At 42.7% G+C, this 60,948-nt stretch overlaps 2 protein-coding genes across 3 annotated transcripts; both read right to left on the bottom strand.

Annotated features, from left to right (window-relative positions):
* Window positions 1-1,165: 1,165 nt before the first annotated feature.
* Window positions 1,166-7,898, bottom strand: STARD5 (StAR related lipid transfer domain containing 5). Of its 2 annotated transcripts, none has more exons than XM_089782059.1 (6): window positions 7,610-7,898; window positions 6,509-6,562; window positions 6,232-6,364; window positions 4,733-4,850; window positions 3,274-3,367; window positions 1,166-2,426 (listed from the first exon to the last, which is right to left on the bottom strand). In XM_089782059.1, exons 1-6 carry the CDS (start codon window positions 7,627-7,629, stop codon window positions 2,279-2,281), a joined length of 567 nt encoding a protein of 188 aa, XP_089638185.1. In that variant the 5' UTR covers window positions 7,630-7,898; the 3' UTR covers window positions 1,166-2,278. The 2 variants fall into 2 exon arrangements, with proteins under 2 accessions (XP_089638185.1, XP_006139321.2); XM_006139259.5 differs by lacking the exon at window positions 7,610-7,898 and adding an exon at window positions 7,080-7,490 and having other exon boundaries at window positions 6,513-6,562.
* An 89-nt stretch (window positions 7,899-7,987) lies between these two features.
* Window positions 7,988-42,184, bottom strand: TMC3 (transmembrane channel like 3). The gene is made up of 22 exons (XM_025179572.3): window positions 41,835-42,184; window positions 40,696-40,839; window positions 38,822-38,897; window positions 35,870-35,951; window positions 33,880-33,986; window positions 33,017-33,115; window positions 32,781-32,923; window positions 29,154-29,301; window positions 27,197-27,240; window positions 26,915-27,062; window positions 25,401-25,510; window positions 25,164-25,242; window positions 24,375-24,629; window positions 22,413-22,541; window positions 21,564-21,631; window positions 21,207-21,335; window positions 19,775-19,885; window positions 19,214-19,339; window positions 15,962-16,040; window positions 15,690-15,732; window positions 12,537-12,822; window positions 7,988-8,856 (listed from the first exon to the last, which is right to left on the bottom strand). Exons 1-22 carry the CDS (start codon window positions 41,942-41,944, stop codon window positions 7,998-8,000), a joined length of 3,375 nt encoding a protein of 1,124 aa, XP_025035357.2. The 5' UTR covers window positions 41,945-42,184; the 3' UTR covers window positions 7,988-7,997.
* Between the last annotated feature and the right edge of the window lie 18,764 nt (window positions 42,185-60,948).

The following is a 60,948-nucleotide window of genomic DNA, read 5'->3' as shown; positions in this document are numbered from 1 at the left end:
ATGCAGATAGAAAAATGAGTGGTAAAATGCTTCCATACATCTCCTTATTTATTGCCATTATGTGCAGTTAGACTTATGACAATTCTTGTAATTCAGAGTATTTTTGGTAGAGGGGGGATGACGGGAGAGGACAAGGCCTAGGAATCTGTGAATAGGTAGAAGATATTTGCTCTGATTCAGCAAAACACTTAAGTATACGCTTAATATTAGCACTGAAGTCACATGCTGGTTCAGGCCCTTATAGTCCAGAAGGAATGGGGCCATAGGTTCTCACCTACCCAACTCATTGTGGTATACCCCATGTTTTGGAGTAATATCTATGATTTTACTGATGTCAGCAGCAAGGGAAATAGCTCTCCCCTTCAAGAAAGGAACCTTGCTTCTTATGGATCACTGGGGAGAATATGGGATATAATAGGGCTCCTGTTGATCTGCCTTACACTGATGAAACTACACTGACTTCAGCAGAGATGCTGTTGGTTTACATTGAAGTATCATCATAAATAGGCATGAAAGTGTGCTGCTTCCTCCTCAACCAGGGAGACAGCTGATATTTCCTCTAGAATACTGCTAGGTGCTGGAATAATGTCACTTATTTTAACAGATAGGAAAATACATTATCACAAGGTAGTACAGTTAAATAAAGACAAGTAAAAAAAATAAAATAAATCCCGCATTAAAAATAGTCTTTGAGGCAAGAAATTCTTCCTAGTTCAGCGTTCCTACATATCCATATTGTGAAAAAGGCACTGTAAGTTGGTTTCTGATCATTTATTCCATTTTTATCTTAATCCAGTGGTTCTCAAAGGGTATGTCTAGACTAGCTCGTTAGTTCGAACTAGGTAGGCAAATGAGGGCAACTGGGGTTGCAAATGAAGCCCGGGATTTAAATATCCTGGGCTTCATTTGTAGGTTCCTGGGCGCCGCCATTTTTAAATCCCCCTTAGTCCGAACTCCGTGCCCGTGGCTACACGCGGCACGGAGTAGGTAGTTCGAATTAGGATCTCTAATTCGAACTACCGTTACTCCTCATGGAACGAGATCCTAATTCAAACTACCTACTCCGTGCCGCGTGTAGCTGCGGGCACGGAGTTCGGACTAAGGGGGATTTAAAAATGGCGGCACCCGGGAACATGCAAATGAAGCCTGGGATATTTAAATCCCGGGCTTCATTTGCAACCCCGGTTGCCCTCATTTGCCTACCTAGCTCGAACTAACGAGCTAGTGTAGATATACCCAAAGTGTGGTCCCAACTCCTTTGTAGGTGGGCCGTGGGGTCGGGGCTCAGCCTCCCCCGCCCCCCCGCAGTGGGTAGCCTTTACTGGAGCTCCAGCCCTGCATCTCCCTTACCCTGTGAAGTTGGAGTGCCAGCCCTGGCTTTCCACTGCAGGGGAGGGCAGGGAGCCTCACAGGCCGGATCCAGCTTGCTCCGCACATCACTCCTCCTCCTCCCCCAGCTGGGAGAATGGCAGCACATGAAACCGGTCACCTGGAGGCTTTCCCCTTTGCTCCCTCTGGCCAATGGGAGCAGTGGAGGGGTGGTGCCTTAGGAATGGCAGGAGGCACAGCGCCAGGTAAGTGCCCCCCATTCCCCTCATGCCCAGACTCCACACTCCTATACCCCTCATGTATCCCCCTACCAACAAGACCCCGCAACCCCTCCCCCCTGGCTCCTGCACCCTCCCTCCCAGACTAGGGATGTGAAAAGTTAACTGGTTAAGCAATAACCGGGGGGGGGGGGGGGGGGGTCGGGGTCGGGCTGGAGCAGCTCCCCATCAGTTATGGGCAGGGAACTGTTCCAGCCCCTCAGGGAGCCCACCATGGATGAGGCTGCCCTTGTCTGGAGCAGCCTCTGTCGGTGGCAGGCCCAGGTGCCCCAGAGGCAAGAGCTACTCCAGCATCCACAGTAGCCTCTGTCTATGGCAGGCTGGGACACCCTGTAGGTTGGGGGCCCCCCTACTAGGATCCTACTTAGTTAGTTAACCAGTTAAACATTTAACCAGTTAATTAACTAGGTTTTTACATCCCTATCTCGACCTCCCCCCGACCTTTAGCCTGCTTCTGCACCCAACCTCCATCCTCTCCTACACCCATTTTGTCATCACGGATGGTTGGCTGGTGGTCCACTTAAAGGTCTGCATTGAACAGAGTGGACACGGGCCAAAAAGTGAAAGAACCACAGTCTTAATCTAATCTGTTATGCCACCAGTAACAGTGTTTCTTACCCTCCTTTTTACGTCTTAATAATGAGACTCAATTTCCTTTGAGAAAATGCCTGTCAAGTTTTCACTGTCTGCACAGCTTTGGTCAGATTGCTGTAAAATCCAGCCATGCTGCTTGGAAAGAATGAGTCCACTACTGTCTGAGGAAGATAGCCACCAAGATCAGTCTGAAAGAAAGTGAGGAGCTGGGTCTTGCCTGGTTCCCTGAGAAAACAACACATCATCGCAAGTTATCTTACAACCAGAAGTGTAACATATTAAGGATTTTATAAGGATTTTTTATATTTGGTTATGTGCTACCTTTGGATAAACATTTATATGCATTTTCCATAGGGCAGGCACAAAGTGAATTTCCCAATTCACCCCTTTACCAATTCCTTTTAGGAAAGAATAGTCAATTTCCCAACTGATTTAGGCCCTGACTCAGCAGAGCACTTAAATATGAGCTAAACTTTAAGCATGAGGATTGCCTCACAGAAGTCAGTGGGACTACTCATATACTGTACTTAAAGTTAAGCATGCATTTATGTGCTTTACTGAAATAGATTCTCAGCTAAATATTCAAACCAGGATTCCCATGACAAAAATATTTTTTTTCTATTTTCTAGCAGACCTCCATTAACCTCCATTAATATTACAGAAACTAATTATCTGATCTAGGGCACTGAACATCACTTAAGTTTTAATGTTTACCAGCCACAACCAGAAATACCCCAGCCCGAGGGTTCTCTGTTGAATGGTGCGCGCGCGCACACACACACACACACACACACACACACACACACACACACACACACACACACACACACACACACACACACACACACACACACACACACACACACACACACACACACACACACACACACACACACCAGCTATGGATAGGACTGTGAATTGGAAGAAGACATTTGCTCTGATTCTGCACAACAGATAAGTATATACTTAACATTAGACACTGAAGTTAAGGACTGTTTTCTGTGGGTAAGTATTTCTATGCATTTTCCATAGGGAAAGTACTGCATATAGAATATTCAAAGAGACTTCTTACCCTGGAACAGGTATACAGAAACAACCACAGGAATAATTAAACCCTCTCACATAGCTGGGATGGGGAGGACAGAGTTCATGTTCCACGTTGGTTGCTGTAAGAAAAAAAAATCACTTTAAAAGTTTTCTACCACAGTAAACACCACCAGCTGAGAAGCATTTATGATGAAAGCTAGTCAAAGATTCTTGAGGCTGACATTCTTTGGCCCGTGGGATACATGGCGATCATAAATTCCCTCCTGGTCATCAAAACTACAAACCAAAGTTCTGCATATGCTATAGGAATGATTACTACTGGCATGGGCATCCAGTAGTTTAGGTGGGGGAAGGCTTTGCCTTCTCAAAATGCCAGGCATGGCCCCATCCACACACTGCCCCCAGAACGCCTCCCTGTACTCTGGGGAGGCTGGGGCTACACGCACTCCTCCCTCCCCAGTGGGCTGGGGAGACTGGGATACATGCCCCCCTCAGCCCTTCCCTCCCCTGGTGGGGGGGGGGGGAGCATGCACGCTTGGTGTACTGCCCTACCTCCTCCCCTCCCTGGGCTGGGGGGTAGGGCCTCAGCAAAGGGGGAGGAACTGTAGGTGGGGCTGTGGGCCTGCCTCCCCCAGCCCTAGCTGCACTGACCGCCCAGGAATACTGGTATGGACTGTACATCAAGGCCCTTCAAAAGACATGTATTGGGCTTGTACAATATTATGGCATCTCAGTGTTTGGACAGTATCTTGAGTTGCCTACATTCTGATCCAAATGTAAGATTCACAAACATGTTCCTCTCTTGGTCTTTTGAGGAGGCATCGACTTATTGCACGTATCTATGAAGAAAGATTCCTGCCTGGTAATCCAAAGAGGACAGTATAATCACGGGTGGAAGAGTGTAAATATTACTGATATTTTATATGGCAAAAAAGATGTAATTAAACACTAATACTTGCTCATCACTACTGAGGCCATGTCTATACTAAAGGGGAAGGTCAAATCAAGATATGCAACTCCGGCTACATTAATTATATAGCTGGTGTTGACATACCTTGTTTTGAGCTTCCCAGCTGTCTCCCACAGTGATAGGCTGATGGGAGAAAACACTCCCAGTGGTTTCTCTTACTCCTTGCAAAAACAGGAGTACCAGCCACTGATGGGGTTGCCCTCTGAATTCAATTTAGCAGGTCTTAACAAGACCCACTAAATCAAACTCCGGAAGATCAATCACGACAGCATTGAACTTTTGTTTAATGAAGACATAGCCTATGTAAATATCTTCTGACTGAGATTTTTATATATAATATATATATATATATATATATATATACACACACACACACACACACACACAAGCAAACAACAAATAAAAACATTAGGGTATGTCTTGAAAGATTTTCAGTGATATTCAGTGACTTACTGCCAATATAATATAATAAATATAATATAATATAAATGTATTAGGAATTTAACTATTTTACCAGCAGATGCTATAGTCCCATCTTCATAGTGCTTAATTAGCACCACATCTACAAAATCTCTTGGAGAAATAATCTTCATGAAGGCTGATGGAGTAATAGTTCTGCATATAGAGATAGTCTACAAAACACAAACAGTGTTAAATCACTAATGATAAATATATATACGGAAAGTGATGTGTGTCAACATAAGTGCCCGACTGCGATATCTTTTATCATGCATATTTGGCATTTATTTTGATTACACAAATTTGTGGAATAACTTGCTACTCATCATGAATAAATTTACCAATTAAGAGTCTTGACTCAAGGGCATTTTTTCTGGGAAAAATACAGTGAGAGGTGGGTACAACAAAAGAACAAGCAACACAGTGCTCTTTAAGAAGAAAGTCACTCACAGATATACCCAGAAATGTACTTATTTATAAACTCCAATTTCGGGGAGTTAATAACTCTATTGCGGTGAATCGCTTCTTATCCCACAGGAAATTTAACACAGTTCCCTTGTTATCTAGATAGTCTGGAACATGTGCTCCACCACAGTGGTGAATGTTATGTCAGTTGGACCAGTTTGTAAACACAGAATGAAAGACTATCATAAGTGGTTTACAAACATCTCTTTTTGTATTTATTTTTATCAGCTTGTAAGAATCTTCAAGTTAGTTAGAATTAAAGAGCTATTAAATTCAATTGAATATCCCCTGCACTCATGCTGGGCATGTTTAGGTAATGAAGAAAGGCAAGATGAATTCAGTGCTTTGATGGAAAAAGACTAGCAGGTACCTTAACAAAAGTCTGAGAGTTAAATATGTAAGTGACTTTGCATTTGTTGGGTGGTGATCCCTCTTTGTCACTTAAACACAAATTTTAGTATTTTATTTTTTAAGATTATCTTTTACCAACAATTATTGTTAAAAATATTATGAATGCTTACCAGAGTTAGTATGATAAAACAATATGATTCTGGAGTCCATTATGAAAATAGAATGGTTATAAAATGTATACTGTTGAGCCGATAGGCTAAAGATAGTCACTTAAAGTGGTTACAGGGTAAAAATACTTGCAAACATTTTAAAACATATTTGATTTACATTGTCAGAATAAAATGATTTTCCACAGCTTGTTCAGAACAAAAGAATTCCTGATAACCAATTGCTAAAAATGATTTGAGACTGTAGATGAGGGACACACATCAGGTTGCAACATCTTCTTTAGGATCTTGCAAATATCTGATTATGTATACGCTGTAAGATATACTATAAGGCACTAAAATGTGATTGAAAATATAAGGGTCCATTTTTGCTCTTACTGAAACCTCACCTGACATACTTTTGCATGGGTTTAATTATTTCCGGTACACCCCCCCAAGTACATATTTTATTTTTACCATGTATTTTTCTATATAGTAATAAGCAATAATGCAGAACTAATTTTCAGAGTTTTGTAATAGATCTGTGATGGGAATTTAACTACAATGCTCCTATCAATTTCATGAAACTTACATCACTAATCATTTCAATTAGCTCAAAGTCTTTCACATTGTGGTCCCACTTTGTTCTAAGTCCACCAGCTACTGGTTTTAAGCACTCCCAGACAACTTCAGGACTTGCAGAGACTATTCCATCTCCTTTGTATCTGTAGGAAAGGAAAGGGTGACATTAATATTACTTTTGCATTGCTTTGCTGCTCCTTGAATCCTCACAACAGGCAATTGTTATTCACTCCCACGGGGACACAGGCAAACCCCTGCCCCCACAGCTTTGGAATACATATACTTACTTACATGTTGCCTGAAAACTCGGTTGATGGTCTCCAATAAATCGAAACTTCGTTCTATCAAAAGTGAAACAAAAGTGTGACTCAGACTCCAGTAACAATTAACAAGGCTACTCTCTTTGGCCATAGCTAGCCAGTTTTGTCAGCGGTTACTGGCTCATCTCAGGGACTAGCACATAAAATATAGTAACATCCAACGATTTCAGCCACATTTCCTACCTCGGAGTCTCTGGCCCAGAGAGCTCATAGCGGCAGAGAGTCTGGAAAAGGGAACGGTGACACCAAAGCAGCGATCATCGTTAGCAGCTTTGCCAATGAAAGCTGGAAAAGCAACGTGGGGCTTTTCCCTGCAGGGGGCTGAGCGCCGACACCATGCTGCCTGTCGACCCTGGTTCAGCGCTGGCGCCTAGACACCACGGAGGTGGGCGCTGCAGGAGAAGCGCGCTGAGTGCAGCAGCGGGAGCCGGCCAGTCACCCAACACCCCTCTGTTCCCAGAGCACACAATGAGCGGCTTTGCCCTGCCCTGGGGGAGGGACAGAAGGGGGAGCCGAGCCTGGGGTCCCCCCAGCTCACCGTGCGCTTGCAGCTCCGCCAGCCGCTCGGGTCCTTGCGGTAGCGCTGCACGGTGTCGGCCAGCGAACCGGACAGCTCCTGGTAGGCCATGGCCAGCGCAGGGCTCCGGGCCAGCTGGAGGAGGAGCCACCGCCGCTGCAGCCCACCCACAGCGGGCTGGGCTCTCGCCCATAGGCGCTTTCAGCCTAGGCAGAGCGCGGCGCCTCCCACTCACCTGATGGCCGCCCTGCATCTCTCCCCCCTCCCCTCCGTGTCTCCTGCTCTGGCAGCCTCCAGCAGAGAGGGTGCCGGTGTGTGCACCAGTGTCAACACAGCAGGGACCTCACCCAGCAATCCCTGACTCAAACCCAGAACTCCAGTGACAAAAGCACCCCGGGTATGTCGGCAACAAGCCTTTATGTTCAGGGCGACGGGCTGGATCCTTGTCCTGGGTTGACCTAGACCCGCCCAGCTCTGGCCTCCTCAGCTGTGACTGGGAAGGTTCTGCACAGGCCTATTTGAGAACTAGCAGAAGGTAAAAGAAACCTCACCTGACATGCTTGTTTTGCATGGGTGGTTTAATTATCCCTAGGGCCCCACCAACACATTTTACAATATATGTTGACAGGAATGAGCAAGGCTGCAGAAATAAGTGTCAGATTTTTGTAATGCATCTGTGATGTGATACTAAACTCCGGCACAATTCAAATTTAACAGAGCTAAATAATGCTGTATCCACTTCACGCTGTTGTATACACAGTCATTCAGAAGATTGTATTTCAGTGTCACAAAGTCTCAGAGAGGTAGCGAGATAGTTTGTAATTTGAAAAACAAGTAGTCAGTCCTCTGTGGCATCTTAGAGACTAACAAAAATATATATAGTATCACTATATTTCATTGATCCTCTGTGGTTCAAAGGGCAGCCAAAGGGTCATTTTCTTATACATTTGAACATACAAGTTCATTAGATTCAGCCATGGTTAGGTCAGTATGGGTCTTTGATTTGTTTCTGGTAAGCTTTGCCTCAGATTTCAGATATTTCTCCTTACTATGAATGACCTGGATGTATTGATCATTGCCGCTGGTTTGCTGATCACTGCTGGAAATGGAAATGGAATCAGACTCTGTTAGAGATTGTTCAAGCTTGTGCTTGGATTTAGGTTTCACATGATGCTCTGGATAGTGCTGATCAAGATCAACGCGTTTCACATGTGACTTTTTGTGGGCTTGTGAGGGCCTATCTAGTTCTAGCTCAAAGCCATTGTCCCAGGATTTGTAGTGCATTTTGGCTAGATCCTTGCCAGTAAGGATTTGACTGTCAACTCGTTCACCAATGTAAAATCGGGGAGCTGGGCGAAGATCCGAGAGTGAGCGTGGACGGTAGGATCTGTTTATCAAGTCTCTCCTTAATTCCTCCTCCTCTTCTTCCTCTTCACTGAAGTGAGGGGAGTATGTCCTGTGTGGCGTTCGAACCACATACCTTCTGACATTCCTTGGATATAATTCAACTATGTCTCCTGATTCCTCCATTCTGAAATGTTTTGGAAGCCGGGAGGTAGAACGGAGAAGCTTTTTGCGGGATTCATGTTCGTTAACAATAAAATATCTGGTGGTGGGCACTTTGCGTCCCACAAAAGCTGGAGCCCCTGCCCCAAGAACATCTGGATTTACTTGTCGGATACCTTTCCTAAAGAGAGGTTCAGAATGAACATCTTCAACATGCTTCTTGAAAGTCACTGGAGGGTAAGGCTTTGTTTTACAGAGTTCGCTTGCACTTCCGTGTACAATATTTGAATACCTTAAAAAAAGAATTAACATATTTATCCCCCCTGTAGTCCTGCAACAAAGGTAAATAGTCAACCAATTTTTTAATGGGGAAACTGAGGCACAAGTTTAGTAGTAAATACCTTACTTACACAAACAAATTCTTACTGGAATAAAAAAGGCAACATATGTGAGCAAATTATCTCCAAAGTGTGTTTGATTCATAGTCTGGCTCTAAGTGACTTGACCAAGGTCACAGAAATTATTTGTGGCAGAGCAAGAAATCCAGCTCAGACATCCTAAGCAACAAATCCAATGACTTAACTACAAAGCCATTCAGAATACGTAATTTAATGAATGTTCTTTAAGGCTTAGGGCAGTGGTGGGCAACCTGTCGCCTGAGGGCCGTATGCAGCCCATCAAGGTTCTATATGTGGCCCACGAGATATTTGTTTACCACTGCCCATATAGAGGGTTACGAGATTCTGCTGGTTTCTGTCCACATAGTTCCCCCCACACACTAGTATTATGAAAGTGACATACATGTAAAGCAAGGGCAGGTGAAGTGAGTGCATGCTGCTTGCACACATTGACTATACGAGCCATGCACTCCCTTTGCATGCAAAGCACTGCTATGGTTCAGTGGGCACACCTTGAAAATTCTAGGTATGCAAGCGCTGTTAGCAAAACTACCTATCCCAGGAGACTCTCCATACCACTGGCTACAACAGCAACTGCCTCAACCCACCGGATAATATTGTTAACCTCTCCAGCTACAAACTCAATCCAGCAGAAGAGTCTGTCTTGTCCCGGGGTCTCTCTTTCTGCCCCACGTCCCCCACAAACTGGATACAATTTTGTGGTGACCTTGAGGCTTTTTTTCGCCGCCTCCGTCTCCGAGAATATTTCCAAACCACCACTGAACATCAATCTGACCTACCAGATCCCCCCTACCAACACCAAAGGAAAAATAATTCTATATGGACTCCCCCTGACGGTCGGAATTACAATCTGGATTTCTATATACACAGCTTCCGCAACAACGCACAGACTGACATTATTCGCAAACGACAACAAGCGACACACAATCTTAGCCGCGCTGAACACCATGCCATCCAGAGTCTCAAAAACAACCTGGACATTGTAATCAAACCAGCTGACAAAGGGGGTGCTGTGGTCATTATGAATAAGGCCGACTATAACCAGGAGGCAACCAGACAACTCTCGAACACCAACCACATTTTACAAACCTCTCCCCTCTGATCCCACCTTGGACTACCAAAAGAAACTACACTGTCTCCTTAAAAGCCTCCCCACAGCTACTCGGGAACAAATCCTCACAGAATCACCTTCTGACCCCCGACCAGGATTGTTCTATCTACTTCCCAAGATCCATAAACCTGGGCACCCCGGACGTCCCATCATCTCTGGTATTGGCACGCTCACTACTGGTCTATCCAGCTATGTAGACACTCTTCTCAAACCCTTCGTAACCAATACCCCCAGCTATCTCCGAGACACTACTGACTTCCTAAGGAAACTACAAAACATCGATAACCTCCCCAATAATACCATCCTTGCCACCATGGATGTAGAAGCTCTATATACCAACATCCCACATGAAGACGGATTACAAGCAATTAGAAACACTATCCCAGAGGACACTACTGCCAACCTGATAGCAGACCTATGTAACTTTGTTCTCACCCACAATTATTTCCGGTTTGAGAACAACTTATACCTCCAGATCAGCGGCACAGCCATGGGTACACGCATGGCCCCACAGTATGCTAACATCTTTATGGCTGACCTAGAACAACGTTTCCTCAACTCCCGTCCCCTTTCACCCCTCCTCTACCTACGGTACATCGATGACATCTTTATGATCTGGACACATGACCAAGAAACACTGGAGATATTCCACAGAGATTTCAACAACCTACACCCCACCATCAACCTCAGCCTGGACCATTCTACACGAGAGATCCACTTCCTGGACACCACCGTACAAATCAACAATGGAAAATTAGACACCACTCTCTACAGAAAACCCACTGACTCATACAGTTACCTACATGCATCCAGCTCCCATCCAGAACACACCACACGATCCATCGTCTATAGCCAAGCCCTTCGATACAACCGCATCTGCTCTAACCCCACTGACAGAGACCAGAAGCTTCAGGATCTCTACCAAGCATTTATAAATCTCAACTACCCACCCAGAGAAACAAAAAAGCAAATTGAAAGAGCCAGACGAATACCTAGAAACCATCTACTTCAAGACAGACCCAAGAAAACCAACAATAGAACACCACTTGTCATCACCTACAACCCCCAACTTAAACCTGTCCAACACATTATCAATAAACTACAGCCTATATTGGAACAGGATACCATACTCAAAGAGGCTCTGGGAGACAGACCCATAGTCTCCTATAGACAACCACCTAACCTCAAGATGATTCTTACCAACCACCACAGGACATACCACACTAATACCAACCCTGGTACCTTCCCTTGCAACAAACCCCGTTGCCAGCTTTGTCCACATATTCATTCTGCTGATACCATTATTGGACCTAACCAAGTGAGTTATAAGATCGAGAACACATATTCCTGCGCATCCAGAAATATAATCTACGCTATCATGTGCCGAAAGTGTCCGTCTGCTATATACATTGGACAAACATCTCAGACACTTCGCCAAAGGATTAATGCCCACAAAACAGATATCAGACAAGATCACAAAGAGAAAACAGTTTCCTGCCACTTTAACCAGAAAGGACACTCTCTAAATGACTTAGCCACCTGCATTCTGCTATAAAGACCTTTTACATCTGCACTTGAAAGGGAATCCTCTGAACTGTCATTCATGTTAAAATTCGACACTTACCAACAAGGACTTAACAAGTCTTTGAACTTTCTCACCCATTACCAAGACAGTTTCCCCAATTATCACCTGTAATACCATTAACTCACAAACATCCCACTCTCCCTACCTTTAATATCAGCAATTCACAGACACTTACCTTCCTTCCTCCCCCTTCCCACCCCCCCGCATCCGCCTTCTGTTCTGCAATGTGATTTGTCCTTTTCATATTTGTTCATTTTTTTTAAATTGTATCCTTTGGTATATATGGTTGTGACTACTTTCTTCCACTATTTGATCTGAGGAAGTGGGTCTGGCCCACGAAAGCTCATCATCTAATAAACCATCTTGTTAGTCTTTAAAGTGCTACATTGTCCTGCATTTTGCTTCAACTACCCCAGACTAACACGGCTACATTTCTATCACTATTGGTCATGACAATCTTGCAGCCCACTAAGATGAAGAAGGACCACTCATGCGGCCCACTCACTAGCCTAGGTTGCCCGTCACTGGCTTAGAGAATCCTCTGTTGCTTTTGCCTTTTTGCATGAATTTGACAAATGTAGTAAACAAAGAATATCCTATTTGAGTTGCTTTTTAAGGTGGTGTAATTTGGAGGGTTTTGTCTTTACTTTAAACAGATGTAGGGACTTACTAAATTATATCTGCTCAAAAACATTAGAATCCACTCTAACAATCAAAGGTAATTCCACAGAAGCCTAAAAAGTGCCTGTGGGCAAAGCTGCTTTTAAAAACTACTCAGCCTATGTATTGTTCATGGTTGAGTTAATTTGGATATTTAATGGGATATGTTCCATTTGAGCAATAAGAGACCACCTCACCTGTTTGCAGCCTGGTCAATTCTACGCTTCTGCATGCTAGGAACAGAGGGAGTTGGCGTTAAGTGGGTTGGAGTTGCTGGACTTATATTTGCTGGCCTAGCAACATCCGGTTGGGGTATGGATTGTGAGATTGTTTGTATTCTGCTGCCTTTGGGTACTGGAGATTCAAAATTCAAGACACTGCCATTCTTTCGGGGTGTCGATGACCGAGCTGAGGACTCCTGACTGGTGAGGTCACTGTCTTGCTCTGGTCTCTTGTCATTTCCCTCAAAAGTCTGGATTCTGGCTGGAAAAAGCAGAGAAGGATTGTTAATGGAGTTGTCAGAGCTTTAAGAAGGAAAACACATTGGCTCAGCTTCCACCCGCAGTAAGTGCATGGCATTCCCATGGAATCCTCTGGCCAAATTCAGTGGAGACACACAGTGGAGGAAGAGTCCCAACATGATGTGGTGATGGGAATCAGTAAAGAACTAGAAGAATAGATGGTGCCCAATGCCTGCCAGGGGTTTGTGGATCAAAAAATAGTTGAAAGTGGGAAAAGTTTTGTAACTTTTCCATAACTGATTTGGCATTCAGGAGGTGGGCAAAAGTAGTGTAACTGACATATCAAATCCATGAAATGAGATATTACAGGAAAAGAATCCAATTGGAGGATGGAAGATACAGCAGTCTCTTCTCAAAAGAACCAGATGAATTTATATTGCACCATTACCAATAGCAACTGTGCCAAATTATGTTCTGATATTAGTGGGAAAAGCTTCCATCAACTTCAATAACAGTTGCACACACACCAATACCAAGAGCTGAATTTGTTCTCTCCCATTCCCCAACTGCCAAAAACCCATTGGTGTAATTTAGCGTATACTACAAATTCTAAAATATCACAGTGCACTACATTCTATATTACAAGTTGTGCCCTATTACACAGTTGACATTCCTATTTCTTGATCCAATAAGTAGCATATACCACCATTTATGTCTCTGTTGGCCCAGGCAGAAATGATTAATTTTAAATGAGAGATTTCATAAAGGCAGAATCTTGAATATATTAGTATTCTTACAAAGTTATTAGCAAATAAAGGTGAAACTAAAAGCTTTATCTGGATTTAAATTATTGTGCTTGTCTATTCCTAGTAATTTATACTAGTTGAGATGCATTTATCCTTACATTTATGTGTTAGCAGGGTGTGAACCAATGCTTCCATTACAGCAAGCTGGAATGGGAAAGAAATCCTGGGTGTGGTTATGTAAATACAGTTCACTCAGTTTGCGTAGGCCTGCTAGATATTCTACTGTTTGCATGGTGTTTTGCCCATTGTAACCAATTTGACTGTTGTGGGGGTCACAAACTGTGTTAACTCTAAATGAGGGAATTGTAAGATATGATCACCAATGCTTGCAGTAATTGGGAATGCAAAGAAGTCAGACTGTTTAACTCAGTTCAAAGGAAAGAAACTGTCAGTGTAAAGAATCTTGAACAGAGGCTCCACTTCCAGAGCCCTATACATTAAGGTGGGGGAAAGAGGCAGTCAGTAGGCTGCATGCTTCCCAGGTGTGAACTGTACAACTGGTTCAACCTGTTTCTCTCCACTCTTTCAAGGATAAAGTTAAAGGCCCTATAAGGAGTCTCTTTTGTATGTAAATTATTCCAGTGGCTGCTGGTATCTCTTGTGGCTGGACTGTGCTTTGGGCCAAGAGCTGAAATCACTAAACTGAGATCACTAGGTCTGGCCCAGAGTCAAATCCACCACAAGCCAGTGGAAGATGTGACAAGCAGCATGAGCAGCCAGCAGGGCAGCGATGGAGAGGCGTGAGGAGCAGCCAGCAGAGCGGTGGCAGTGAGGGGTGACAAATGGCCAGCAGGGTGGCTCCAGAGAGCAGTGACCAGGTGGATAGCCAGTGACCAGCGAAGTGGGTGAGATGCCGCCTACCTCCCCCTACCCCAGTATATGAGCTGAACTCTGCAGATGCGTCTCTGAACTCTGGTCTTCTGTGGTCAAGGGCAGCAATTGTGAGTGGAGTGCAGAGAAGGGTTGGGCATATGAAGGGGACATTTACATTGCTGGACTTGAGAGCCTGGGAGGAAAAGGACACTGCCCCGTATACTGGAGCTCGGACATTTACTTGTAGTTTTGGTTATGAACTTTGTGGTGTTTTCCCAAATTGATGCCACATTACTTCTCTCCCTTTTTATTAAAAGTTTCTTTTCTACACTCAGACTCTGTGCTTGCGAGTGGGGAAACACTGCCTCTAAGAGGCACTCAGGGGGTGGTGTGAATTTCCCAGGTTACTGGGTGGGGGCTTGAGCCAGTTCTGTGTTGGATGGATGGAGCAGAACCCCTAGATATTGAACCTGTCTCTGACAGCTGCTAGAGCTACCTGGCAGAAGGGTTACACGTGTACACGCCATATGCCAGGTTTGGCTTTCATTACATAAGTGTCAATCAACTAAAATTCCACTGACTCAGGGATTTAAAATTCCTATTAGGGATGTAAAAGTATAACTGTTAAATGCTTAACCGATAAGCCTTATAGTGCTTATAGGTTACTGTTCACCATTACACAAAGGTTCCCACCCCACTCCTGGGGATCAGACTGCCACCCTGCGCTGCTGCTTGGCTGTCAAAGACAGCAGTGTGGGGGCAGCATCCAGCTCTCCAGAGCAGGGCAGCAGGCAGGAGCCGGTGCATACTAGGAGCCAGTTAAAAGCTACCTCCTGGCATGCACTGGCTCCTGGAGAGCTGGCTGCCATCTGTGTTGCAGATGCATGTAATCACTGAGATTTTTAGCAGTTACACAGTTACCTAATTACCTACTTTTTAACATCCCTAGTTACTACTGATTGACACTAGAGCAGAAATTAGATCCATGATTTTAATTTGATTAGACAAACTACAGCCTAAAAGTCTTAGAGAGATCCCCATCATATTTCAGCTGTAAAATGTATAATAATTTCTTATAGCATAATTAACTCATAGAAAAAACAATACAGTCAATGCTTGGCTAATGCTAAAATTGGCACTCAAAGTGGTAGTCTTATATAGCACACAATATAATTTTTATGTGCACCTACTGTGCATATGAGAGATCAGAATGACAGTAAGTGGCCAAATGCTTTATTTATAGATGAATTTATAAAAGTTCACAGCTTACCTACTGCCATCTGAACCACCTTTTTCTTGTCTTCAGTTCTTTCCTAAAATAAATATATGTATATGTAAGGATCATTAACTGGTAGTTTGTTATGAATAACTAGTAGTTTGTATGTTAGAAAGCAAATGAGTTAGCAAATAAAAGGCATGCATACAGGATTAGTTGTATTTTGCAAAACACTGAAAACAGCTTTAGAATTTTAATTAAAGTTAGTGTTCTGTGAAAAGCCACCAAGAAGTGTGGTGAAATAAATGCTTTCAATCAGTACTTACAGTTTGGATCTGCATTCTCAGTTGACTGTTGGTGAATTTTAATGACCTTGCAATACTTTGCAGGTAATAAATTAGCATGCTAGAAGAGAGGAACACAAGGCTGACCATGAATCACATCTGAAATATTCCTAACAGTTTTATTTCAGAAAGTCTCATGTGTCCCAAAAATGAAATATGATTTCAATTGAACTCCAGCATTTTCCTTCACATTGGGACAGAAATATATAAGTCAAATGAGCTTTTTGAAGGTCAAACAAACAATTCTTCAGAGTTCCATAGCTTAACACAGAGGTAGGCAATAAACGGCCCATAGGTCAGACACAGCTCACCAAAGCTAGCTCCTGGCAGGCTAGCATCCTGGGCCCAGGCTCAGGAGGGAGAGGAGGGTGCGCTGCTGGGGAGAGCTGCCTATGGTCCGCAGGGGGGAGGAGGGAGGCCTGTAGACAGGAGGGGTTTGAGGCAGGGAGGCCATTTACCTAGGCCAGTGGCCGGCAAGATGGTCAACCCCATCCCGAGCTTGCCACTCCCTTCCTGGTCCGGTTGCCCACTGTGGTCACTCTGCAGTATAACTGCCCCTAGTGGTGACTGTGCTGTATTGCATCCCTCCAATCAGCTGCCTCCCTTTCCACATTGTGGAAAACAATTTAATTCCAGGCATTTCCCATATTCCTGCCACAACCAAACCCTGCCATTGCTTTAAGTTAGGGTAAGAGGAAGCTACATACCAAATTTGTTGGTCCTAGCTCTTACCGTTTAGGAGGAGTTCTTGAACAAACGGACTTGCAGACAAATAATCAGGTGGACTCATAGACAGACACCTCTAAAACATATATTGAAATAATACTTCTGCACATTGTGAAGTGTTTGCTATGTGATAGCCAGGGGAGCCGGCAGCCATGCCAGGGACCTGAGTAAGTTGGGGGGAAGTACCAGCTCTGTGCTCCTGGAAAGGGCAGCACCTCAGTTGGAAGGAATGGAGCTGGGGGCATCCACCCTTCAGCATTGCCCAGAGCATGGTATGCTGGCTGTCCCGCAATACTTAGAGCCGCCTGGAGCCAGCCGCATAGCACTCTAGTGTTGATTTAAAGGACTCTGGACAGTGGCTGGGAGTCACAGGTCCTTTAGAATTGCCAGGCTCTGGGCAGTTACCCCTTTGCCCCCTGCCGTCAGTGGGCCTGGTAATAGCTACTTCTCTTCTCAATCTCTCTCTCACTCTTTGGGGAGAACATGTGTGTGTGTGTGGGGGCGGGGGGGGGGGGGGGCCTGGGAACTATGACACCTCTGCTTACCTACTTCTTATCCTATCTGACTGCACAGAATTAAATCAAAAGAGGATATTAGGTTCCACCTAACAGGAAACAAAAGAATGCCAGAGCTAAGGTACAGAGGATCTTTAAGGGAACAATGGAGGTGTTATTAATTGGGAAATGCCCATCTGCCTGGCTCAGATAGGGTTGCCAGGTGGCCGGTTTTGAACTGGACAGTCAGGTATTTGAGCTTTCTGTCCAGGAAATAAATTGAGAAAATACCGGACATAGAAATGTCCGTTTTTTTCTAATTAAGTTAATTTTATTATTATGAGTATCATACTTCCTGGCTGATAGACACGCTCATGCTGCATGAGTCACACTGCATGAGCATGTCTACCAGCCAGGCAGTATGCAGTAGAGAGGAGGGAGGGTGGGGACAGGGCTGGGGCGAGATGGAATCCCCGGGGCTGGACTAGCTCGCCCTCCGCCAGGACTGTGTGTGGGACGGGCAGCACCCCGGGATCTGCGTGTGCCCGTGCCAGCCCCGCTCCGCGCTGGCCAATTTTCTCCCCCCACTCTTCCCCCCCCCCCCCCCCCCGGCCAGCCCTGCTCCCCCCAACCCATCCCGGCCAGCCCTGCTCCCTGCCAGCTGGCTGGTTCTACCCCCCGATCTCTGCCCCAGCCAGCCCCTCTGCCTGCCAGACCCCCTCCCCCCCCCGATCTCCCCTGGCCAACCCCACTCCCCCCGACCTCCTCCTGGCCAGCCCTGCTTCGCGCCCGGTCCCCCCCCCCCTCCCCCATCCAGCCCCGCTCCCTCCCGACTTCCTCCCGGCCAGCCCCCCCCTCCCCAGTCCCTCCCCCCCCCCCCGATCTGAGATCAAGTGTGTCCATTATTTTTTTGAAGCCATCTGGTAACCCTAAGCTCAAATGAAGTGAACAGATTAATTTTTCCCGGGCCTGATCATAGGAAAGACCATCTTCAATGAATATAAATGAGAAAATATGGGCTAAAAGACATTTTGTGAAAGCGATGTACATTTCAAACAGCTCAAAATAAATATCAGCTCCCAGATGTGATTATTCAAGGAGTGGGGTGAAAAGGACTGGAGAGACTGCAGAAAATTATATTAAATTAACACTTGAGAACAGGCCTTGATAACTGATTTATCCTCACAGTAATCAGGATGATGGAACAGCTTCCATAGATGACAGATTAAGCCCTGTGTGCAGTTATATACTGAACTACTGAGCAATAATAAACAGAAGACTGGTTTCTAAGACACTCCTGAGAGAGAAACAGGGGTCTAGAAATCACTAGTAAGCCAAATTTTAACAGCATGTAATGATCTTACACTTGGAGAGCACACCCAGTATTCCAGGTGGTTGGCAAAGGTCGTTATCAGTGTCTCCACACTTAACCCTCCCTAATGGCCTTTGTTGGACCATGAAGTGCTGCAGAGCCCGGTCTTATTGTTTACATGAAAGACTAACATAGATTGGTTCATTTGAATCTGAAAATCAAATGGCCATATCTCATCATCAAATACTTAAGACGACTCACTCCAGTGAAACCAATGGCAGGATGAAGCATGCCCCACCCTCGACTAATCCCTAATCCATACATCCAACAAGACTTCTCCAGTTGGTTTTATAAAATTACTGTCACCAGGCCTGCTGACAGGAGGAGGGGGCGGGGCAGGGCGTGGGAGGAATCCCGAGACCTTTAAATTGCCACCCAAACACCGTGTTGCGTGCTCCATGTGGTGCTGAGGCTGCGAGCAGGCCACGCTCTGGGCAGCAGGAAGAGCTGGTTGCCCCAGCCCCACCACTTCTTCGGAAGGCTTTTCCTTTTCTAGCTAGGGGAGCCAGCTCCCCCACCACTTGCCCAGCAGCCTGCACAGGTTAACAGCTCCCCTGTCACACAATATTTTACTACTACTACTAAGATTCAACTGATAGCACTGGTACAAAATAATATCACTATGAAATGTGAAATACTTACAACAGAAGCAATAATGCAGGGAGGACAACTACAGGGCTACTGATGTAATTAATCACTGTGTTGAACCATACAGGGAAATCAGCTTTAATTGTTTCAGACACAATATCATATATTTTCTCTTGTCCACTATGGAGGAAAAAGTTAAATTGAACTATAAGAAAATTCTCCACATTTATCATTTCAAAGTAGTAGTGCACTGAATAACACATATTTTTATGCAAGACCATGATGATTAATTGAGCTCCCACTGAAATCAATGGGAAAATTGATAAGGATCAAGCTATTTTTAGAATATGACCAGAATTTTCAAGTATGCATAATGACAACCTGTCTGCAGTTGATAAAGGAGACCAAAAGAGTTACGTGAGATACCGCCCAAGTAGTTTAATGCCATTTTATATCTGAACTTAGAATTTTTTGGCACAAGTAGGACACCCTATAGTCCCAAATTAACAACTTTTATTTATCAGTAAGTGAGAAATAGTTCAATTAAAAACTGTTTAATTTCTTGAGACAAGGTAACTAACAGTTCTCTATGGTTATTATGTCAATACCACTTACCTAAATGGACCACAGCTTAAAGATGGTTTGTATCGGGCAATAGCAAAAATGGTTGGTAACATGCATAAGAACAACATAAACAGCAACATAGCCAAGTAGAAGTTGTTAGATCTGTAATAAAACATAAAATGTTTCATGTTGTATTAATAATACAGAGAACCAGAGGCAATATGGAGGGTATAAATCCGCATCAACCTGACAAGTACAAGAGCTACATGTCTGAAACACCAATACTGTTTTCTGTTATGGTCAGGAAATAAATCTGGGCAGTATGTAAACACTAGCCTTGTGCAGATTCTTAATGATCAAAAATCCTCTTATTCTGCCCTCCAGATATCATTTACTCAGCCAGATAACTATTTATAGTATCCACAGTGCAAAAACTAAGGTTGCTTCAAAGTTCTGTGTAAAAAAATATCAAGGTTTGTGTCTTCATTTCTCTTCAGACTTTAAGATTATGTCATTTTTGACATGTTTAAAAGACTTTCAGTCTTTTGGTTATTCCCTATTTATCTTTGGGGAAGAAATTGAGGTATTCTTAAGGAAAAAATATAACAAGGGTAATGCTGTTATGTAAGCTAAGGTACATTTGTTGATATTTCATTGTATACAGAGAAACACTAAGGCACCGATCTTGCAAACACTTACTTTCATGATTGAATTCAATGACAGTTCAGGGTATGATTTTTGTGTGTGATGTTTCTATACCCACAAAAAGCTCAAGTATGTAGCCACAATTGTATTGGTGTAAAAAGTGCTTTTGCTTGTATAGTTTATTTCCCTCTGGAAACCAGTATAAGATACACATACAACAAAAACATTTTTTTCATAGCAACTACTCTACTTTACACTGGATACTCCAGTGATTTATTCTTAAACAGCCTCATTTAAACTCCAATTGGCATCCAATAATAACTTTTGGTCACTACTGACTTTGATCCCGTAACCTAGAAGTGAAAGGTTCTGGATATAAACAATCACAAATCCCAAGTGATATAGCTCCCTTTATATCCTTGTGATGCATGTTCATGTGCACATTCTCTATGATACAATGTCTATGATACACTACTGCTTTCTACCTCCCTCTTGTCATGGGGGCTACGTCTAGACTACGGAACACGTCTGCTCTTCCGCTTTTTTTTTTTGCACTCTTTCAGAAGCTCTGTTTTCCTCCTTCCACAAGTGTAGATGGGCCAAATTTTGGAAAAAGGTACACCAATTACGGAGCACATTTTGCGTACCTTTTTCCAACAGATCATTGTAGTTTAGACATAGCCTAACTATATTTTCCTTTGCAGATTTGTGCTGAAGGCTTCAAAGATTATACATTTAATTTAATTTTCTATTTCCAGCATTCAAGGCTACTCAATTCATTTACAGTCAGATAATACCTTTCTTCCCAACATTGAATACTGTTTTTAGTTTAACTAACCTTGAAGCTCTGAAAACCTGCTGATGTGGTACATTACATGTTAACACAGCCCAGCTCCTCAGGTACATAAGCCCAATCAGCTTCAGAACATTGAATGCTGGGAGGCAGGGTGAAAAGAAGGCTCCCATCCTAGAAAGAAATACGTAATTTCAAAGTAATCAACATCCCTTCAGTACATTTTGTTACAATAAATTATATGAATAGTTCTAAATAACCTGTCATCTTGTATCCATGTGATACTGTTGATCATGCAGTGCTCCTTTACTAACTTCCTATCAATAGTGAGTTTGAGGTTTAGATAATAAATTATCTTGGTAATCAACCAAGGACAAGAAACAATTCTTATTTATTACATACCAAATCATTCCTTGATTGTAGACCAAATGTAGCACATTCTCTGCAATTTTGAATTCCCCATATTCCGGCTACAAGAAATACAATGAATGGTGAACAACTTGTTTTGATTTTTTTATGTCTACTATCTAAAACTTTAGCATATATAAATCCATGGAAGAGATTACACTCTGAGATCTTCAGTGTAAGTATTGCACTTTGACGTGTGAGAACACAGTCAAACCTACATGTGGGGTTAAGACACTCCATTCCACTCCACTCTTTAAATCAGCTGCTAAAGACATATCTGGATTTCATGCCAACAGATGCTCCCTAACTAAGCATTACTTATCTTTATTTTTAGGAACTGTATACTTATTAGTGTGTCTTGCATCACTTCATATCTCATGGGGCATTGACATAGCTGGAGAGGAAGTTAGAACCCACCCACTCTCTCCATTTTCAAATGGACTATCTATTAGTCACTTTTAACTATGGGACTGATCCACTATCTCATTATGAGAAAGATGTGGGAGTCTGTGTTGGCCACAGCTGGTAGGAAACTTGCAGTAACCTCACTGCAGAGGGGTAGTCGAGTTAGTCTGTAACAGGAAAAACTTAAAAAACAACAAATAGTCTAGTAGCACCTTAAAGACTAACCAAACATGTAGATGGTATCATGAGCTTAATCTCACTGTTTGCTCTGTGCCTTCCAATTTAAATTCAGACGTCCTTTGTCATTTGGGTAAGTCTACACTTTGAGCTCAGGATGTGATTCCCAGCTCAAGGAAACATACTCAAGGTAGCTCAGTCTGTTCAGTTTTCCTTACCTTATTTCAGAATGAGTTTATTAAAATAAAAGCCAATACTTACAAACTTGCTTTCCAGATCCCAGCACCAGCAATCACTTAAATATCGGACAAAAAGCCCACGGAAAAAGTCTATTAGCAGAATGCTTGCCACTGTGAAAATCATGTCGATAATTGACAGCTTCAACATTTCCTGAAACAGAGTGCGTGCCAAGCTATTGAGCCATGTTCAAAGCAAAGGAATTGCATAAAACTCTGGACATGTTTGCACTTGACTCGTGCTTACAACCCTAATGTAACAGCCCCTGAATGTATAATGGCTTCAATAATGGCCTGCTTTTATGTTTCTTTGTATGTTTCAGTTCCAGGAAGGGCAAACGTCTGGTGCCAGAGTTCATTATGCTGCTTATTGCTTCCATCAGATAAAGTACCAGTCATAGTGGATTAGAATGTTCTCTTTAATGACTCAATCTGTTTATTTTGAAAAGTTATCTTTATTAAATAACAGAGTATTTCACTTCTGCTCCGCTTCTGGATGTATTGTACGTGATTATTTTTAATGCATTTTTGTTAGTACTGAGAAATACTGCCTCTTAATACCAACAGCATAACCAGTTAAGATTAAGATCACAGTGCTCTGAAGAAAAAGACTGGATCTATTTATTATTATAATTTACATTTATGAATGGCTATCCAAGATTTATGGATTTTAATAGCGTCTTAAAAATGCACAATTCAAACACATAATTAAACAAGAAAACTCCAACCCCAAACAATTCTGTCCCATACATATACACATTTTTTAAAATGTCACCCGCTTCTAAATAACTACCTCTTTCCTCTAACTAAGCCAAGGGCGGGGAATCTTTTTCGGGTCCACTCATACAGGATATGTCTACACAGCACGGCTATTTTGGGATACTGGCAGTATCCCAAAATAGCTATCCCACCTCTTAACAAGCCACCCGTTATTTCAAAATATTTTTCAAAATAATGGGCACACTATTTCGGCATCCCTGAAACTCTCATTCCACAAGGGTTATGGAATGTTTTGAAACAGTGTGTTATTTTGAAATTTGGCGCTGTGTAAACACACCAAATTTCAAAATAAGCTGTTTCAAAATAGAATTGAAATTAGATATGTAATTTGCATAGTGCAAATTGTGTAACTTATTTTGAGTTTAGGGTGCTGTGTGGACGCATACTCACAGAAAAATCAGTCAGGGGCCACACATAAGTGAGAAACAACCTCTCCCTCCTCCTCCCCCTCCCCCATCCCAAAAACCAAACCCCTAAACCAAACCAAAACATAACAAAGAAAACCTCAGTGACCTGCCCCAGTGCAGAGGGGAAAAAAAGCAACCTCCACTGAGGTGATCCCCAACTGAGAAGCAGAACAAAAAGTGAGACACTCACCTCACTCATGCAACTAGGGGTGCCAAGGTTTCCCTTGCACTCCAGTCCCGTGTAGGGCACCGAGGTTCATGGCTTCCTTCCAGGGCCAGAATAAATCTTCTGTGGGCCTGGGGCTAGTAGATTTGTGGGACTCCCTGAGACTCTGGGGTGGGGCCAAAATGAGGGTTCAGTGTGTGGGAGGGAGCTGTCAAGGAGTAGGCTGAGGGTGGAGGTGCAGGGTCTTGGCTGGGGAAAGTGAAGTTCTTGGTGTGAAGTTGGGTGCAGGAGGAGGGGGGTAGGATCTAGGCAGAAGGTAGGGTGCAGGGTCCAGGCAGAAGGTAGTGCACAGGAGCAGAGTGGGCATTTGGGGCCTGGGGGAAGGTAGGGTGCATGAGGGGGCAGGGGATGGGGTGCTTACCTGGTGCATCTTCTGGGGGGCATAGGTGTCTCCACAATACTGTGTGCTTGCAGGTACTGCCCCCCACCATTCCCATTGACCAGTGGGAGGTGATGGAAGTGGAGCATGCAGGTGAGCTCTTTCCTGTGCTGCTGTTCTGTCAGAGGGGGGAAAGGGGGGGAGGGATGAGCAACATATTTGGTTTACTTTTCTTAATGGGAAAAATGCACTTACCTGACCAACGTATGTTTCCCAGCACTGAGCCGTCTGACTTTGCATGTTATGGAGATAGGGCGTTGTCTTGTTAACCAGCATGACAGGTATTGTATAGTTCTGAGTATGACTCTTTTCCAAAGTCATTGTGCTATTTCTTCTAATTCTTATAGCAGGGACAGTTGTAGATAAATTGTCTTCTTTAGGAACGGTTCTGGGGACTAAGAAGGTGGTGGAGTCAATCCAGTTACTTGCACTGCTGTTAGCTTCAGCTTCCTGAAAGAATGAAAGATGAGTTGAATCTCAGCGTCTTAACTGCTGAATTTTCAGCTGTGGAATCCATCTGCTTGCAAAACTTGCAGATATCCATGAGTCCAGGATTGCCAAGGCACCCATTTATTGTGCTCAACCATGTAATTTCATGGATCAGTGAGATGGTGAGGCACCCAATTTCCCGATTTGTATGTGCAAATGATCAACTAACTTTGTAGACACCAAACTGGAAATTTATTTTAGATCAGGTTGAAATATTTAGCCTAGAATGGTGACCTACTTTACCATACTTAAATGCTCAGAACTGTTGTCTTTTTTACTATTCATCAACATCCTTATGGATCTGAATTTCTAGCTGACTGCAAGGATTTGTAAATGAGTATCACAGCTGATGCTGCAATCAGAGTTCCACTATATTTAAATAGGTATATTTTGATTTCAAATAAATTTACTTTGGACTTTAAATATGTTACAATAAGAGTTCTATGTGTATACTTAGCTAGTTTTAAGACTCAGGATAATACTACCAATACTTACCGTGATATTCATGCTGTCCACTTTATCCAACAGAGCAATGATTAAACTGTAGAGGTTTCCCAGATATAAAACGAGAACCCTGGAAACAACAAGCATATTATATGGGACATCTAGTATGGTTATTTTAAAGACTTCTAATTCATGTTGTATATTGGCTGAAGTAAAATGCATCATCAGTACATTACTTTCCTCCCTCCAATCAAACCAACCCAAAATTGTTTTTGTATTGTTTCATACCTGGCAAGCTGAAAGCGAAGAGTAGTTCTAGGGTGATACATCTCTAGCGCTGCCACAAGTTCAAACGCGGAGGGTGCAATCATAGTAATTAGGGAAACAACAACACTCACCTACAAAATAGAAAGATAGTCTTTTGGGTGCTGCTTTTTTTTAAAGTAGCCCCGCATTGATAGTTGAAAAACTCTTTGCTTGCTGTTTGAAATCTTGATGATGCACTAGAACTACTTTATTGTGGTAACTCAGAAAATTCTACTTTAAAATTTGCTATTGACAAGAGTAATGACCAGAATTCTTGTGGCCCAGAATTCTTGATCTGGAACATTGCTAAGCAGACTTTCCCCCTCCCTTAGTCACTACATTTTAGTTTCTTTTTATTATAGAAGTATTCATTTTCTATGAACAAGAAGAAATCCGAAGATAATGTCCTTTTCTGATCTCCTCATTGCTTGGAAAGGGAAATAGTCACAGATCATTGTTTATCTTTCTGCTGAAGTCAGCTGCTATCCTCAGGGTGATGGTTTTCAAGTGATTATTGCCCACAGGACAGAGTCTGCTTGCTCTCACATGGGTGCACAAAATGCTTCTTCCTTCTGTGGCCCATGTAAAGGCCAAGTAGATTTGCAGGCCCCGTACCTTGAGGAACTGCTGCATCCCCACTCCCACTGTGGCCACTCAGAACCCCTCACTGTGCACTGGGTGTGGTGATTGTGTGGGGATTCATGTAGCTGAAGCGCCACTCCCATTTGTGCCCTGAACTTATTCCCACAGCCCTAAAACTCCAGTGCAATGGACCCTTGCAGAATGGTGTTTCATAACACATGGGAAGTACACATTTCCTTCATGTCTAGGGTTGCCAGGTGTCTGGTATTCACCAGACAGTCAGGTATTTTCGCTTCCTGTCCAGTAAAAAAATTCAGAAAATACCAGACACCTGAGATGTCCAGTATTTTCTGATTTTTTCCCCGGCCAGGAGGCAAAAATGCCGGGCACCTAGCAACCCTACAATCACTCAGCACCCAGCCTCCCCTCCTCCCCTCCGAGTCCCCGCCAGGTCCCCAGCCCCCCATCCCCTACCCCCATGCTTACTTGGGTTGGGGTTTTTTGGGGGGAGGGTTTTTTTTTTGGCTCAACAACTTTGGTCTCCCCCCCATTTTTTTCCCCTTCAACAGATTTTTTTTCCCCAGTGGGTTTTTTTTGCGGGGGGGGGGGGGGGGAGGGGGGGAGGGCAGGTTCAGTATTTTTGTTTCAACCATCTGGCAACCCTAGTCTCATCTAAGGCCTTGTTTCTGAAAACAATTGGGCACATGTTTCACTTTACTACTAGGAGTAATCCCATGGCTCCTCCACACCCATTGAGGGGCTGCTAAGAAGGATTTGGCCATATTCTATGGACAGCTACCAGCAAAATCAAGAGTAATTTGCAACTACCCAAGTTACTTGTGTGAAGCCTTTGTGAAACCAGAATGCACAGTTACAGACTAACAAAGGCGGTAAATACACCTGCCATACTGTACCTCGTTTTTCTCCCAAAGTGTCAGTTCCTTTTTGGTACGCTCTAATTTTTGGGATCGATCCACAACAAAGTAAATGATGTAAATACTTCCAGCAAGTGAGAGAAGCACAAGGATGTTTGCAATAATCCTTAAGCATATTGTCACTGCCCTGGAAAAGAGTCACACAGCAAATGGTACAGAGGAGCCAGTTTGCATAAGTAGGTGTTTTCTGCCTACAGGTCAACACTGTACTCTCGCAATTAAACAGTGGTTGTGAAAATGGCCTCAGCCATGTATACATACAGGTTTTTGCTTTTCTTCTTTTCCTGTTCTTCCAATATAGCTTCCTTAAAAGAAACACAGAATTACCGTTTTAACAGCATTCAGTAACATCAATAAACATTGCCTCAAGCTGTTACAAACCAGATAAATGAAAATGGCCAGATTCTGCACTGCATTAGGGAAGAGCTGACATTCACCTCTATGCTTCTTTACTTAATAATAGTACTGTGTGTTATGGGTTTAAGCAGTGAGAGAGATTTTGGCGGAGCAAAGACATTAAGAATTTATCACCCGTTTTTTGTGGCATATTCTATATTCACTCCTTTCTGTCCTGTTCTAAGACTCTCTAATATTAGGGATTTTAAATTTAGATTAATTGGCTAATTGAATATTTGATAAGGGCATCACCGCCTTTGAAGTGTAGCAACAGCCGTAGGGCTGTTGCTACACTTCAAAGGCGAAAACACTGCAGGGAGCACAGGGCCAATGGGGGACTCAAGCAGTCCCCCGCTGGCCCTGTGCTGCCTGCGGCATTTCAAAACTGCAGCACCACATGGCACCGGTTCCATGCGGTGCTGCCACTTTGAAATGCTGCAGGGAGCCCGGTGTCAGGTATCACGCAGTGTTTAAAAGCAGAAGAGCTGCATGGAGGAGGGGGAGGCCCCAGCTTACCCTGGGCTCCACGCGGCACTGCCGTTTTGAAACACCACAGTTGGCCCCGTGCTCCACATGGTGCTGCCGCTTTGAAGCACCTGACCCTTTCCATCCCGCTTCCTGACTCCTTCTGATAGACGAAGTGGCTAGTCGACTAGTGTGTCGACTATCCGATAAACATTTGCTTATCAGATAGTTGACTAGTTGGTCAAATCCCTATGTAATGTGGACCTGTTGGTTGTACTGTCCCATTTGCTTCAATAGGACTGCACCCGGAGGTCCTCACTACTAGATATTAATGCAGGATAGGAGCCTTAGATAATGTGTTGTTCAGAAAAAGGACACATTACCTCTGAGAGGCAAGATGGATGAGGTAGTATCTTTTATTGGACCAACTTCTGCTGGCTAGAGTGACAAGCTTTTGGGCTTACATTTCAGAATAGCTTTGTCATTCACATCAACAGAAATTGGTCCATTAAAAGCTATTACCTTAGCCCCGCCCAGGTGTCTCTAATATCTGGGACCAACTCAGCAACAGCAAGACTGCAAGCATCACTTGTGGTGTAATGTACCCCATGGCGGGGTACACACATGTGGACATTACAAAACAAAAACACCATCCCAGTGTTTGACATAAAAATCAAATTATTGGTTTGTCCTAGACAATTTGGAGTCACTTGGACAAAGAGCTTTTAGTGAAGATGTGCCAAGGTTATGGAATCAATTACTTTTGGGTATTAGGAAAGCTGCGTACATTTTTTAAAATCTAAATGGAAAAGGTTCATGTTTAATGTAGTTTTTATTGTTGATCTAGTTATAAAATGCCTCTGGACTATTTTGCTGAAGACATAATATAAGTGAATATTATCAGGATATTAAACAGATCCTGATTCAAAGATTCATTAGAATTGCACGAAGGATGAATTTGTTTCAAGGTTTTTAACTCCAAACAGTACATGTAATCATCGGGATTAAGTGTCTCAGAAAGAAAATAAGATGTCACTCTTGGAACATCACACAATAAATGAAATAGAAGGACACTGTTGATAAAATGTACCATGACAAAGTGATGTGATCCTATTATTTACGTATCATGGCTGTTAACCATAACTCAGGTCATAACGAAAATTGGGCACATCTATCTTGTGACTAACACGGCCGTAAGAGATTTGGTACTAGAACTCTGCTAGGTAATCAGAGTCAGAAAGAAACACAATGCACCAAAGGAAAGAAACAGTATGTAGTAGAATGGATGAAGAAAAACACTGTTATTTCCAATGCAATACATCTAAACTGTGCTTTTGTTCAGAGACGAGTTGCTTACCCTGATACTATTAACTATTGCAGCAGCTTTGCTCTCTGCAGCCTCTGGATTGCCTATTAAATAGTCCCAAGCACAGAACACCCTCCAGCAGAAAGTATAATTTTCATCAGAGGCACTTGCTAGACTCATTCTTGAGTTCTTTGCCATTCTGGAAAAAAAACGACAATAAAAATACACTGTAAATGCACAGTGGTTTATGTGATACAAATTGGCTCATAGGTGTTTATACCACAAAAAATGACCAAAATAGGATTTTTTTTGGCAGTTTCAATAGAGAGCTTAGGAAGAGAGAAAGGGTATGTCTACACTACCACTCTAGTTCGAACTAGGGTGGTTAATGTAGTCAATCAAAGTTGCAAATGAAGCCCGGATTTAAATATCCCAGGCTTCATTTGCATCTTGCCGGGTGCCACCATTTTTAAATCCCTGATAGTTCGGACTCCATGCCCGCGGCTACACGCGGCATGGAGTAGGTAGTTCGAATTAGGCTAATTCGAATTACCGTTACACCTCATTCGAACTACCTACTCCATGCCGCGTGTAGCCGCAGGCACGGAGTCCAAACTACCGGGGATTTAAAAATGGTGGCACCCGGCAAGATGCAAATGAAGCCCGGGATATTTAAATCCCAGGCTTCATTTGCAACTTCGATTGACTACATTAACCACCCTAGTTTGAACTAGGGTGTTAGTGTAGACATAACTAAAGAGACTTAACTACTCCAGTTCAGAATTGAAGTTCAGAATTGAAGCATTTTGATTCGTTAATAAGGGAAAATGTGTACTGCTGCCATTTTATACCTTTCATCGGATTAAATTCACTTTTCAAATCTCTATGTAGGATCCATTTGGAGGAAAGGTGTCATTGCAATGTAAGATCATTATAGCCTGGCAAAAATGTGATGCTTTTCTACAGAATTGACAGCTATCTCTTGTTAGAAATGTAGATAACAATAGTGATGGTCTAGTAAAAACACAACTGATAGTTAAAAAACCTAGTGCTATTTTACTCAGCTAGTTTTTCTAATAGTGCACTCATCTCAGGTGAGTAAATAACCTTCATCAGTAGGTAATAAATCAATGTAAGGTATTGAAAGCAGTTAAGTGATCATTAAAAAAAACTCTCAACAACATTTATTGTTTTAATAAAGGTATTTGTGTTCTGTTTTTTTCAGAATAATAAATGCAAGTTGGTGCTGTACAATAAATTAAATGAGACCATGTTCTGAGCTAATCATCACAGAAAATAATTAAATGGAATTTTACTGTACAGCAAATAGCTAGTTCTAATGTCTGCAGCAAATCAGTGTAGCAGTCTGAAATTCAATCACCTCCTCCAATATGTTCCTTTTCTCTAGATATTTGCCCCATACCTACACATAATAGTTATATGGTTCTACCAGTCTATTCCATTGCGATATAGCTATGTATTATTCCAAAAATATTTCACATAACATAATCCAATGTGCACCTAATGTGGCTTGCCAGAGGCTAAAAGGAATTGTTTCTCCTTAGTTAGGAAATGGTAGAAGAGCACAATAGATGGGCACACAGAGTTAAGAACCAAAGGCAGTACCTTTTCTAGTCAGAGAAAAACAGACCTCATCCAGAAAGTAATTGCGAAATCACTGTTTGAACCAGGGTCCAAAACGTAGACTGCCCTGACCTAAAATAACCACTATAATGAAAAAGGAGTGATCATTTTGGAGGCTGTCAAAGCTATTATAGCTCATATTGAAAATCCTCCTGGACCAGATAATTAGTTATCCGGAGAGAGGGAAACCGAATGGAGAGAGGATAAAGTGACCTTGTACTGCACATTCCAAGATTTATGATCAGCACAGGCAGGCTCTCTTCCCTCCAGTGTTCCCTCTAACATTTTCTTTCCTTGCATGGGTTGAATTTTCTTTTGGGTGGGCTGAAATTTCTTATGTGCAACACCAATACTGAGGTAGTGTGTGGATGTGCACCATCAATACACACACACACACACACACACACTCTTGAAACAGTTCATATTTGTGGAAGAAAATATATTAAAACAAAGACACCTATGTTTCATTGCTGTGAGGTACCCTAGAAAACTAGCATCCTACCTCGTACTTGCTACTTCTGACTCATAAGAGCCAGAACTCTACCACATAACAAAGATATCGCCTTAATGCAATACAATTTACCATGTATTAATTAGTAACACAGGATTTTAAAAAAATCATTAAGTTCAGAGTTTTAGATCTCTGCAACATTCCAAAAAAATTCTATTAAAAGAATCATTTTCTTTCTTATCTTAAGCCATTAACACCTATGTAAACTTTTTTGAAATGCAACCATACAAATGTTCTCCTAGCACACTCCTTCCCATGCAGCCTGCTTTTTCCCCACTCCCTCCAACCCAGCCTAACCAAGAGGACTGCAGTGAGTCAGGACACCCCAGATAAACTGTCTCTACCTCACTGCACAGATGCCAGCACCCACCCACCCTCTTTATCCCCCACCTACTCCATGCAGTCAGCCCCTTACCTCCCCCTTCCCAGACTAGGAGGGTTGAAGAGACTGCTGGGTTTCTGTGTCTCTGTCTCTTTCTCTCCCCTCCCCGGCAGGCAGGACTCTCTAAAATCCACTCCCCTCTGACTTCCCCCAACCCAATGAATTAATTACTCCCCCCCCCCCGCCACTTATTGCCTCATCTCATCTGCTTTTCTGCTCTGGGAGTTCTTCAGTTCAACACATGGCAGCATTTGGCTGCTGTTTACAGACACCCTTCCCCCCGCCAGTCAGCTGAGCTCCCCACCTGTGAGGGGAACTCTGAAGCTCTGAGTGGGGCTCAGAAAATAGCTGCATGGTCATGCAGCCACACAGCTTAGAGGAAACTTTGCTTCCCACTCTTCCACCTAAACAGTGAAGGATATAAATAGGCTCACATTTGAGTACTGTGTAGCTCACCAGTTTAAGCAATGCCCAGAATTTCATGAGCACATTCTTATATTTGTATTTAGCTGGATAGGAAGGGTAGTACGGGTTGCAATTTTAAGATTCTTGTCATAATAATACTTATGCTGGAAGGATGGAAGCCCCAGAAAGACCTCAGTGAAAACCAGACTCCAATCTTCACTGTACAGATGTTAACCCCAGGGGTGGATGAGAGTGCTGCGGGGCCCAAGGCAGCGCCGCGGGGCCCGGGGCACCAAAATTTCACGGGGCCCCCCCTTTGACACAGCGCATGCGCCGTGGTGCCAAGGCGCATGCGCGGGGCCTCGGGAAGCGCGGGGCCCGGGGCAGCCACCCCGCTCGCCCTGCCCTAAATCTGCCGCTGGTTAACCCCATAATGTTCATAACACTCACAGGCTGCTGAGCCTAACCCTCATTTTACACACAGGGAAGCTGAAGGACAGCAGTTAAGCGACAACAAAAGAGCAAGTGACAATTAGTGCTCAGGAGATCCTAGTTCCCAGTTCTATCCTTAATCTAACAAGGATGACTCTCTTATATTCATTGGTTTGAATACAGTACAGGACTTATAGAATTAAATACAGGATAGAAACTCTTTAGGGGAAGGGGAAAGAATACATCATTCAGATGGCCTGAATATATATCTCTAGGCAAACGCCAGTTAAAAGGGACACATTACTTTTTTAAGAGAATGATGAAGCTGTAAGCAAACACTGCCATTCCAACAAGGAAGTATGCCAGAGGCAGCCGATACCCAGCTTTGCCGATCTTCCGATCTCGGCCATAGTAGCCATAAAATAAAACAGAGTACTGAAGATAACCCTGCAAAGACAACATACAGTCAGCATCAGCATCCATCCCTGACCGCGTTAATACAAGAAGAATTCATGCAATGAAGTATGGTTGTAGCCTTGCCCCCAGGGACCAGATGGTATCCAAGTCTTGTGCTGATGCAAACTGCTCCTTCGGGATGGTCTTGCTGATGGTGCTTCCAAACGGTGCTCCTGCCAGGAGCTGATAAGAGAGGAAAGGTCTTAAACATCAGGAACGCTATTACTGTCATTCTCTCACCTAAACAAGAAGTGTAGTGACAAATTCTGCACTCAACTCCCACGGAGGTCAATGAGTGTCCTGTCTGATGGTAGGAATTAGCCTCTGAGATCTAATGTTAAGGTAAGTTATTATTGTAGAGACAAAAGAGCTAGCTATTCAAGCATAGTATGATGTATGGGGAAGATAAATGTTTGACTCAGTCATCATTCTGATGCACATTAAAACCTGCTTCCTATAGATGTCTACTATATTGGTGTACTAGAATTTTTCTCTTTGTCTATAAGACTATATAGACATTAAAGGCCTGGTATGTACAGCAAGTTACAAATAGCTCTGGCTGACATGTCACAGAGTTATGGATACTCAGAACCTCTGAAAATCAGGTTCTCAAGACTAAAAACAGATGCTGTACACTGACTTCTCCAAATGAAATGAAGAGAAGCTTTAGGTGCTCCACACATGTTCTGCACTTTCTAGAATTGGGTCCCTTACATCAGCTATCAACAACATCTACATTACATTGGTCTGTTGGTAAAATGTCGTCTGAGACATTAATGGCAAATTTCCTCCTTCTCTGGCAGAAATAAAATTCATCAGAGGAATGTTTTTTAAATAATTGAAATTCTACATTAAAGAAAATAATGTATGCCTTTGAGCAGAACATTCACTTTCAGGAAGGGAAATTGCACAGTGTTTTTCTATAGATATTGGAGATCTGTCCTTACCTCTGGTAAGACCACAAATGCGCCTGTCATTACGGTAAGCACAATATTGATTCCAAATAGCCATCTCAAAAAGATGAAATAAGAGGCAACTCCAGATCCAAAATGACCTGAAACCACAGGAAACAGTTATATGAACTGTGAAGCCTCCCAGAGGCTGTATCACTTTTTAACCAAGTATCATTAAACACAACTTTTCGTTCTCTGCAATGCACAGATCAGGACAGAAAAAATGCTATAACATCAATAACACAGAACTGTAGTATAAACTGCTATACATAGATTTAAAATTCACAACAATATTTACAAGTGAAATAGTTATAATCACAGGAATCTTCTTGGTTCAGTTTATACATATGTTCTTATTTGTGCAGAAACTTACACAGAAATGCACATATGGCTATTATAGTAGTTAATCTCACTTATGTAGTTCAGCATATAAGAATTCTAATCTTAAATTTATGCAAACCATTTTGGGCTGCAAACCATGCTGAACATTTAATAAGATCAGTCCTTTTCAAAAAGTAATATTTCCAGTATTTTCTGATTTTGTCTGGACTGAAAATATTGGATCCAACTCTGATTTTTTTCCATGGTGAAATTTCATTGGCTACTGCAGAACTACTCATATTTCATAACACCATTAAGGAGAAGAGAAACAGGCCCTCTTTGTTTCTGATTTTATTACACAAAAATTCTGATGTCCACCATCATCCACAATCACAGTCAGTCCAAAGTAATGCAGGCTTTGTGAAAAGTATGTCACATGGGGCATAGGACAGACATCCATAATCTCCATTATATAAGTGGGAGTAGGGACCCTGGTATGCAGTTGGCTGGGTCAGCAATATTTGCCATTAAAGAAATGCAGAATTGGATAAATGGGCAGTCTGGGTGCTTGTCATTTCAAGGTCAGAAGGATTTTAACTTCTAGAAGATGTGTGTGGTGGGACAGGTTGTCTGAGGTGACTGAGGTCCTGACTGCATATCGGAAGGAAGTATTGTACCACGGAAACAGGCAGAATGTTTGACTGTCATCTAGGAGCCAGAAGAACCCAGTGGTACATACATTGCTGCCTCCTCTAGTTCTGATGAACCAGGAACAGTGTAAAAAAGTCAGAGTGGTCTGATCTCAACATTCATTTTATTGCCATATAAATACAATCAGTTGCCAATAGATTGTCCCTAAAGGGCGCCCAGCCAGCTCCCTTCACCTGCCTGGTGGTTGCCTCTTTTCTGTATGGTTTTATAAGAAGCAGTTCCATTCCAGGCACAACCAAACCCTTATGTTGCTTTAAGTTAGGATAGGAAGAAGCTGTATACCAAATTTGCTGGTCCTAGCTTTTACCATTTAGAAGGAATTCTTGAACAAACACACAGACAGACAAAATCTCTCAAATATATAGTAGATATGTGAGGTCTTGGTTCCCAGATCCATTCCCTTTGCTTCTAACAGGCCAAGTGGAGATTCTCTGATTTAGGAGAATTTCCCTTACATAACTGGCTCTGTGACATGTCCTCCTGATTGCTGATGTAAGAGACAAGTCAGGAATGGACAAAAGTAAAAAAGAAGTATCTTAAAGGCTGCGCTAAATTATTATCAGAGGCCAAATGGCTTTGGTCCAGCTTTCTCACTTCATATCCTATGCTGAGCATGTTTTGGTCCAAACCCAATACAGACATCTGATGCCATGTCTGTATTGAAAAAATACTTCAGCAGTTTATAGCACTACAGGCCCTTTTAAACCGCAACTGCCACATGACACTAACATTATACTAGAACCACTGAAGTCTATCACTGAAAAACAACTGTACACATCAAAAGTAATAAAAGTGTTGATTTTGTCATGACAATCACACTGCTTTAATGAAAGCTAGCCTGCTTATTTATTAATTATTATTATTATTATTATTATTCACTATTCAGTGCTTCAGACATATAGTATTTCAGCATGGTTTGCATTGCATAATCCCACCAGATCTCCATACTTACTTTCTATTTTCTTTATTCTCATTTCCCAAGGAATGAAGATTACCATAAAGTTATATGCAAGCCGAACAAACTTCTTCCAGAGCTAAGAAAAGGGTAGAGAAATAAGAGCTGTGTACCTTTTGCACATAATGCAATAATTGTCAAAAAGGTATCATAGTATTTTGTCCATGTGCAGTATCTTCCATCTAGCACGGGGTGGACAAATACTAGCCTGTGGGCCAGATCTGGTCCACCAGAGTTAGCCCATGATGGGCCCCCAACACTACCTTTTTCTGTGTCTCTACAGGTACCGATGATCACAGCTTTTGTGGATTATTGTTCACAGCTAATGGGAGGTGCTGGAAGTGATGTCCCGGTTCATGCAATTTCCTGCCACTCCCATTGACTGGGAACAGCAATCTGCTGCCAACAGGAGCTGTGGTCACTGGTACCTGCAGAGGTGCAGGTAAATATAGTGATGGTGGCCTGTTAGGGGCTAATCCTGGTCAACCACTGCCGGATTATTGCCCACGCTGATCTAGCATCAGAAAGCATGTTATAAAAAAAACCTTAAAAAATTCCACAGCACACTCGTGTGGTACGTAAGATGCTCAGTTTGAGCCATGGGGGAAAGAGGGAACAGACTGTTCAGAAACTTTCCAAAAATCAGAGATCCAGGAACAGAGACCAGGAGGCCTCTGCTGCCAAGTGTTGGGGCTCTCACCAGTAAAACTAAGAGGAGTTTTAAGGATCTTAAGAGAATACATGCAAAGAGCATTTTCTCCACTCTTTTTATATCTGGAGCAACCAGTGAGGAAACCCACACAAGAAATACAATACATTTTAAATTTAGACCCATTTGAAATACACTTGAGAAATATTTTAATATATCAGCATGTTATTTTTCTGAAGCTGTGTATATTAGCAGCACAGAGCCTTTAATGCTTTTCTGAAAGGGTTTCCCCGTGTAACATACTTGTAAATTCTGTATTGTGTTCAGCCAGAGGAGAACAGCCTACTGCTGCTATCACCTAACAAAGTTACTCCATTAGCTCAAATGGTAGAAGTTTGTGCTTTAGTGCTCAAGGTTCCAAGTTCACTACTGGAAAGAACTGTTTCACTGACATCATAAGAGTTTTGCTTGGGAACATGTATGTCAACAGAACAAGAAAGATTTATTTTGCTTTGATGTTCAGAGTACCATGCTTTATTTGCCCCTTTAGTCTGCTCTGGGAGACTCTCCATCTGGAGAGACGCAAACATTGTCCAGACTCAGGGTTTTTTTCCGAAAAAGTAGCCTTTTTCCGAAAAAACTTCACCTGCATCTAGACTGCAGCCGCATTCTTTCAAAATTAAATCGAAAGAACGCGGCTTTTCTTTCGATGGTGGTAAACCTCATTTTACGAGGAAGAACGACTTTTTTCGAAAGTGCTCTTTCAAAAAAAGGCGTTCTTGAATGCAAACAGGGGTTTTTCAAAAGAGAGCATCCAGACTGCCTTTCGAAAAAGCGGCTTGCTTTTTCGAAAGTTCCACTTGCAGTCTAGATGCTCTTTTTCGAAAGAGGCTTTTTCAAAAGTATCTTTCGAAAAAGCCTCTTTCGAAAGAGGCTTGCAGTCTAGACATAGCCTCGGGTTCCATTGACAGAACAACCTCAGGGATAAACTCAAGGGGAGTAAGAAGTCCTCCAGCTCAACATTATTTCAAAATAAAGTTTTCTAGTGCAGATGCGGACTATGTTATTTCGGAATAACATCTGTTGGGGCTCTCACCCTCAGTTTATTTCATGCCGGTAATCCTGTCTCACAAAACATAGTATCTTCTCTCATTTAATTTAGAAATGAATAGTAACTCTGCTTTTTTTTTGTAAATTTACTGTCTGCAAGTCCAGTATTTTATTAAGTAATTCAAGATAATTTCATAGACATTTTCTTATGATATCTGCTTCTATTTAATCAAAAGTAAAGAAATACTGGATATTCAGTACTTTACTGAATATCAAGATGGCAACATTTATGTACATTAGTAATTTTTAAACATAACTTTACATTAATCTAGCATATATATATATATATATATATATATATATATATATATATATATATATATATTAGCAACTGGCAACGTCAACATTTATTATAATTTTCTAAAGCTAAAGTAGAAGTAAACTCACATTTTAATTAACAAATACATCAATATAAATTAATTAATTTTTGTGGTGTTGTTAAGGTGTTATTGCAAGAATTAACAGATGCTACAGACTGCACAAAAGTTGCTACTTTAATTGAAAAACTGTGGCCATAAGGCTGAGAAAGGGATAAAGCACTGTATAGGTTGCACCACAGGCTTATAAATTATATATATATGGATGTCACTGTGAAAAAGCCTGGAGCAGCACTGATAAAAAAGAATGTAATTTCTTACTCTTCATACTGATCACCAGAATTAAAAGGGAATAATAATTTTCATCTTCATAGTCAAGTATGTATAATTTTTGTATGAACAAACATTGATATTTTAGTTTTAATCATAATCCACACAAAGTGGTTTAATCTAATTATGAGAAAATAATACACATACCATTTGCCATGCTCATGCATGCAGAGCAGTGGTGAATACAATATGACTATATTCAGTCTCCTACTTCAACAGAACTACTTTTTATAGAACACAAATTGTTTGGCTCCTGTTTCCATCACCATCCTGCTGGCAGACACTCATTATTTACTAGAGGACTTGAAAAGAAAAAAAATACTCATGTAACTGGAATGAGACCCATCCCTCATACATCAAATTAGTTTGCAAAAATGTAATTACTAAATTCTTAATAGAAAAAAGAAGCTTATAACTGGATTTTTCCTCCACAAATCTTGAACTGGAGAGCAGTGTTGCACAGAAAATATGTACTTCTGTGAATGAGAAATCCAGATAATTGTTATAGGAAAGAGCTGGAGTTTTAATGAAAAGCAGACATACCTCTGCACCAGCTGCTTGGTAACCTCTTGTTCTAGTGAGCCTGCCTTCATATTTCAACACAATTTCCTTGGCCTGTCTGAAGAGGAAGACAGAATCTTCATTTCATGTAACCAAAAATCTTATTACGCTATGTACGTGGGTCATAGCACACAAACATGGAAGCTGGCCAGGTACTGTGAAATATCACAACGACTACCTGCCCAGTGCTGAAGTCCTTACTCAGGGAAAATGTCATTTATTTAAAATAAGGGGATTGCTAGCAATTTAAATCAACAGAAGTTTTGTCTGAGAAAGAACCGCACGATCAGCTCCCATAATGAATGCAAGATTTTCACTGTAGGGAGAGCTTCAGAAACATTTTTCCTGTGTGCTGCTTACTGGTTTCTAGAATTTTTCTGTAATAATGTAACAAATTGTCACAAAGTAAAAACATACCTCATTGAGATCAGTTTATGTGGAGACTGACCCTTCTTCTGAAAATCTAAACCATGTGTTTGATCAATATATCAATTGATTAATATTAAACTACTGTTTACATTTTAATCATAGGTATTGGATAGGACATGCATATAGGCCTACTCCTACTTTCACTAAACTTAATGGAAGTTCTTTGCTGGAGTGGCTGTAGGATGGGGCCATAGGCAGAGAAACAGGCAAAGAACAGAGCATTTGCACATCCACGAAGGCAGTTTGGATTTAGCTGCAAATTATGAACTCTTGCTTCAGGGATATGAGAAAAGTCTCCCTTTGTTTCCCAAGCGAAGGCAAAAGGGGGTTGAGTGATGAACTTTCTTTGTTAGTCAAGTGCCATTCCAGTACGCAGGAGATTTCTTAGAAAGTAGAAGAAAAAAGTCAAATGGAATGCACAGGGAAAGAACGAACGGAAGCAGCCAGGTAAGATATTAGAGAACGTTATGCACTTCTATACTGTGTTTCAAATTCGGAACTGTTCACTTTTACGGCCTTAAACTCTGGTGTCATGCTGATACCACGTTGCAGTCCACATGTACCTCATTAATCTGCAAACATGGGTAAAAGTCTCTGCTATTTGAAACATAATTTAAAAGTGAAAGTGTCAAATTCTGGCCACTCATCTAACAAAGCTTCATTACTTTCAAAAGCAGCCCTCCTGACTAGTGGGAAATTGTGCTGTTTTTGGCAATTTCACAGAGCACAAGGAGAGAATTTAGCTGATAATGTAGAGCTGTGTGATACCTACAGCACTCTACATGCTGGGTAAAGAGAAAGACAAAGCTATTATGGTTCAAGCCTGCTGACAGGAGAGGGAAAAGGGGGCAGTTGCTGCTTGACCTGACAATTCAAACAAGAATACTAGGACTGGAAGGGACCTCGAGAGGTCATCGAGTCCAGTCCCCTGCCCTCATGGCAGGACCAGTCTAGTACTGTCTAGACCATGAGGCAGTAGCCAGATCCCTGGGACCTTTACATTGCCTCTTTAAATTACTCCAGGAGGCCCTGAGGGCTAGGAGGAGTTGGTGTGGTCTACTCCAGGCAGCGCAGAGGGCTGTCTGCCCTGGCTCCGCCCCTTCCACCTGAGATCCCGCCCATTCTGGGAGCACAGAGCTGGCCCCTTCACCTTGTCCAGGGGCCTGTGGAGGCTGTCAGTGCCCATTATGACCTGATCAAAAGTTTAATGAACACATACAAAATGAGATGTAATCAACTTTCAGTAGCTTTTTAATTTTCAAAACTCTCCCAACCCTGTGGTACTCTATGATAGAGTAGCAGGAAGATAGATGCTGTATAAATTTCTGGCAGTTGTAAACCATTTCTATGCTCCCACCTAATTTAGGTGCAAGAGCTGGAACGCAGCAATAAACAATGTGACTGAAAATGTTAAGGGGAATTGTTACCTGAGTGTCCTTAGCTTCTGTCTCATGGGCCAGGGCCTGCACCGGATGTTTGCCACAATCTCTTTTTGAAACTGTATATTCTGGAAGATCTGCTCTGGGTCATTGCTGTCAGCTTTTAAATCACGATGATCATCATCCGAATTACTGAAGAGACCCAAACCCAGAGAGGACAAACACAAAACACGTGATTCCCATTCAGAACAATAGCAAAGAATAGACACACATACAGTGAATTGCAACAGTGTGATAACAGGAGACCACCAAGCTGGAGAGAGGATCGGGCTGATTTCTCTGCCGTAGATGGTGTCACTGCTTTCCTTGGCTACTCCTAGATTATCTCTTCCAGAGATAACATTTATCCCTGTAACTCAGAAAAATACTTCGGAAGAGCAACTTTTTTTCCTTTGGAACACACCAGCTTACATTCAGTGTCAGGCATGTTGGGTACTCCAGTATCATTCTAGCTCTCCACATTTCAAATCATACAACTTACACACCATGCTGTCCTGTCCATACACTTGGTATATTTTTCAGGAACGAAGTGCCCATTGAATATTTCCAGCAAGTGCACTTAACACAAGCATCCATTATGAAAGTAAACAAATTGCTTGAGCCCCAACACCAATTTCATTTCAAATTAAACAGTGGCACTAAGGATCTCAGTCCCTGGCTGTAATGTACACTGTGTATTGCAAGGAAACAACAAGCAATGTTCATGCCTACAAGAGAGAATATTGAAAAACTCTGGCAATTAAGATTTTCCTTTACCGACAACTGAATTTCAATGCCATATGAAACAAAACCAACAATTTAATATCAGCTTGCTACATGTTAGGAATGACACCCACTAAAACGTCTCTACAGCTTTGCTGAAAAATGTGTCACCTTTGGAATCATTCAGAAATAAACCCTAACCTGAAATCATCTCATTGGAGATGATTTTTGGTCCTGTAAGGAACAATTTAAAAAAAACACGCAAAAGAATGGAAGGGAAAATACAATGAAAGTTCTCTCTCCGTGTGACTAATCATCATTTAGATAGATGGTCACAGAAACCTTACAGAGGTGATGCCTCTTTTCACCCAGACTAATAGTTGTGTCCTTTTGCAGTACAAGTGAAACAGAAGAAAATCTCTCACCTGTGGGGTGGTTCCTTGTATGTGTACATGCTGGCATGCTGCCTCACACTTTTGTGCCTTTTGCAGGACTTTGTAGTTTTCACTGCAGCAGATCCACTGAGTGTTGTCATTCTGGCAATAATCGAAGCTCGGTGAGCCCCCGAGTTGCAGCAGGTGTGATTCTGGAATGCAGGCTCACAAGACGAGTACCTTAAACAGCAAACATTATCATCTGGAACTAGAGAGCATAGACTAACTCCCTACTCCTGCTGAAGCAGAACACTATTTGCCTGCGTCTGGTGCTCCTAAGAGTGGGAAAGACCTGAAACCTGGCAACGCACACATAGTCTTAAAGTGGCAGTACACAAGATACACAGTATGGTATCCTTGGTACATTCAACCTAGCTTCCCAGAGTGTGTCTGCGCACCCTGCAGTCCAAAATCTAGAGCAGAGATGCCACTGCCAAGCATGATAGTGACTAATCTCTAGGGTATGTCTGCACTGCAATATAAGCCCCCACTTCACATTCAAACTCGAGTCTGCCCCCCATCTGGTTACACACAAATTGTGCTACCTCTCAGCTCAGACTCCAGGGTTTCAGGAGTCCTCAAGCTTGGGTCAAGCCAGAGCCCAGGGTTCATGCTCTGTTGCTTTGTAGTGTAGACTCAGCCCCACTGGATTCATGCTCTGGGAGTCTGCCAAATGCATCCTACAGTCCCACAGTCTGACTTTCTATGTCAAGTTTTCCCACATTGCATAACAGAGCGCTAAAGCAGCCATATGTCGGAAGGGCTATAGGAAGTCTGGAACATGAATAGTTGGACTTGGGCCTGTATAAGGCAGTGTAGATGCCGAAGCTCTAGGATAGCACACAGAGTTCAACAATACCTAATCTGAGGATACCAATGAGCGTAGATGTGCATGCTTGAGGTCAGGGGTTCTCAAAGTTCATCGCACCATGACTCCCTTCTGACAACAAAGATTACTATGTGACCCCGGGGGGGGGGGGGAAGGGGAAGGGGGACAAAAGCCTGAGCCCACCTGAGGCCCACTGCTTCGTGCATAGGTGCCAAAACCAAAAGGATTCAGCCCTAGATGTGGGTCATGTAACCTGATCCCCACCACCCAAGGCTGAAGCCCTTTGGGCCTGGGCAGTAGGGCTTGAGCTGCAGTCCTATGCCACAGCTAGCCTTGGTCATCTCATTATAATGGGTTTGAAACCTTTTTGGGGGGCCTTACTGTTTGAGAACTGCTGCCATAGGTTAACACACCCAAGGCCTGATGAGAGGTGGCACAATTAGCTACCCCCAACACTAACAGAGTAGAGCTGAAGCTGCGACTCACTTGGTGCCCTAGTATACATAAACCAAATGACTTCTACTAAGCCTGGGCTCACATTGCAGTGTAGACACACCCTTAAAGGACCAGCACCAAATCACTGAGATGAAAGCACAAGTTCATTTTAACAGCTGAGTAATATATCAGCCAGGCTGTCCGAGTCTCTGCCTCACTATCTTGTAGGAGGGCCAGGGGCAAAATAGAGCTGGCAACATGTTTTCTTTGTCTTTATGTAGGGCATCTCTAGACTTGCTTTCACTTTTGAAAGAAGGTATGCAAATTCAGTGTGAATTTGCATATCTTCTTCCAATAGCTTTTTTGAAAGAGGTTCTTTTGAAAAAGCAAGTAATCTAGACGCGGTTCTTTCGAGAAAAAACCCTTTTTCAAAAGAACCGTGTAAACCTCATTTTTTTAGGAAGAACAGATGAAAACATAGTGATAGAAATGTAGCCGTGTTAGTCTGGGGTAGTTGAAGCAAAATGCAGGACAATGTAGCACTTTAAAGACTAACAAGATGGTTTATTAGATGATGAGCTTTCGTGGGCCAGACCCACTTCCTCAGATCAAATAGTGGAAGAAAGTAGTCACAACCATATATACCAAAGGATACAATTAAAAAAATGAACAAATATGAAAAGGACAAATCACATTGCAGAACAGAAGGGGGATGCGGGGGGGGGGGGGGAGTGGGAAGGGGGAGGAAGGAAGGTAAGTGTCTGTGAATTGCTGATATTAAAGGTAGGGAGAGTGGGATGTTTGTGAGTTAATGGTATTACCGGTGATAATTGGGGAAACTGTCTTGGTAATGGGTGAGAAAGTTCAAATTCTTGTTAAGTCCTTGTTGGCAAGTGTCGAATTTTAACATGAATGACAGTTCAGAGGATTCCCTTTCAAGTGCAGATGTAAAAGGTCTTTGTAGCAGAATGCAGGTGGCTAAGTCATTTAGAGAGTGTCCTTTCTGGTTAAAGTGGCAAGAAACTGTTTTCTCTTTGTGATCTTGTCTGATATCTGTTTTGTGGGCATTAATCCTTTGGCGAAGTGTCTGAGATGTTTGTCCAATGTACATAGCAGACGGACACTTTCGGCACATGATAGCATAGATTATATTTCTGGATGCGCAGGAATATGTGTTCTTGATCTTATAACTCACTTGGTTAGGTCCAATAATGGTATCAGCAGAATGAATATGTGGACAAAGCTGGCAACGGGGTTTGTTGCAAGGGAAGGTACCAGGGTTGGTATTAGTGTGGTATGTCCTGTGGTGGTTGGTAAGAATCATCTTGAGGTTAGGTGGTTGTCTATAGGAGACTATGGGTCTGTCTCCCAGAGCCTCTTTGAGTATGGTATCCTGTTCCAATATAGGCTGTAGTTTATTGATAATGTGTTGGACAGGTTTAAGTTGGGGGTTGTAGGTGATGACAAGTGGTGTTCTATTGTTGGTTTTCTTGGGTCTGTCTTGAAGTAGATGGTTTCTAGGTATTCGTCTGGCTCTTTCAATTTGCTTTTTTATTTCTCTGGGTGGGTAGTTGAGATTTATAAATGCTTGGTAGAGATCCTGAAGCTTCTGGTCTCTGTCAGTGGGGTTAGAGCAGATGCGGTTGTATCGAAGGGCTTGGCTATAGACGATGGATCGTGTGGTGTGTTCTGGATGGGAGCTGGATGCATGTAGGTAACTGTATGAGTCGGTGGGTTTTCTGTAGAGAGTGGTGTCTAATTTTCCATTGTTGATTTGTACGGTGGTGTAGAATGGTCCAGGCTGAGGTTGATGGTGGGGTGTAGGTTGTTGAAATCTCTGTGGAATATCTCCAGTGTTTCTTGGCCATGTGTCCAGATCATAAAGATGTCATCGATGTACCGTAGGTAGAGGAGGGGTGAAAGGGGACGGGAGTTGAGGAAACGTTGTTCTAGGTCAGCCATAAAGATGTTAGCATACTGTGGGGCCATGCGTGTACCCATGGCTGTGCCGCTGATCTGGAGGTATAAGTTGTTCTCAAACTGGAAATAATTGTGGGTGAGAACAAAGTTACATAGGTCTGCTATCAGGTTGGCAGTAGTGTCCTCTGGGATAGTGTTTCTAATTGCTTGTAATCCGTCTTCATGTGGGATGTTGGTATATAGAGCTTCTACATCCATGGTGGCAAGGATGGTATTATTGGGGAGGTTATCGATGTTTTGTAGTTTCCTTAGGAAGTCAGTAGTGTCTCGGAGATAGCTGGGGGTATTGGTTACGAAGGGTTTGAGAAGAGTGTCTACATAGCTGGATAGACCAGTAGTGAGTGTGCCAATACCAGAGATGATGGGACGTCCGGGGTGCCCAGGTTTATGGATCTTGGGAAGTAGATAGAACAATCCTGGTTGGGGGTCAGAAGGTGATTCTGTGAGGATTTGTTCCCGAGTAGCTGTGGGGAGGCTTTTAAGGAGACAGTGTAGTTTCTTTTGGTAGTCCAAGGTGGGGTCAGAGGGGAGAGGTTTGTAAAATGTGGTGTTCGAGAGATGAAAACATGACCTTATTTTCCCATGTAACTTATGGAATGGGAAGCGACTGTCTAGGAAGGAGTATGGCAGAAAGGGATCTAGGAGTTATAGTGGACCACAAGCTAAATATGAGTCAACAGTGTGATGCTGTTGCAAATAAAGCAAACATGATTCTGGGATGTATTAACAGGTGTGTTGTGAGCAAGACACGAGAAGTCATTCTTCTGCTCTACACTGAGCTAGTTAGGCCTCAGTTGGAGTATTGTGTCCAGTTCTGGGCACCGCATATCAAGAAAGATGTGGAGAAATTGGAGAGGGTCTAGAGAAGAGCAACTAGAATGATTAAAAGTCTAGAGAACATGATGTATGAAGGAAGGCTGAAAGAATTGGGTTTGTTTAGTTTAGAAAAGAGAAGATTGAGGGGGGACATGATAGCAGTTTTCAGGTATCTAAAAGGGTGTCATAAGGAGGAGGGAGAAAACGTGTTCATCTTGGCCTCTGGGGATACAACAAGAAGCAATGGGCTTAAACTACAGCAAGGGAGGTTTAGGTTGGACATTAGGAAAAAGTTCCTAACTGTCAGGGTGGTTAAACACTGGAATAAACTGCCCAGGGAGGTTGTGGAATCTCTAACTGCGAAGATATTTAAGAGTAGGTTAGATAAATGTCTATCAGGGATGGTCTAGACAGTGCTTGGTCCTGCCATGAGGGCAGGGGACTGGACTCAATGACCTCTCAAGGTCCCTTCCAGTCGTAGTATTCTATGATTCTATGACCCTGAACTTTCCCCACTGGGCACACTTGGGCAAAATGGAAATAGACTCTGGTCGACTGAAGAATCCTTCCTCTCTTCTGGGCTCCAGGCTGCAAAAAAAACCCCACAATAACACAGCCATGGGAAGTAGGAGTTATGGACCAGAGCTGCCAAAGCATGAAAGTCTGTCATGCATTTGATAGAAACAGCTGAGAAAGAACTACTTAGTTCATGCATAGGACAAGCCTCTGGCAATGAATACAGACTCTTAAAGCAGATGATCCCTCCAGATCAAAGCACCTGCAAGCAGCAGGCATTCTTCTCCCCTTATGATTTCAGAAAAGGTTTGGGAGAAGACCACCACACATGACCCATGGCTTATGTCATCACAGTAGTTGTGGTTGTGGAATGGACATAGACGAGTTTGTGGACCCACTGGCCAAACTCTGTGCACACAGGGAAGTGGATGTGCAGTGGGCATGACTGTTACAACAGCTCGTGTGCTGTCGTTTTGGCTGTGGAAGGATTCCTTGAAGTTCCCTACCAGGAAATGAGGGATGTTTCTGTCTCACTTGATTCTTACATAGAGGTTCATAACTAGGGCTTTACTCAGGAATCTAGGATCACACCTTTTATTTGCTAAAAAAGCAAGCTCTGATATTTAACCTCTGGAATCACATATAAATCATGGACCCAAGGGATTCAATTTCATATCAGCCAGGACCAGATCTCGGATACAGTAGCAAGCCTAACAAAACACATACATTAATGCACTTCTTGTAAGTACCTTGTACAATGCATATACATATATGTAAATAACGAGCAGTCCAGTGACGGCTTAGAGATTAACCAAAATATATAGACTCTCAAATTTTTGTGGGAAAACCCCCACTTCATCAGATCAATTGGCTCCAGAGAACACAGCTCCACTTAACACATAGCATTTACATTTGTTTATAGAGTAAGCAAGTGTAAGTTCATTAAACAAAGGACAGAAATAAGAATGATAGAGGATAGAGTCCAGTACCACTCGTGAAAGCCATCAATACGCATCTGGAGAGAATTCAATGCTTGCAGATTTGAAGATAAATCACAGCCTCTCCTCAGCTTTATTCCTTTGGGTCAAGGCACCATGAAGAACTTAAGAGAGAGAGACTGTCTACAGTGTCCTTGCTTTGAGACTTAGAAATCATTTTTCTCTCAGCACAAATCAAAAACGTGAAGAGGAGCAATAGAACGCATCGCAAGTGATGCATTGCAACAAACGTAGCACATTCAGATGGATTCCTTATAACTGATAAACTGAGAATATAACGCTAGATTTTCAGCCTCAAATTCAGCAGCTTTGCAGTGCCACAGCATTGCACTCCTCCAGATCATCAGTTTACCCAGCTGTCCCTATGACCCCTAAGTCTTTTATGGAGTCACTGCTGAACAGGATACAGTCCCCCATCCTTTAAAAGTGACCTACTTACTTTGTTCCTAGGTGAATGTCTTTGCATCTGGATGTATTAATGCACGTTATTAGAATGAGAACAGTTTAACAAGTACTTCAATTTGTTCTATGTAACTAAGGTGTCATTATTATTTAAACCTCCACCAATCTTTGTGTCATCTTCAGACTTTACAAACAACATCTTCCAAATCTTTGCTTAATATATAGATTATAACAAGTCTGATAAAGTCCTAGAAAACACTGCCATGGGATGTGGATCCTCCATTCCCAATTACTTGTTGAGATCTATCAGGGCATGTCTACACTAGGGAATTATGTCGAAATAACTTATTTTGAAATAATAACGCCTGAAATAACTATTTTGAAATTGCGGGTCCACCCTACAGAGAAGCCTCAAAATTAGTCTAAGGCAGGCTCCTGTAATGTGGACACGCTATCTTGATTTAAAGCCTTGGGAAGCACCGGGGAGTAATTACTTTGAATGACTCTGGGGAATAGTTATTTCAAAATAGCAGCAGTGGAGCATCCACACTACTGCTATTTCAAAATAACTACCGTATTTTGAAATGAGCATTATTCCTCATGGAAAGCAGGAGTTACTATTTCAAAATAACCAGCCCCTTATATGGACTTGGTAGGGTACGTCTAGACTACAAGCCTCTTTTGAAAGAGAGTGTCTAGACTGCAACCACTTCTTTCGAAAAAGCGAGCTGCTTTTTTGAAAGAGAACACCCAGGCTGTATGAATGCTCTCTTTTGAAAAAGCCCTGTTTGCATTCAAGAATGCATTTTTTTGAAAGAGCACTTTTGAAAAAAGGCGTTCTTCCTTGTAAAATGAGGTTTATCATGGTCGAAAAAACTGTTACGGTCTTTTGATTTAATTTTGAAAGAACACGGTGGCAGTCTAGATACAGGGAAAGTTTTTTTGGAAAAAGGCCACTTTTTTTGAAAAAAACCCTGTATTCTAGGCACACCCTATATAGCGTGGAATAGTGATAGAGATGAAGCCGTGTTAGTCTGGTCTAGCTGAAATAAAAGACAGAACTATGTAGCACTTTAAAGACTACATCACCTAATAAACCACCTTGTTAGCCTTTAAAGTGCTACATAGTTCTGTCTTTTGTTTCACCTATATAGTGTGGACACTCTGCTTGTTATTTTGAAATAATGGGAGTTATTTCGAAATAACTTCCTACTGTAGACCATAGCTCAGAGAGCCAATTTTTAAATATATTTAACAGGCATGACATTGATTTTGTCTACATGATACATAGTGAATGTATGCCTGCTTTAAAAGAAATGATTCTACAGTTCAGGCTCTAGCCTAGGATTTATGAGTCCTGGGTTCAAGTCCCTGCTCCTCCACAGATTTCATGTATGAACATGGGGGCAATTGTCTCTGGGCCTCTACTGAGCAACCCTGCCCTGCCTTACAATGGTGTTGTGAGACTAAATCCATTAAAGAGTGAGAAGTACACTAGACTTCTGATAATCCGGCACTTTTGGGACCTAGGTGGTGCCGGATTATCAGATATGCCGGAGTATCGTGAGATACTCCGGCGGGGGGCTGTGATGGGTCTGCCGGGACCTGCACTGCGTCTGGGGGTTGGGTGGGGAATGGCATAGCGAGGGGCGAACCTTCCGCCGTTTTGGAGGAAGGCAGGGAAGCCCCGTGCCGCTGCCGCCGAGAGTTTCTGGGAGGGGAGCGGGCTTCCCCACCCCCCAGACTGCAGTAGTTATCGCCAAGCAGGGGGGTGAGGGGCGGCACTGCAGGACCATCACGGCAGCACCCCAGCTGCTCTGCTCCACTGCTTCCCCAAGTCCGCCGCTCCTGCTGCTGAAACTGACGAGTGGTGGACAAGTGGCGGAGCAGAGCAGCTGGGGTGCTGCCGGGTTGGTCCCGCAGCACTGCCCCTCACCCCCCTGCTCAGCGATAACTACTGCAGTGTGGGGGGTGAGGAGCCCGCTTCCCTCCCGGAAACTCTCGATGGCGGCACGGGGCTTCCCCCGCCTTCCTGCAAAACGGCAGAGGGTTCACCCCTCGCCACGCCGTTCCCACCAGTAGCTCCAAATGTCCGGCTGGCCGGAGCACTTCCGAGTTCCAGTTGGTGCCGGACTATCGGGAGTGCCAGACGACTGGATGCTGAACAATTGGAGTTTTACTGTACTTGAATATTACTACATACGTGCTCCAGGTGTCCCTAATCCAGGAATACACGTGGTACAGACCCTGGCAGGAGGAGGAGGAAGCAGCTCTGCATGCTGCTGCTCTCCTTGCCTCCCAGCAGGGGAAACATCAGCACAGTGATGAGCTGCCACTGTGGCTTTTCCCTGCTGCTCCCACAGCAGCGGAAGATAGTGCCTGGGAGCAGTGGGGGAGGGAGGGCAGAGCCAGATTAGTGTCCCACCTCCACTCCCCTCATGCCCAGACCCCACAGCACTCTTCCTCAGTTGGTAAAACTGGCATACCCCATTTCCCAGGATTGCCAGATTAAAGAGGTTCAAGTATATAATAGAGGCTAGATAATCATGTAGATTTTACGTTTAGACAGAAATCCTGTCTAATTTTTCTGGTTTTAAGATCTGCCTCTGCTAAAACCTTTGATTTATACAGTCTTGTTCCTGTTGCTCTGGGAATATGTGTCTTTTTAAATGCTTTTCTAAGGGCAGCAGGCTACCAGACATAGGCCTGAGTCAAAATGTTTAACTCTGGGGCCACCCTTTCCCCAGTGTGTAGGGGCATTCACATTTATGATTATGTTTTGGACATTTATATGTGCTACAATTTTTTATGTAGTATATTCTGGCATGATAAATTGACATAAATTGACATTAATTCATATTCCCAGAGCATAAGCAACTGGGTGGGGGATGGATGGAGATGATGTTCTTAGAGCAATAGGAACAAGACTCTGTAAATCAAAGGTTTTAGCAAAGGCAGATCTTAAAACCAGACATCCACAGCCACAGCTTTTACTGTTTCACATTTTATTTAAAAAGCTTAGCTCTCATAGTGCACTTTTCATTTACAAATACATTCCGGTTTATCTGATTTGCAATTATTTTTGTATCAGCATCATGTATCATAACAGTGATGCTCAGGGCTGGGGAAAAACTGGACACAGGATCTGAGAGCTACAAATAGCACCCTAATGGCTTTTTCCTTGAACTGCAGTCAGAATAGTTTTGGCAAAGATCTGGGTCAAATTAAGAGAGAACAAAACTTCAACCCACAACCCAGAAATCAATAGATTTTACTAACACACTTTGGCCCTTCCAGTTTTTTTTTTTTTTTAAAGCAGGAAAATATATTGCTGGTTCCTAACTCAGTATTTTCTCTCCATAAAAATTATTTATGAGATGGGGTGTAAGGCTTCAAGTTGCCTAAATCAACATTCCATGGTACTTAAGTTTTATTTGATCCCCTGACAAGACAAAACATTAAGGTCTCTCCACTAGTTTTACTGCAAAGTACAGCATGGAGCCTGCTTTCATTCGTAGTCTCCGCTACTCTACAGCATTCAAGCTTGCTGAGAAATGCCACTTTTTGATGGTCGTTATCAACATAGCACAACACACAGCTACGTAACCAAAAGGCTAAGTGGTCACAAGCTTCATAATTTGTTGCCTTTAAATGAATTACTCAGCAAGTTTTATGGTTTAATTTAAATAAATTTGGTTAAATTCATTGTTCATTCTTTAGTAGACAGGGAAGAATTAGGTTTGATAAAGAAATGCCTAAAATTTCCCACAATGATGCTCAATTCCACAGTAGTTTCTTCTGGAGTCTCTCTCTCTCTTTCTTTCTCTCTCTCCCACACACACACAATCCCCATCATGAGGTAAATAAGTGTCCATATTTGGGGCCCAGTCTTGTAAAATCACTATATATCACTCCAAAACCTTTAATTCTCATTTTATGATGCACATTAGGGCTACGTCTACACTATGGCTATGTCTAGACTGGCATGATTTTCTGCAAATGCTTTTAACGGAAAAGTTTTTCGTTAAAAGCATTTGCGGAAAAGAGCGTCTAGATTGGCACGGACACTTTTCCACAAAAGTACTTTTTGTGGAAAAGTGTCTGTGCCAATCTAGACGCGCTTTTGCGCAAAAAAGCCCCGATCGCCATTTTCGCAATCGGGACTTTTTTGCGCAAAACAAATCTGAGCTGTCTACACTGGCCCTTTTGCGCAAAAGTTTTGCGCAAAAGGGAACTTTGCCCGAACGGGAGCAGCATAGTATTTCTGCAAGAAGCACTGATTTCAGACAGTAGGAAGTCAGTGTTCTTGCGGAAATTCAAGCGGCCAGTGTAGACAGCTGGCAAGTTTTTCCGCAAAAGCAGCTGCTTTTGTGGAAAAGCTTGCCAGTCTAGGCAAAGCCTATGAGTTTTGCAGCAAGAGCCTATGCAAATGAAGCGCAGATTATCATTTTCTTGTGCTTCATTTACATACTCTCTTCTGATCCTTTTTTGCCCTAGGGGGTTTTGTGCAAAAACAAGCAGTGTGGATGTTTCCTTTTTGCACAAAACCTTTTTGCGCAAGATCGGTATACCTCCTTTTTGAAGTATAAGGATCTTGTGCAAAAAGGGGTTTTTGCAAAAAAGGAAACGTCCTTGCACAAAAAACCCTTTTTGTGCAAGATCCTTATGCTTCAAAAAAGGAGGTATACCGATCTTGTGCAGAAAGGAAACGTTCACACTGCTTGTTTTTGCGCAAAACCCCCCAGAGCAAAAACAGATCGGAAGAGAATATGCAAATGAAGTGTGAGAAAATGCTAATCCGTGCTTCATTTGCATAGGCTCTTGTGGCAAAACTTGTAGCGTAGATATAGCCTTTGTGTCCACAATTCCTGGGTGCAACTAATGTGCAGAGAAAGCCACTGGTTGGGACACCACTTTGAGTAAGCCATAAAGAAAAGTAGCAGTTTTCTACTTTTTACATTAGGTGAATTTATTGAGGCCAGTTCTGTCCCGAGTATCGATACATAGGTCCTACAAGCCCTTTGGAGGACCAGGATTTTGCTTGCTAGATTCTTAATAATCTTCATTCTCTTTCCCCAGAAAAGAGGACCGTGTTGACTTTCTTTATGCTACAGTTTAATATTCTTGATCATGAACCTATAAAACAGAGTCTGACATATCAAGTTATAGTTATCTTACATAAATCCACCAGCCTTAGGCCAGCATGCTTGATTGGCTATTAATTCATAACACAACAGAATCCCCTAACTACATAGCTATGTATCAGGACATAAATCAGGTTAAAGCAAGCAGCCAAGAGTCACAGGTATATCAGTACAGAAACACACACTTCCCTTTTTATCCATTAGAAGGATTATCACCTCCTTCCAGCTGGAATGAACAAACAAGAGGACTGTTTTGAATGCCAAAAAAGCCCATGAAATCCTTTATACTTCTGGACATTACTGCAAATGAGCCTCAGCCATTACTTGTTTAGTGCTGCTAGATAAGCCTCAAAGGGTAATAAGTCATATTTCCTATGCTATGTTTAGTCATTTGCATGTTCATCTTGGCCAATGATTAGTTAGTAGGAGCCAGATTCTGCTATTTTCATTCATGCTGAACAGTACAGATTGAAACTCTCTAGTTGGACACTATGTAGTCTGTCATGATTTTAGTTAGCCAGATATCTACTTATCATGGGTGTGGCCAAGTTTCCCACAGTCCCATAAAGTTTGTTTACAGCCTCCAGTTCTGCTTCTCAGTGTTCCGTGCTGTTATTTAGCTCTAATTTACCCCTAAATATCTTCTCAGTGTCCAGTAAACAGTGGAAATATTGGTAATGCTGCTAGACAATACTGACCTCCCATGGTTGCACAAAATCTGTCGTTAGGTCCTGAGGGTGCTATACTAGAGATGTTCAAATGGTACCTATTCCTCCACAAGCTAACTCTTTGAAAACCATTTATTCCAGCTACATTCAGATAGTTATCTATTGCTTTCATTTTGAAAATTAAAATATTTGAACTCGTATGTCTCTCAAAACACATTACAAACGTAATTTAACTACACCTCCACAAAACTCTGTTCAGGATATTATAGATTTCAATCTGATCATCTTAGAGAACATTAAAAAAATATAAAATGCCAGATTTTGCATCACTTGGTTCAGTTCTCTGTGAAGTGTGCTCAGACAGCCAACTGCCGCTGTACTACTGATGAACATGATTTCAAAATACATGACCTAATGATTTTGTTCATTTGAAGGAGAGGTGGTTTCAAAAAGACAGAACACAGTTTGACCAACATAATAAAACCTACCTTCAGAAATGAGAGCCATTTCAAATATATGTCCCAGTCACATTAATGAGTAAAATGTCCAAAAATATCTATCAGGTTTAATTTTAAAACACACAAGCAAAGATTTAAAGCAAAGGAACTCTGGTAAACATTTGTGGAATTTTACCTCATCCAACTATCAAGAACTACTGACATTAGGTTTATTTTGTGTTTGTACTTGTGCATGGCTTTAGCCAGCCAGCTTCTTTCAGGTGCATTCTAAAGGCCAACCACATAATGGGAGTCCTTCCTTTTACATGACACCAGATTAAGAACCCACAGAAGAATGCATCCTCACGTATTTTTACTGATTTGTAAGATGGGTTTTAACCTTGAACATCTGTGTGATAGAACAGACCTCACAAAGTGAGTAGAGGCCCAGATTGCTGATTTGGATAAAGTTAAATGGATAGTTTTAAAATTTTAAATCTTCTGTGGGGACAAATAGGAAAATAGAAACCAACTACAGGATTTTTTTTCAGAAATAATAGCAATTTAGACACTTTTATAGTGAAATAGTGTGCTGGTGGCGTTTTCTTGGAGCTGGGTAAAACTGTGAATTTTGCTGCTACTTGCCAATGAGACCCCTTTCTGGGTGAGGCAGTGGTGAAAGCAACTTAAATTTTTTTACAAATACTATCCTATTGCAACCTGGGTCCCTGCTAGCTCTTTAAATAGCTCCTTGCTAGAACTGTGCACCAGGGCGCACCTGCTTACGTTCATCAGTGGAGAGGGCTAGCAGATTAGAAAAGTGTGTTTTAGCCTAGAGCTTTTGCTCCAAGTGTGTTTTAGCCTTTGTTGAGGCATAAGGATCTTGCGCAAAAGGGTTTTCTTGCACAAAACGGACCCATCTACACGGCTTGTTTTTACGCAAACACCTCGTGCGCAAAAAGCAGCGGCAGAGAATATGCAAATGACAGCGCGACAAATGCTAATGAGCACTTCATTAGCATACTCTCTGCCAGCAAAAGCCTGCAGTGTAGACATAGCCTGAGTGATGTCGTTTTCAGCAAACTAAGAAAGCTACAAACTGTGACCATAGTAGCTGCTGAAAAGCAAAGCCAATGGCTGCAAACTCAGGGCTAAAACATGTACACTCACACCAGGGCATGTTCCTCAAGAGAGGTGAAATTCTGCTGCCACTCATCTGTGCCTAGAAGCTACCTTTTCCCACAAAAGAATTCTGCTATCCCATTTAAATTACTGCAATTTTGATTGAAGACCCGGGGCTTTTTATATCTCCACACCTTCAGATATCACTGGAGAGGTCTGATTGAAAGGGCAGCTGTTTTACTCATGGTACCTTGCTGGCTTGCATCCCTCTACTCCAGACTAGTGATGACTAACAGGTAACAGAGAAACTAGTATTACAAGGAAGAGGGAGACAAATTGTTCTTCTTGACCTCTGTTGATAGGACCAGAAGCAATGGGCTTAAATTGCAGCAACGGAGGTTTAGGTTGGACATTAGGAAAAACTTCCTGTCAGAGTGGTTAAACACTAGAATAAATTGCCTAGGGAGGTTGTGAAATCCTGTAATTGGAGATATTTAAGAGCGGGTTAGACAGACATCTATCAGGGATGATCTGATCAAGTGCTTGGTCCTGCCGTAAGTGCAGGGGGCTGGACTTGATGACCTCTTGAGGTCCCTTCCGGTTCTAATGTTCTATGTTTCTATGAAAGTGCCTGACCCTCACTCTGTGCTGCTATTCCCACATCTCCTGGCAAGACTTCAACCTTAACTTGGGCTCCCTGAAGCCCTAGATTACACTTTAGGGAGATGCACAAAAAGATTAAGATTTAATATTAGTTCACTGGGGCTTTTTCATTCCATGAATAAAACTGTCCTTTTATATGCCAGCAATAGTATGCTGCTGAGCTAATGAAAAACAGAGCTTGAGAGAATGCTAGCACTAATGATGCAAAGGAGTTTTATAAATAGAGTTAATTGGCTAATGTTTCCTAACTTGTCAAAAGGGAGGCTTTTAGTTTCCCTTTCATTAAAAAGATTCTTGAAGTATAATCTTAAAACAAGGATACAATTTAGCATAACATAGCTCTAATGTTGCCAGTGCTGGAGTTAGATTACTGACATTCACTTAAAGTTATCACTCATTGCTAAAAGCACAAACAAAAATGAGCAATAAGAATCATGAGTTCTGAAAGCGTCCTATATCCTGGGATGCAAAGTACTGTACTCTCTCAGAGACTGGAAAGCAGGCATACAGTACTCATTGGACAAATTGGTGGCACTTAACCATTGTCCATAATTTCAGCCCTAGTCTATTTTTAAAAACAGAACTGTTAATTCAAAACCTAGTGCAGAAACTTTTGCTAACTTTTTTGCTCAGCAGAAAATTCAGCTCACAACCCAAAAATCCATTTTGACTCATTCAATTACTTGTGAATATTAAAATGATTATAGACTTGATTCTAATTGGTATTTTAATATTTTATAATCTTCATGTTTCAAAGAGCATTTTAACCTTTTTAATATCTGCACATTATTGTTTCTGTCTGTGCACAATAGGGAGACTTATTTGTTATGCAGCAATGTTCATGTATTTAAAAATACATGTAAGACCATCTTGATTTTCTGAACTCTGCTTATCTGAAATTCCAGGTTAACAAAAGCTTATGTTCCTTGAGTGTGCAAATTTCTGAGCAGCTTGTTTTAGGGAGATCCATGGGACTGAAATTAAGCCCTTAACTCCCTGTGAAGTTGTATGCGTAGGAGGTTCAAAGGATTGAAGCTCCTGTTTATTTTACCTCTGCAATTTTATAAAGGTTACAGATGTCCCCTAAAAGCTCTATAAAATCAGGGTTTGTGTCTGTCTGACTTTCTAATTTCTGATATGTGTCTGTCCCTGTGGTATCACCACACTTTTCTATAAATTTCTAAAGCTTGGAAAATGAGGACCATGTGCATTTTTATTGAACTCCATCCTGAGATGTGCTAAGCACCAGCTGCTCAGCAGCATCCAGGTTACGCTCAAAGACATTTTTATTTATTTCATTTATATATTTACTCGTTTATTGGGGCCAATATCAGAGAACCCACTGAAAAACTCAGACACATTTTGAGGGTCCTTAACTTCTGGGGAGGAGGTTGAGGCTAAGATTAAGAGACAATACAGTTAATCTCAAAACAAAGAAACAAACAAAGAAGTACATTTTAGCCATTTACCTATAGCTGTTCCCTTACAGGACAGTATGCAGTATAGGGATTATTATTTGAGCTGCATGACTCATGACTCATATCATTACACACATATGTTTCAGTGGCATCACACATCCTAATGAGAATTTAAAAGTGTATCAGATTTAGAAAAACACTATGGCTGTGTCTAGATTGGCCAGTTTTTCCGGAAAAACTTGCCAGCTGTCTACACTGGCCGCTTGAATTTCCGCAAAAGCACTGACTTCCTACTGTAAGAAATCAGTGCTTCCTGAGGAAATACTATGTTGCTCCCGTTCAGGCAAAAGTCCTTTTGCGCAAAAGGGCCAGTGTAGACAGCTCAGATTTGTTTTCCGCAAAAAAGCTCCGATCGTGAAAATGGCGATTGGGGCTTTTTTGGCGGAAAAGCGCGTCTAGATTGGCACGGACGCTCTTCCGCAAAACGTGCTTTTGTGGAAAAGCGTCCATGCCAATCTAGATGCTCTTTTCTGAAAATGCTTTTAATGGAAAACTTTTCCATTAAAAGCATTTCCGGAAAATCATGCCAGTCTAGACGTAGCCCATAGGTTAAACCGGTGTTTCCCAAATGGTGTTCCATGGAACTCTGGGGTTCCACGAAGTGAAAATAAGGGTTCCGTGAGAAAATTCCTTTACAATAACATTTTATGATTTAAAAAATTAATAATTAATATTATGTAATTTCTGTTTTTAAATATGGGTAATTAAACTAAATGCTGATCTCATGAACTTGTTTAGCATTTGTTTATTATTATCCTTCCTTATTTGTGGTGGAGTTTTACAGCTCCATGTATTAGACTGTTATTAGGGGTTCCGCAAAATTCTTTTGAGTTTAAAAGGGTTCCGTGGCCAAATAAAATTGGGAAACACTGGGTTAAGCCATCACCCCATGTATGGGAGCATTTTAGAGCTCATAATCAAAGACTAAGCTCTGTGTACACAATTAGTATGGGAGCATGAGGGGTGCCAACAGCTTCCGTGAGCTCCCGGACAAGGCGTGTGTGTGGTGGTGGTGGTGGTGGTGGTGGTGGTGGTGGAGGGGGCTGGCTCTGTGCCTCAGAATGGGCGGGGCCTCAAGTGGAAGGAGTGGAATCAGGGCAGCCAGCCCTAAGCCCTTCTTGGACCATGGCACTGACCCCTTCCCCCAGCCCTCTGATCCACACAGAGTATATGGAGTGGTGCTCCAGCAGCAATGTTAAAGGTCTGGGGCTCTGGCCACTGCTGCTGCAATAGTAGTTGCAGCAGTGGCCAGGAGTCTTGGGCCCCTTTGAATCACCAGGTCCTGGGGCAACTGCCCTTTTCCCTTCCCTTCATTCCCGTCAGCAGGCCTGGGGAGCATATGCACACTCCACACTCACTGGAGAAACTGGGCAGGAGTACATCTAGTTCTGCAGATGGTATACGCTGTCCCGCTGACTGAACAGCAAATGGAGACACAGGCCTGCACCAAACATGCCTGCTCTTGCAAATAATCCCTCTCTACAGATTGAGTGACACCAGCAAGTAGTAGTCGGTGCCAGCATCCCTACCAAACTGTGCTGGCTGGGTCAACTGCATCAAATTACCCTGATGAAATGCAGGGCCTAGTGTGTTAGCTGCCCATAGACAACCCTTTGCAATCAGCACAGCTATGCACCATAAATAACCAGTGCTGTGAAGTGACTTCCTCTGCTGAAGCAGGGGTGCCCCACACATTCAGAGGTACCGCTGATCTGTCATGAAGGCACAGCCTGCCTGACTGCTAGCGCTGGGCTTTGATGTTAGGTCATGATCTAGCCCTATGTGAGTTCATGCCATAAATACATCAAGTCCCTCATTTAAGAGGGTTGCCATTTTCAAGCACTTCCTCTCCATCACAAAGCCACTTACTTAAAAGGAAGTAATGCAGGTGATTTATCTCCCTGGGGCAGCAGCTGTTCCCATTCTACAGCCTAGCGGACAGGAGGAGGCATGGAGGAAAGAGTGGAGTCTTGTCTCTTGCTCTAAAAATGAACAGACTTTGGCTTAGCCTGGGTTTCAGTGGAGGCAAGTGCCTTCCCCTGAATATGTCCTAGCTTTGGCCCCGCAAGTTAGAGATCTGTGACTGACAGTACTATGTGCTGGGGTGGGAAGAGGAGCAATTATTAACTACAGGACAACTGGGATCAATATTGCTGGAGGCAGTAACTATTGCCTACTACTCCAATGTAATATCTGTTCTTATCAGTTTAATATCTGATAGAGAACATATCTGAGAATTTTTCCCCTTTCAAACTGCACCAAAGAGTCATCTGTACATGCTCGTGCTTCATACTCTCCACTTCCCCACCCTCGTGTCCCGCCCAGATACCAAGTGGCAGGACCTCCTACCACCAATAGAGGGTGGGGAGCCCCGGTGGGTCAGTAACTATTCCACGTTGGTTCCACGGCCTACTAGGGACATCAGCTGGAGAATCTTCTACAGCGCTGTGAGCACGGGCGTGTACTTGGCATGGTTCACCCCGTCCCCGGTACTTGCCCCTTCTGTGACATGAGGGAAACCCCGGCACACATCTACCTTGAGTGCACCAGGTTACAGCCCCTCTTCTGGCTCTTCCAGAACCTCCCGTTGAGGTTCTGGCTGCACTTCTCCCCTCACCTATGAATCTATGCACACCTCTCCGCAGCCCCACAAAGTTGCCTCGTCAACCTCTTCTTGGCTATCGCCACAACGGCAATTTATAAAACTAGGGAGCAGAGGTTGGCTGAAGGAGGGGTCTGCGACAGTGGGGCCTATTTCCACTCCTGCATCAGGGCAGAGTTCCACAGGGCAGTGTCCGCTGGCTCTCTCTCTTTCAATCTTTATGGGGCAGTGAGCACTGTCCAGGGTTCTCTGCTTGGTATCCCCTTCCGGTTCCCTTGTTTTAGCCCTTTGACCCTCACACCTGCCCTTGTTTTCTTTGTCCCCCGGAATCACTTGGTGTCCAGGGCTTTTTGGATCCTCCCTATAGGCTGGGGAAGGATCCTTTAGATGTGGGCGGGCTAACGCCCACCCACCTCCCAAACCCAAATAGGAGAAAAAAAACCTACAGTGACTACGGCCATTAGAGAAGCAGTACTCAGAGTGAGGGTACATCTAGACTACATGCCTCTGTCGTCAGAGGCATGTAGATTAGGCTACCAGACATAGGAAAATGAAGCGGCGATTTAAATAATCGCCGCTTCATTTAAATTTACATGGCTGCCGCGCTGAGCCGACAAACAGCTGATCAGCTGTTTGTCGGCTCAGCGCTGTAGTCTGGACACGCGGGTGTCGACATCAAAGGTATTTGTCAACCACCCAGGTAAACCTCATCCCAGGAGGCATACCTGGGTAGTCAACAAATACCTTTGATGTCGACACCCGTGCATCCAGACTACTGCGCTGAGCCGACAAACAGCTGATCAGCTGTTTGTCGGCTCAGTGCGGCAGCCATGTAAATTTAAATGAAGCGGCGATTATTTAAATCGCCGCTTCATTTTCCTATGTCTGGTAGCCTAATCTACATGCCTCTGGCGACAGAGGCATGTAGTCTAGACATACCCTAAGATTCCACTCTAGCAGATTCCCTTCTGTCCCTCAGTGCACATCCATGTGTGAAGTATATTGCAAACATATT

Source organism: Pelodiscus sinensis, chromosome 14 (genome assembly GCF_052426305.1).
Source record: "Pelodiscus sinensis isolate ZL-2025 chromosome 14, ASM5242630v1, whole genome shotgun sequence".
Lineage (NCBI taxonomy): Eukaryota > Metazoa > Chordata > Testudines > Trionychidae > Pelodiscus > Pelodiscus sinensis.
This window is presented reverse-complemented; position numbering and strand designations above follow the sequence as displayed.

What these genes read in the sequence shown, in the direction of transcription:
- STARD5 (XM_006139259.5), bottom strand. Translation starts at nt 7,169, where the DNA reads ATGGCCTACCAGGAGCTGTCCGGTTCGCTGGCCGACACCGTGCAGCGC. An exon ending in ACCGAGTTTTCAGGCAACAT is followed by an intron (nt 6,365 to 6,512) that starts GTAAGTAAGTAT and finishes CCTTTCCTACAG; the next exon opens with ATACAAAGGAGATGGAATAG. An exon ending in TGGGACTATAGCATCTGCTG is followed by an intron (nt 3,368 to 4,732) that starts GTAAAATAGTTA and finishes TTTTTCTTACAG; the next exon opens with CAACCAACGTGGAACATGAA.
- TMC3 (XM_025179572.3), bottom strand. Translation starts at nt 41,944, where the DNA reads ATGACAACACTCAGTGGATCTGCTGCAGTGAAAACTACAAAGTCCTGC. An exon ending in CTTCGCTTTCAGCTTGCCAG is followed by an intron (nt 25,243 to 25,400) that starts GTATGAAACAAT and finishes TGTTGTTTCCAG; the next exon opens with GGTTCTCGTTTTATATCTGG. An exon ending in GGGAAACATACGTTGGTCAG is followed by an intron (nt 22,542 to 24,374) that starts GTAAGTGCATTT and finishes ACTCTGTTTCAG; the next exon opens with GAAATGTTGAAGCTGTCAAT.